At 43.7% G+C, this 70483-nt stretch overlaps 1 protein-coding gene across 2 annotated transcripts; it reads left to right on the plus strand.

Moving 5' to 3' along the window:
- Nucleotides 1-6650: 6650 nt before the first annotated feature.
- On the plus strand, nt 6651-53255 carry SEC63 (SEC63 homolog, protein translocation regulator). Of its 2 annotated transcripts, XM_054393046.1 has the most exons (22): nt 6651-6774; nt 19901-20000; nt 20890-21004; nt 24295-24407; nt 26835-26896; nt 28945-29003; nt 29927-29977; nt 32826-32934; nt 35502-35596; nt 37866-37998; nt 39196-39288; nt 40874-41028; nt 41769-41916; nt 42813-42895; nt 45216-45275; nt 45506-45667; nt 46294-46302; nt 46375-46533; nt 47450-47551; nt 50872-50970; nt 51855-51959; nt 52765-53255. In XM_054393046.1, exons 1-22 carry the CDS (start codon nt 6651-6653, stop codon nt 52906-52908), a joined length of 2280 nt encoding a protein of 759 aa, XP_054249021.1. In that variant the 3' UTR covers nt 52909-53255. The 2 variants fall into 2 exon arrangements, with proteins under 2 accessions (XP_054249021.1, XP_054249019.1); XM_054393044.1 differs by lacking the exon at nt 46294-46302 and having other exon boundaries at nt 45506-45664.
- Nucleotides 53256-70483: the final 17228 nt, after the last annotated feature.

Here is a 70483-nt window from a genome sequence, read left to right on the forward strand (position 1 = left end):
TACTGGGAGCTCTTTGCAACCTGAAGCAGGAATTGATTGTGGGTGAGGAGGCTCTGTGATAACAACAGCAGAAGTCAGGCAGGGAAGCTCTGACATGTGAGCTGTCAGAGGTGCTGTCACCGCCAGCTGACCCATCATAAGACCTCTGGGGAAAGCCAATGGGTGCCCTGCTCAGCAGGTTCTAGTCCCCTGCTCCCTGCTAGTTTGTGCTTGGAAACAGATTGACTAACATAATGGAGTGATTTTGTAATCTGTCATAATACCATAAGCTACAGATCCACAGACTTTGACCCCTCACAGGTATAATGAGCTCCTTTATTCAGCTGCACATGCTCTCTGGCTGGGGGAGAGAGAGGGGAGCTTTTTCTAATTATATATCCAAAGCATATGTTTTGCCCAGAAACAAAGCATTATATTCATTAGCAAAATCCTATAAGCTAGGCTCTTTTTATTAGCCAGTTAACTAATTGACAGTTAAGAACATGTATTAATATCACAGTGTAACCATGCAGTCACTTAATCTGACAGCTTTATTAAAATCATAGCATTGCTCCTCTAAGTTGCTACAGTGCAAGGCTGCATGTGAAACCCTGGTGTTTGGAAACCTATAGCTCAGCTGTGGGGAAAAAAAAATAGAAATCAATGTGATACATGCAAAGTCTCAGCCTAGTGGTGGTCTCTGTTAATCCTTTGATGGAGCTGGAGAAGAGTGCCACAGGTCCTTGTCCTGGTCAGTCAGTTTTAGTTAGGGTTTTAGGAGCACACAAAAACATATGGTGGTATATTTTCACTTTTCCTTTACCAATTCAGAGAATGATCTAACTGCAGTAAAAGGCAGAGCATGCCACCTCTGGAAGAATAATGGGAAATGCTCAGTGCAGTTTGGGAATGGGGGGTTTGCTGGGCTGGGGAGAAGGGGGAGTCCACGAGCAGTGGCACTGAACACAGGCCTTCCTTTTCATAGTTTGGGTTGGAAGTGACCATAAAGATCACAACCTCCCTGGGCAACCTGTTCCAGTGTCTCACCACCCTCACTGTGAAGAATTTCTTCCTAATCTCCAGTCTAAATCTCCCCTCCTCAAGCTTCAATCCATTCCCCCTTGTCCTATCACTACCAGCCCTTGTAAAAAGTTCTTCCCCAGCTTTCTTGTAGGTCCCCTTCAGGTACTGGATGCTATGGTGGTTTAGAAAGGTAAATGACCTGTATATGGAAAAGCTCAGAAGATAAATACTGGTAATGGAATCAATGTTGTCACGAGATGATGTCATTGTACAAATCAATCCTACATCCTCACCTCACCTGAGCAATAAGTCTCAATAGTAGCCCTTGTTGAAAAGGTTGTGGTTGCAGATTTATGTCACAAAGTGACAGTGCTTTCATGAGGAATGGGAATAAAAGCCCTACAGAATTCCATTATTGCCTTCCTTATGCTTGCATAGCCTCTGCATTTGGTTTACAGATCTTTATCACCTGCTTCCTGACATAGAAGATGGAGAATACAACAGAGCTTTGGGTTTGTCAGCCCGAGAGTTAGAGAGAGGGGACAAAAAAAGGGCAAACTGGAAACTGGTGAAGGAAAAATAAATGTGATGGTGTTCTTACAGATCTTTGCATCACACAGATGGGCAGTCAGCAAGGTTAAAAAAGAAAAGCTTTACAAGACACCTCCACAGAGCTGCCCATTGTTGGGGCATGTCATCCCCACTGCAGTGGGGAGAGCTGTGTTTAGCTAGGCTGCAGCTGTTGTGTATTTGCTGGCCTGGTGTGAATCACTAAGTGGTTAGGACCTCCTGGACTGGTGGCTTGGCCCTATCCATAGTGAAGATGTGCATGTCCTTGTCCCCTCTTGGTTAGGCTAAATCCCTCTGATTCAAACGCTCCCTGCCTTCGGTGCCTGAATCTCCCATGAGCGTTACTTTATCTCACCAAGCAAAAGATCAGAGTCTGGCACCAAAGGCCACCTTCCTCCTGACACCTGCCTCTTCTGACATGCAGCAAGTGTCAGGACAAGAGGAAATGGCCTCAAGTTGTGCCAGGGGAGTTTCAGGTTGGATACTAGGAAAAAACCTCCTTGCAGGAAGAGTGGTCAGGCACTGGACCAGGGTGCCCGGGGAGATGGTGGAGTCACTGTCCTTGGAGGTGTTTAAGAGATGTGTAGGTGTGGTGATGAGGGATGTGGTTTAATGGTAGTGGCTTAGCAGTAGTGGTGGGATTGTGAGCTCTAGATGAGCAGTTGGACTTGATGATCTCAAAGGTCTCTCCCAACCTCAACAGTTCCATGATTCTGTGAAAGCTGATAAAGGGGCTCTGGAAGCCAGCACCAGCACCTGTGCCTACCTCTGCACTCATCATTCTGCAACTAGTTCTTGGGTAAACCTTGCATCACCACATCCCAGTGTCAATGGGAATTTCACCTGATCACTGGCAGCATGAGTGAGATTATTGAGGAATAAACAAGATGTCAGGGACAGCCCTTCCCAAACATTCAAACAATATTTGTTACCAAAGCCCAGTCACGGTGCCCAGAGGGCAGCGTTCTGCTGTGCTAAGCTGCTGTACCTTGGAGCAGGCTGGTGGGGTGGACCATAATATCACACTTCCTAAGCATTTTCTGAGCAGCAGAGGAGTAAACAATACCTCTAATGCGAAATCAGAGGTAAAATGAACTAGGTGGTGACAACAACCCTTCAAAAAGAAAAGGCATTTTGTGAGTTTCTGTGCAAACACCATTTGAGCTCTAAGCTTCGTAATCAGCTTGGAAAACAGTTTAACCCCCAGGAATCTTTGTGACTTGCTCCTGTCTTCCACAACTTGCCAGGTCAACTATCAAAACAAGATATTGTGTGGAGAGCTCTGAATGCCAAGGAGGGAGTGCCAGTTGCCTGCTGTTTCCAAAGGCAGTGCTATTGCAGCATTTTGGGGCTGTGTTTAAAAAAGAGGGCACAAACCCAGCTAATTGGAACAAAAATGGGAAACTCGGAGGGAAAAGCAGGGGTGAGGACTTGTTGGATAATCCACTTACTGCATCTTTGTTGTGCCTATCCTCATAATACCCCTGAGTCCCAGTTACTGGATTTAACTGCCATAATTATTGATTCCCAGAGAAGCAGCAGCAGCACTCCAGCTTTCCCTGTTAGTATTCCCAGCATCAGTGCCCTCTTCTGATGTGTGTGTGAAGCTCCACAGCAAAGCCTGCACCTCCTCAAGGCCAAAACCTTCATGGCTGCTCCCTGTGTGGGGCTGGGGTGAAGGAAGAGAAAAGGTGACAGAGAAAAAGGAGGAAGAGAGAAAGAAAAAGAGGAAGAAAGAAAAATGCAAAAGGAGAAAGAAGAAAGAGGAGAAAGGTCAGCATTTTGGACCTAGGTCAGTGGAAACCCTCAACCACTACACCAGTGTTCAGCTCCAGTGTTTCATGCCCACAATTATTCCCTTGCACCCCTCAGGAAAGAAGGAAGCAGACCAAAATGCCAACCAAACTGATTCCTGATGTAACTCAATTGCTGGATTTTCTGCTAAGGGTAAGATTCCAGGGAATCACAGCCCAAACCTCACAGATGTGCTTATGAGACACATAGGCTCCTATCTCCTCAGCCTCCTGGCCCTTCTGGCACTGCACTTTGTTCAGAAGCACTGTGGGACTGCCATTAACCTCCACACAACTGAGATACAAGCTGCCAGCAACTTGCTCTGCTTCCTTCTTCCTAAATTTGTTCTTCCAAATCCAGCTGTGATGCAGCCTGTGGTGGGAGGATGTTAGCTGGATGTACAATGACACCTATCACCCGGGGCTACTGATTCGACACTCGCGGTGGTGTGCTTAATATCTGAACTCCATGATCCCGACCTAGAGATAATAAAAACTCTGGAAGTGATGCCCAGGGAGCTGTGGAGCAAATCGGGAATGGAGGTGAGCCTGCTGAAGCACAAGCGACACACGCAAAAGCAAAGCGAGGGACGCCCTCTGCTGTAAAGCAGAACCCTGGCCCCGGCAAGCGGGGAAAGCTCAAAACCAGCTAGATCCTCGCCCAGGGGATCTTGAAAGTGTGTGAATCCCTTCACGTTATCAGCAAGAAAAAATAGACTGGATGAAGATGGACAGCCTCAGTGCGTTACGGTGATTGATTTGACCACAGCATCCTTCAGTATTCCCGTGGGAGAATTGTAGAATCATTCAGGTTGGGAAAGACCCCCAGGATCATCAAGTCCAACCATTAACCTTACTCTGCAAAGTTCACCCCTAAACTATGTCCCCAGGCAGCACATCTAAGTGACCTTTAAACACATAAGAAGAAAGGCAGTCCTTGTTTGCTGTTTGAAAGGGACAACAGTTGATGTGGACTCACCTTCCACATGGATTTAGTGGATCTCTCACCATATTTCCTTGGATATTAAAAGGTTTAGGGGATGCTGAGTTACAGGGTGAATTAGTTTTAGTGCAATATGTCGATGATCCATTAATAGCTAGCAGGAATTGTGCTGTTTAGAAGATACTATAAATTTATGGACTGCCTTAGCAACCAAAGGACACTGTGCATCTCCATCCAAGCTCCAGCTGTGCCAAAAGGAAGTAAAATATTTTAAAGGAAGGACAGCAGAGAACAGATCCAGAAAGAGCAAAAGTTCCAATTGTAATTCCTTGGGCAGTTGAGAAAAAACAGTGAAAAGAGGTTTTAGGTGAAGCTGTTTTTTTTTCTGACTGTGGGTGGTAGGATGAGGGCAACTGACCAAACCTCTAAAAGAAACAACAAAAAATGAAGAAATGGAACCAATTACATTGGGGGCCAGAATGGGAAAAAGCCTTTAGAGGGTTGCAAGGCTTTGAGGGAGGGCCTTGGCTTCAGCTCCAGCTTTAGGGCTTCCAGATTACACGAAACCTTTTGATCTGTATATACATGAACAAACCCAGGGGGGTTAGGGAAGTATTAATGCAGAAATCAGGATCTCATCAAAGACCTGTGGCACATTATTCTGTTCAACCAGATCTGGTGCCAGCTGGAGCTCCAGCATTGCATTAGATCAGTGCCAGTGGCAACATCAGCTGCAACAGTGGAAAAAAGTTAGTGTTTAGTACTGGGGCACCCAGCTGTGATACATATACACCTCACAGCCCCACACCCAGTGCAAACCTCAGCTACTCCCACACGGCAGCCCAGCTTCAACCACGCTTAGGGTAAGATCAGTATCGCCCCCATAAGCTACTCTGCTCACCACAAAATGCCAGGTGCCCCCCTTCCCACCCCCAAGTCTCCAGCAGTGGCTGGGGACATCAGTTTTGCTTGGTGCTGAGCGCAGTGACTCCAGGAGGTGGCTGGGGACATCAGTTTCGCTTAGTGCTGAGCGCAGTGACTCCAGGAGGTGGCTGGGGCACTACCTCGGGGCAGGGGCAACATCTTGCTGGGAAGAGGCAGTGGCCAGGGGCAGAGCAGAGGTCAGCACCCTGCTCCTTGCAGGCTTCCACCACCTGCTTGCAGGAGCTGGGTGAGGTCAAGGTGACCTTTTGTAACAGTGTGAGAATTAAAAAAACAGTCTTAAAACCATCACACCTTTGGGACAGTGATGGGAATCAGGGATAGGGATGTTGTCCTACATCTGGGTTCTTTACTTGGTTGTGCAAAGACCAACTGATACACAGTCATAATATTTTTTTTATTCCAGTGGCAGAAAAAGGTGCTGAGTGCTAATCCCACACAGCTAGCATACCAATTGGAACTCGTGGCAGATATTTATACAGTAAAATGCATTAGCTATGGCCAAAGTGAACATCTATGACTTAGACATTGGTTAGCCTGACTCTTACTTCAGCTTAAAGATACAGCTAAAATCACTGCACATGCTCTGAGGATAAGCAGCTTGTAGATGGAGCAGCTTCTCTAGCTCAGAGCTGTGCTTTTTCATAGCATATTGAGGAATGGCCTCAAGATGGCCCGGGAGAGGTTTAACCTGGGTATTAGAAGGAACTTATTGACTGAGAGGATTCCCAAACACTGGAACAGGCTCTCCAGGCAGGCGGTTGAATCTCCGTCCCTGGGGCTGTTTAAAAAAGGCAGAGATGCGGTGTTGAGGGACATGGTTTAGCACCAGACTTGGCAGAGTTAGATAATGGTCGGACTTCATAATCTTAAAGGTCTTTTCCTACTAAAACGATTCTGTGATCCTAAGATAATCAGCTTATGGGACCTAAAGGTTACTCTATAATTTATCAACACATCGGCGTTCCTACCCAAGTTAATTTAGGGACTTTGTTCTGAGGGACCTTCGACCTCGTTTCAAAGCACATTCAAACTCGATTTCAATAATTAGCCTTTTCTCCCTCCGCATCACGGACAGCAGAGGACCAGGACCGGCCAGCCCCACCCCGCCCCAGCCGAAGCGCCGGAAACCGAGGGAGGGGGCTTCGGGCGAGCCAATCAGCGCGCGGGGGCGGGGCCGTGGGCGGCCGTGACGTCACAGCGGCTATGGTGGCTGCACAGTGACACGTCTCCTTCCGTGGTGGCTCCCCGCGAGGGGGTGTGGGGAGTGCTCGTTCTCGCGGGATCCCGGAGCGGCTGGCTCGGCCCCGCGCAAAGCCGGGACGGCGAGACCGGGCCGCCGGCGGGGGGGACGCTAGCCGCGGGGGTTAGGCGGGCGGGCAGCGCGGCGCTGAGCGGCCATGGCGGGGCAGCAGTTCCAGTACGACGACAGCGGCAACACGTTCTTCTACTTCCTCACCAGCTTCGTGGGGCTCATCGTCATCCCCGCCACCTATTACCTGTGGCCACGGGACCAGCACGCCGGTGAGCGGCCCTGCCCCGGGCCAGGCCTGCGCCTGCCGTCCGCCCGCGTCCCTTCTCCCTCTACACCCCACTTCCCGCCCGCGCACGGCCGTACAGAGGGGTCGGACCCGGCCGTGCAGGACCGGGCCCGAAGCGGGGCGTTCCGCCCCGCCTGGAGCACCCGGCCGGCGCTGCGGGGAGTACGGCGGGGCGCGACCTCGGGGGCTGCCCCTTCTAGGGTACACGGGGTTGGTGTTTTAGTGGCTGTCAGCCATTTAGCGGTACCCGGGGGCAGACGGCAAGCGGGAGGCTCCGAGCCCGCCTCCCCGAAAGCACGCTGTGCTCCGCGCCGCCGCTCCTGCAGAGTCATTGCTGCGCTGGGGTCTCAGGCTTTGTTTTGGCTTTCTTCGGGGATTTTTTGATTTTATTTATTTTTTTTTTAAATCCACTTGCCTTCCCGGGATGTTTCAGGGCGGATGACCTGAATTTCCACCGTGGGAAAAGAATAAACTATAGAGTTGAGGCCAAAGAGGAAAAGTTATCAGGCTCTGGATTTTTTTTTTTTTAAGCTGTAAGGTCACAGTTGAGTGTGAAAATGGGGCTGTAATTTTCACAGCTGCAAGTCATGGTTTAATGTCCAATGATTTCTGTTCCACCCTTTGGGAATATGTTTTGTGGCCCCCCCTCCCCCCTCAAAACGTCAGAAAGTTTTCTCTGAACACTTCTAAATTTCCTTTCCACAGTCATTTCCCTCTTTGTCTTTCCTGCATCCCCTCTGTTCTTGGAAGGAGAAGGTGTTTTGCCATGTCCGTTGCACAGGAATACGTTTTCAACTGTAGTTTTGAGATGGAGAAAGGTGTAGGAATTGTGTCTAAGGGCAGGATATTAAATGGTCAGTAGAACGGGGATGCTTGATGCTGATTTCTGTCGCTGAAGCTGCTGACCTTTTAGAACACTTGTGCTTGACAATCTGAGACGAATCCCTTCTGTTCACTGCATCTTTTCATCCTCACTATCTGGTGGTGATGTAGTGTTTTCATATGCCATTTTTAAATGCCTCGTTCTGGTTAACCTGATTTATGTATGTAAAAGAAATACTTAGCAGTGAAATCTTATTCCTCTCCCTTCTAGTAAGGTGCAAGTAGGAAAAAAAAAAAGATTGAATAAATGCTGATTTGATGCTCAGTCATCACAGTTTGCAGTCTTGGTTACTGACAGCCATGCCTGTGGCTTCTGTTGGGTCACTGGCTAGAGAACCTTTTCAAAGGACTGATCTCTGCCCTCCAGATACTACCTGTTGTATGGCTGAGGAGTTAGTTCTTTCTGTTGCAAAGAAATGTTTCTCTGTCCTGACTGTTGCAAAAGCGAGGCGGTGTTGTTGGTGAAGACATTTTGTAATCTTGGTGTTGTTTTTAAGGCGCAGGGGATCAGAAAGAGAGAAGAGAACTTCTGTGACCTTTCTCCAAAACTCAAGATTTTTGTTCTTGGGAAGGGTGGGAGGCAATGGAGGAGAAAAATCACTCTTTCTCATAAATGTTTTGCTTCTTCCATAGTTCAAAGCTGCCTCTTAGCAAAACTGTTGTGACTTCACTGAGGTGCTGGTACAGCCAGTAGTGATACTCAGTGCTATGAACTTAAGTTTCAAGGGGCTGACAGAAGCAGAAAAAGCTGCAGAAACGCTGTCAGACTTGGAAACACTTTAGTTGCCTGGTTTTTGATCTTCAGATATCTTTACAGACTGGCAGAAAATGAAAAACTTCACTTTGGAATATGACTATCTGGATTGTACCCAAACAGACCTGCCTTTAAACATTACTTAATTCTTTCAGTCAGTGTGGTCTCACGTGTGGCAGGCCTGCTGCACATCAATTCTGCAGTTAGAGCTAGGTTCTTACAGAGCTGTGTCAAACCATACTTTCCAAAACACAAGGTAAATCTTATTACACTGTTGGCACAAAAATGAGTCAACTAAGTGAAAATTGCCAGGTGTGGCAATGAATGGAAATGAAAGAAAGATTTCTGCCTCGTAATTGTCTTAATGGATTTCAAAATGTGACTGTGCTCCCAGTTTTTAAGCATACAATTTAATAGCCTGCCTACAGTCTCCTGGTTGAGTTCTGTTCTGCAGGCTCCTTCTGAATGAGGAGCTGAGGTATTGTGCAGATCACATTGAAGGCTAATGGAGCACTCCTGTGCTTCCTTGTGGTGCTCTGGTTGTTGAAGTGTCTGGCTGTCATGCTTCTTCCTTCCAGCAAAGTCCTCCTAATAGTCTTCACACAACTTCATATGTGTTCAGCTGTACCTGAGCCAGCATTTGAACTGGATTTCAGTAAGAAATGAACACCTTGTGATGATGCAAAGTACCAGTTGTTTAGCCATGGCTTTTGTTCACTAAGAACAACCAGCCCAACACAACACATGTGTATATAGTTTTGGAAGTTAAGAGAACGTAGAATCATAGAATCAGTCAGGGTTGGAAGGGACCACAAGGATCATCCAGTTCCAACCCCCCTACCATGGGCAGGGACACCTCACACTAGATCAGGCTGGCCAGAGCCTCATCCAGCCTGGCCTTAAACATCTGTGTCTTCAGAAGAGAAATTTGCCAGCACTGCTAGCCTCTGATTCCTGATAAGCAGGGATATCTAGACTTTGATCAGAGACTGTTTACTCTGATATGAATTTAGAGCAGATTTTCCAACCAGGGCCAAACTGAATCAGCTTTGCTGAGATCCCTGCCTGCTGGTGGACTGTGAAGCTGCTTCAGCCTGCTGGGAGGGAGAAGGCTGAATTGGAGTGAGCCTCTGATGCAAGCCTGCCCTTCTCACTTCAAGACCCCTTTACAGTGTGAACCAGAGCACCCAAAAGACAGTGCAGATTCCTTTTTTGGTAAAAACTTGGTTGGAGGGTGAGCTTCAGCTGCATTGTGTTGTAAGAGCAGGGCCTGAAGCAAGAGTCAAGTGCTTACAGTGGGGAGGTCAAGCTTTTGGTGCCCACTGTTCCCTTCTACACATGCACTGCCAGGTTGCTGGTTCTTGATGCAGTGGGGTGAGAGAAATGAGAGTGCAAAGCATTCATCGGTCCCTTCAAGTGGGGGCTAGCACCAAAAATTTGGGAGTTGCTGATGGTCTGTAACCATTGCAGGATTTGTTCTGTGCTGTAGTTACGTAGTTAATGCCCATAGAGTAAGTAATAATTTAAAAAAATAATGAAAATCAACATTTGGTTTTGCCATAGTGAAGACTGGAAAGTAAGTCTACATCTGTACTGCTTTACTACTTTGAAAAAACACAAAAGGTGTTACCTTATGTCAGATTTCTAGCAGGATAGTTTGTTTGGTTTTTTTTTTTTTTTTGGCAAGCCAGTAAGTGTTTGCTCTTAGTTCTTTCTGAAGCAACCTGATTTCTCCAGGCCTTCAGAGAGAGAGTCCATAGGAAATATGGCTGCAGCCTGCAGCAGGGATCAATGCATTTGTATTTGGGAGGGTTTTGCTGTGGTGTGGTAGTCACCCTGTGAGCCTCAGCCTTGATAAACCACACAGACAGGTAATTGACTTTGTAAAACGGATTTGGCCTGGTGACTTTGTCCCCTCAGTGGTCATTGGAGAGCTAATAATGCTTTTGCAAAAGATTAATTGCTCAGCTTTGTCTTGGGCTGCTGTTTCATAACTGCTTTTGAGGTGGCAGTGCTCTAACAGAGAAAGTCTTTATTTGTTCTTCTCCCCTGTGCCAAAGGGAGCACCTGAGCAGTGTGAGGGACTGGAAGAAGTTAATCTGAGCTAAAACTGATTTTGTGTGCATTTTTGTGTATATTACTTTTAATGTTTTATTAGCTTCTAGCTAGGATTCACTTTGTGGATGTCTGGGATGGTGCAGGATGAGATTGTGAGCTCCAGGGGAGGAAACTGTTGTTGGTGATGGTGAAATTGTCATGCTGTTTATCTTTCACTTGTGTCTTTAAAACTTGTGTGTGTTTTATTGGGGAAAAAAAATACAGCAATTCATACTTTTTGTGGCTTATTTGTGTTTTGGGTAAATACTGATACAACTTCAACATAAATTAACCATGAGGAAAGGGACCTACAAGAAGGTTGGAGAGGGACTGTTTGCAAAGGCCTGCAGTTACAGGACGAGGAGCAATGGTTTGAAATGAGAGGAGATTTAGATTGGATGTTAGGAACAAGTTCTGCACCATGAGGGTGCTGGGACACTGCAACAGGTTGCCCAGGGAGTTGGTTGAGGCCCCATCCCTGGAGCTCTTCAAGGTCAGTCTCAACAAGGCTCTGAGCAACCTGATCTAGTGGATGATGTCCCTGCTGACTGTAGGGGGGGATTGGACTAGATGACCTTTGGAGGTCCCTTCCAACCCAACCCATTCTGTGATTCTATGACTATTCATGATTTGGAAACAAAAAATATGTTTGCTAAAATGTTACTCTGGCACAGATTAATTTCTTAACTAAGAATTGTTTTCTTAAGTGAGAATTTTAAAGTTGCTTTTCAGTAAGGTAATTGTAAGAGTTGAAGATGTTGTTTTTGTTTTGTTTTTTTTTTTTCCTCAGCAGTTAGGGATGGGTAAGTGCCCATCAAAGTATCTTTGTGTTGTTGACCTTGCTGTGAACCAGTTTTACTGTAGCTTGTGTGGATTAAACATCAGCATCTAGAAAGGAAATGAAGAGCAAGAGCTGAGTGACTGCAGTTGGGTAACACAGCAGTTGTTGCACAATGCTGATGTTTGCTGAACTTGGTGTACATTTTGACTTATACCTGTGCTGCTGAATTGAGATAGGCAATTACATGTGCTGAAACAAGTGGCCATAGATTTTGATGTTCTTTGTAGTTAAGCACATGCATCTGTGAAAGCTTGTGATTTCATCCAATCTTTGAGTTGGTTCAGGTCTAGGTTAAATAAATTATCCTGTTTTGGGGCACTGCATAGCCATAATGCATTACAAAGCTGCTGGGAAGAACAAAAAGGCTCCAGAACAGGGTTTCAGCTGAGCTCATTACCCTCAGTTTTACCAGGGCAGGTTTAATGCCTGGAGCTGTGGTACCCTTGGGTCATCATCTTTACTCAAGGCTTGCAGGCTCTATCTGTGGCTTGCATCTCTTGATGCATTTCACAGGTACAAGTTTCCAAGGCAAGGTAGGGAGATGATGACATGCTGCAAATAAGTTTTGTGAAAGTCTGTCTTTAAAGTGATTTTGGCTTTTCCTAGGCTGCAGAACTCTGGCACTTAGTGTTCCTTGCTAAAAGAAACCCTTTTCTCTTGAATCCAAGCAACATTCTCCTTTGGGTGAATTGTCCCTGACTGGTGGGTGGAATATTTCAGATGGACCTCCTCATATTTCTTTTTCTAACAGAGTCCATTGGAGTTGTATTTTAGACTTGCTGCCTTTGCTTTTTCTGAGTAGCCTGGAAGCAGAAAGGGCATAGGAGACTAGGACATACTTCTGTTCTTTCCTGCTGTTTGAGGTATAATGATGGAAAACCTGCTGCCACTTATTAGGGGAAATTAGGGGGTTATTAGTTTTTGGATGTTCTAAAAGCTGTATGATCTTTTTAAACTTCTGTATGCTTTAGATCATAGAATGGCTTTGGTTGGAAGGGACCTTAGAGATCATCTACTCCAACCTCCCCACTGTGGGCAGGGACACCTCTCAACTAGACTCAGCTGCTCAAGGCCTCATCCAGCCTGGCCTTGAACACTCCCAGGGAGGAGGCAGCCACAGTCTCCTTGGGCAACCTGCTCCAGAGTCTCACCATACTTGTACTGAAGAAATTCTTCCTCAGATCCAGTCTAACTCTACTCTCCCTCAGCTCCCAATCAGTCCTACTGCTAGAGACCCTTATGAAAAGTCCCTCTGCAGCCTCCCTGCATGATTTCAAAAGCCCATGGTTACATTACACCTTTGCTTTTCAAGGCTTTCTAATACCTATGTTAAAAACTGCAGGAGAGAATCACTATTGCTAAGGGTTCTACCCATCAGATGAGGAGTTTTGACTGGAGGATGAGCATTTCCCCCCATACCTGTCTCCCTGTAATGCCATATCAAAGGACAGTGCCTAAAGTGCTCTTGGGCTTTAATGAGGAGCTATGATCTGCAGCTAGAAGAAACAGAGAACTTTTACCTCTTCCCTGACAGATGAAGGATTCCAGAACTAAACCCAAAGAAGGTACAATCCCTGTTTCACTGCAGAGCTTTACCCTGAGCAGCATGTTATGTATTTATCCCTGTGTGCTCAGGGTCTGCAGGATATTGCCAGTTCTGTGACATGGCAAATCCACTTGTGTGACAAAGAAGCTCCTTGGGAGAGGAAGGCAAAGCAAAAAAAGGACTTGATTTATCCACAGCTTGCTCATTAGGAGCACCTTGCTGCTTTTAAGTACAGTAATTATCTGGTATTCTGGCTCTTGCCAGCCCTTGTTTCTTTTGTTTGTTTTGATTTTTGTTTCTTTTTTTCCTCCCTTGCAACTAGTTTCTTCTTACTAAATATTTTCTTTGACACAATCACATAGGTTGCCTGTAAATAAACAGGAAGCCTGTTTTTTTCCTGGATACAGCAGGATTATAGATTTCTTACTCAGTGATGTGTTTCCAGTGGCTTTCTGCTGTCTGTACCTCTCTCAAGTAGCTGCCTGTTTCTGAATTCCACAAGCCAATTTGTGTTAATGATGACATGTGACAGAGGAAGTGCCTCAGGATAGCTCTGAATAATTTGAATAATTTAGCCTCAATTTGGGAAGGATTTGATTCTCTCTTTATGTTCCGGACAGATAACTATAAACAATCATTCATCTTTTTAGTCCCCTGTTTCCTTTTGGGCTTGTTAATCAAATAAGACCATTGGCATCCCAGGCTGGGAAAGAAATTCATGAGGTGCTTTTTGCTTTGGTATGGTTTAATCAGCTGTGATTAGATTTGATCCAGAGTTGCTCAAAAGTATGTATTACCAAAAAAAAAAAAGTGGTGGCTTCTTAGCATCATGTCTTGAATCAGTATTTGTCAGAAGAGGTCCCTCTCTACAGCACAGCTATTCCAGGACATCAGTGCTAAGGACTCAACTGATTTAGGTGTGTGCTATTTACCTTATCCAAAAGGCTTAATTTGCTGACACCACTTTTGTTTTCTTTTTTTCCTTTTTTTTCCTTTCCCCCCCATTTATACATTTCTTTCCCCTTTCTTTATTTTTTCCCCATTTCTTTATTTATATTTCCCCCTTTTTATTTTTCTCCTTTTTTCCTCCTTTTCTCCCCCCCATTCTTTTTTTCCCTTCCTTTTTTTCCCCCCCTTCCTTTTTTTCCCCCCCTTCCTTTTTTTCCCCCCCTTCCTTTTTTTCCCCCCCTTCCTTTTTTTCCCCCCCTTCCTTTTTTTCCCCCCCTTCCTTTTTTTCCCCCCCTTCCTTTTTTTCCCCCCCTTCCTTTTTTTCCCCCCCTTCCTTTTTTTCCCCCCCTTCCTTTTTTTCCCCCCCTTCCTTTTTTTCCCCCCCTTCCTTTTTTCCCCCCCTTCCTTTTTTTCCCCCCCTTCCTTTTTTTCCCCCCCTTCCTTTTTTTCCCCCCCTTCCTTTTTTTCCCCCCCTTCCTTTTTTTCCCCCCCTTCCTTTTTTTCCCCCCCTTCCTTTTTTTCCCCCCCTTCCTTTTTTTCCCCCCCTTCCTTTTTTTCCCCCCCTTCCTTTTTTTCCCCCCCTTCCTTTTTTTCCCCCCCTTCCTTTTTTTCCCCCCCTTCCTTTTTTTCCCCCCCTTCCTTTTTTTCCCCCCCTTCCTTTTTTTCCCCCCCTTCCTTTTTTTCCCCCCCTTCCTTTTTTTCCCCCCCTTCCTTTTTTTCCCCCCCTTCCTTTTTTTCCCCCCCTTCCTTTTTTTCCCCCCCTTCCTTTTTTTCCCCCCCTTCCTTTTTTTCCCCCCCTTCCTTTTTTTCCCCCCCTTCCTTTTTTTCCCCCCCTTCCTTTTTTTCCCCCCCTTCCTTTTTTTCCCCCCCTTCCTTTTTTTCCCCCCCTTCCTTTTTTTCCCCCCCTTCCTTTTTTTCCCCCCCTTCCTTTTTTTCCCCCCCTTCCTTTTTTTCCCCCCCTTCCTTTTTTTCCCCCCCTTCCTTTTTTTCCCCCCCTTCCTTTTTTTCCCCCCCTTCCTTTTTTTCCCCCCCTTCCTTTTTTTCCCCCCCTTCCTTTTTTTCCCCCCCTTCCTTTTTTTCCCCCCCTTCCTTTTTTTCCCCCCCTTCCTTTTTTTCCCCCCCTTCCTTTTTTTCCCCCCCTTCCTTTTTTTCCCCCCCTTCCTTTTTTTCCCCCCTTCCTTTTTTTCCCCCCCTTCCTTTTTTTCCCCCCCTTCCTTTTTTTCCCCCCCTTCCTTTTTTTCCCCCCCTTCCTTTTTTTCCCCCCCTTCCTTTTTTTCCCCCCCTTCCTTTTTTTCCCCCCCTTCCTTTTTTTCCCCCCCTTCCTTTTTTTCCCCCCCTTCCTTTTTTTCCCCCCCTTCCTTTTTTTCCCCCCCTTCCTTTTTTTCCCCCCCTTCCTTTTTTTCCCCCCCTTCCTTTTTTTCCCCCCCTTCCTTTTTTTCCCCCCCTTCCTTTTTTTCCCCCCCTTCCTTTTTTTCCCCCCCTTCCTTTTTTTCCCCCCCTTCCTTTTTTTCCCCCCCTTCCTTTTTTTCCCCCCCTTCCTTTTTTTCCCCCCCTTCCTTTTTTTCCCCCCCTTCCTTTTTTTCCCCCCCTTCCTTTTTTTCCCCCCCTTCCTTTTTTTCCCCCCCTTCCTTTTTTTCCCCCCCTTCCTTTTTTTCCCCCCCTTCCTTTTTTTCCCCCCCTTCCTTTTTTTCCCCCCCTTCCTTTTTTTCCCCCCCTTCCTTTTTTCCCCCCTTCCTTTTTTCCCCCCTTCCTTTTTTTCCCCCCCTTCCTTTTTTTCCCCCCCTTCCTTTTTTTCCCCCCCTTCCTTTTTTTCCCCCCCTTCCTTTTTTTCCCCCCCTTCCTTTTTTTCCCCCCCTTCCTTTTTTTCCCCCCCTTCCTTTTTTTCCCCCCCTTCCTTTTTTTCCCCCCCTTCCTTTTTTTCCCCCCCTTCCTTTTTTTCCCCCCCTTCCTTTTTTTCCCCCCCTTCCTTTTTTTCCCCCCCTTCCTTTTTTTCCCCCCCTTCCTTTTTTTCCCCCCCTTCCTTTTTTTCCCCCCTTCCTTTTTTTCCCCCCCTTCCTTTTTTTCCCCCCCTTCCTTTTTTTCCCCCCCTTCCTTTTTTTCCCCCCCTTCCTTTTTTTCCCCCCCTTCCTTTTTTTTTTTTTAATATTTTTATTTTTCTCCTTGGTGCTACTGTGAGACTGGTCACAAAATATGACTCTCTACAGCTGTTAATGAAAACTGAAACCAGTTCCAAACTCCCAGTTCTCTGATTGTTATAAAGCCCTTTGTTTCCAGCCCTGTTGTCTCCCATGGTCGGTTCTTATTTGACCTTATGCCAACTCTTTTGCTCACCTTGCACAACTGTTTTTTCTCTTCTCCATGGTGCCTTCCTCTAATGCCTTCTGGAAGCTTTTTGGCATGGTAAGGTGAAGGGTATCAGCTGTTCTTGCAGAGAGAGTGCAGGTGGGGTAAGGAGAGGGTCATCTGATACTTGTGAGGCTGGACAAAGGCAGCTTTGAGAGCTGGGGCATTGTCACAGATGTTTGAAGACAAGGTTGTTAAAAAGCCCTAGCCAAAACACTAGAAGGACTCACATCCTGTTAGGCTTAGTTTTACAGGATTAAGTAAACAGCATTCTCTTGTCCCCTTCTGTTTCTCCAAGAGCCCTGGTGTAATCCATTCTCATGTTTTGGGTATTTCTGCAAGCAGTGTGGTCAGGCAGGACAGTTACAAACAGCCCCTTGGTTGTGCTGCAGAAGTGGCCATGGGGCTGGGATGCAGGATGGATCCAGTGGCTGAGCTGGGTCAGTGTGGTTGAACTGAGCAGTTGGCTTCATCTTGCTTCAGCACTGCACAACAATTTATTGACAGTATTTGCAATGAGCAATTCATGCTTAACTTAGTTTCAAGGCCCAGCTTGACAGGGTGCTGGGCCATCTCATTTAAACTATGTTCTTACCTTCAAAGGTTGGACTAGATGATCCTGGAGATCCCTTCCAACCTGGTATTCTATGAGTCTATGAAACTTAAGCACCTTTGTCTTCTGTGAGGCTTCAGATGTCTGATTGTTCAAGTATCTTTTTTCATAGCTGGCCAGTGACTGTTTAAAACCCACAGAACATTTTCTTCCTTGTTTCTGTGGCAGAGCTTTTTAGTCCTCATAACTTAATCTGTCAAGTTTTTAATGCCATCAACTGTTTTTTCTTTTTTTAATTATTTTCTTTGAAATGCCAGTTCTCTCTGCTGGTTGTGTCTCTTTAGTTTTGCATTAACAATTGTGGTTTAATTTTGAGTAACAATTAGCTCACTTCTAGTTGTGCTGGATCCAGTTCTGAATCACTGGAGATCTCCCACGATTTTTGTCTTAAAAGAGGGGGAAAAAATAAATAAATTGCAAAGAGAGGGTGCCAGATTAATTTGCATTCTACTAGTAGGGAGTTAGTCTTGCACTTTAACCCTGGGTTTATTGTCTCCTGAATTTTTCCTTCACAGTGCTTTCCAAAGCCTTACACAAACCAAACTAAGTGGGCAGTTGCTTAACCAAATATTAGTCATATTCTTTTTTTGTGTAGAAAGCTTCATGTTTAGTACCTGTGTTAAGGATGTGAAGAGCCTTTGCCTGTCAGAAGAGCTGCAAAATCCTTGTGTGGTTTTGTGTTGCACGAAACCAAGAGATGAGTTTGGAAGCTTATTTTCAAGCCCAGCAAGAGTTGGATCAGATGCAAGGGAATGAATTGTCCTCTGTTATCTTGCTTGCTTTCTCTCTGGGGGTGGTGGGACTACTGATTTTTCTCAAGGAACCCCATCAAGCTGTGTCATGTCATGCTGTTTGAGGAAAGATGCACTATATAGATTTAAGTAGTTCAGAATAACCCAGAGTACTTTTTCTGGTCCCAGTACCTTGTCTCTGCCAGCTTTAATATTTCTCTGCTTTTACTAGTTGGTGAGTGGCTGGGTATCATCTGTGTTTCTCCTCTCTGCCAAATCAACCAGAGTTTAAAATATTCTCCTCTGCTCACAATATTGGCTTTATGGTCGTGTTTCTCTGGCCCCTGATAGTTTGGTGACTGCAAATTGAAGTTCTAGATGTTTAATCTGAGTTACATGCTTGCTTAGAAATTCAAGTAGGTCACCAAGCACCACATTCCACCTCCCAGTATCTTCAGGATAAGTAAACAGAGGTTGTCTTCCATAATCACCTTTGAGATATTAGCCAGAGCAAAATGTTTCCATGTACCATAACTACTATTGTGGTTAAGATGAAGGAGGGCATCACCTTGTTCAAAGTGCAAAGTTGAGATTTAAGCCTTTTTAGGAGGTGATGGACACGTGCTTTGGATCAAAGCTGTTAATACAATTCCTTCATTTAGATAATTCACAAACTTCTGAAATTGGCAGATTCAGTCACTTGGTTCACCTGCAGTATCCAAATGCACTGAGACAGGAAGAATTTTTTTTTCTCTTAATTTTTTCTCATTTAATCTGAAAAGGGCCAAGTGATCTTATTTTGTGGGTAAGATGATTAGTGACCTACTCACTTGAAGTGGTGCAGGTCAGCCTACATAATCTGTGGATAGATGAGTTACTTAAACAGGATTGGAATCACTTTCTAACACAGTTTCAGTGCTTACTGAGTTTCTGTGCAAGCTATTTGCTTTTTGCCATACTTTTTCTGAGGTCAAAAACCTTCGACCAAGACTAAGTTGGTCTTAAATACAACTCTGAAATACAACTGAAAACTCTTAAGAGGGAGAGCTTCCATGCCTTGTCCTGGTGATGCTCACAGTGTAAATCCAGTTTCCTCCCTGAAAGGACCTGGGAGGAAATCTTGGTGGCTAGTTTGCTGTTAATGTTTGCTCTCTTGCCAAGGGCCCTCATTACTGAGCTTACATGGCTTACAAATAACCATTATCTTACTCTTCCTTCCCCTCCTTCAAGAGGAAAAACCTAAATGAGAGCAAATTATGAAAAGCAGATGTTGCAAAGAGGAGGAAAAAGCATCATGTTTTGAATTGAGGAAGTAGCTGTAGCTGCTGCACTCTTCAGTTATATACAAACACTGTTTTTTGCATGTGGGTTAGGTTTTGGGGGTTTGTCTTTCCTGCACACAGTAGCTGACACACTGCGAAGGGAGACTTGTTGGAGCTGATTGTAAAATGGCAGGAATAAGATGTAATGGTGCACATAGACTTATAGAATTGTTGCAGCTGGAAAAGACCCAAGATCATCAAGGCCAGCTGTTAACCTAGCATCACCATGGCCATTAAACCATGTCCTGACATGCTATGTCCATGCATTTCTTGAACACCTCCAGGGATGGTGACTCCACACTTCCCTGAGCAGCCTGTTCCAATGCCTACCACTTTTCAATAAAGCTTTTCCAACTCTCCAACCTAAAGCTCCCCTGGCACAATTCTGGGCCATTTCCTCTCATACTATCACCTGATACTAGGCAGAAGAGACCAACCCCCACCTGGCTTCAGCCTCCTTTCAGGGAGCTGTAGAGAGCAATCAGGTCTCCCCTCAGCCTCCTCTTTTCCAGACTAAACAATGCCAGTTCCCTCAGCTGCTCCTCATAAGGCGTGTTCTCTAGACCCTTCACCAGCTTCTCTGCCCTTCTCTGGAAGGGCAGCTCCAGCACCTCAATGTCCTTGGAGTGAGGGCCCCAAAACTGACCCCCAGTATTCAATGTGTGGCCTCACCAAGTGCCCAGTACAAAGGCACAATCACTCCCCTACTCCTGCTGGCCATGAGCCAGACAAAGAGTGGGTTCACAAGTGATGGTTGCTATGTGGCATGGGGAAAATAGAAAGGATTCCTTTTAGGAATCAGAGAATAATCTGACCAACTTCTTGTTTATGGATGTGCAGTGGCACTCAGATGGATAAAAGTCATTTTTTTCCCTCCTCTCATATTGCAGGACCTTTTGTTAGTCCTCCAACTGACCTTGTACTACCTCCTCCTGTATTAAATCCAGGATGAAATGAGCATGTTTGTGCTGCTTTTTGTCAGATTGGTTAATCACAATCTCTCTTTTCTTTTCTTTTCTTTTTTTTTTACAGAGCAAATTCGATTAAAGAATATACGAAATGTTTATGGAAGATGCTTGTGGTATCGTTTGAGATTGTTAAAACCACAGCAAAACATAATACCTACAGTAAAGTAAGTGCACTGCAGTTGCATGACATCCCATTAAAGCAGTTCCTACATTTTTATCTTTCTAAAACTGTATATTTTGTAATCAAAGCAGCTGCAGTTAGTTAGACAATAATAGCTTTTGTGTCACAGAAGAAACGTTTGCAATCAGCTTTATTTGAATAATTAATAGTTCATTATTACTATCAGGTAGAGCTTGATAGCAAGATGGATCCTGTTGGTTCTTTATGAAATACCTGCTACATGAAACCAGGGAACCTCAGCAGTAATAAATAAGCAAGCAATGCATTTATTTGTTCCAAAAAATAATCCTCCCTCGCTGAAATGAGTGGTGCAGGGAATGTCTTTTGGCTTAAATATTTAATATGTAAGCATATATATTCAAATAACAACAAAGATTTGTATATTCAAAGCTGCTGGGTTTATGTCCTTCATTTATTTGTTGGTTGCTCTCATCCTCAAAATATTTTGCTGTCTGTTATGCCTCTGTTTTAGCTTTTTTTTTTTTTTTAAGCATTGACTTTGTCTGGGATCAGGTTAAAGTCACCCTTTAAAAACAGGAAATATTATATAGCTGCTGAGGACAGAGGTTTAAAAAGTGGAAAGAGTCTGTATTGCTAGTGAGTTGCCTTTGTTTAAAAAAACAAAGTGGAAGAGAAGTGGCTTAGATGTCAGGAGCAGTTTCATCTGTGTCAGAAGTGGTGTTACAGCTGAAATCCTTAAACTTGCTTTAATATTTCTTCCTATTATTATATTGTTTCTTGCAGACTGAGATTAAATGGCTTCTTATGTTTATTTTTAGAGTTATGCTACAGCCAGTGGATTTGTACATGTGAAATGCTTTTTTTTTTCCCCCTTTTTTCCTTTCCTTTTTTTTTTTTCCCCCCTCAAACAGGAAAATAGTCCTCCTTGCTGGCTGGGCATTATTTTTGTTTCTTGCATACAAAGTTTCCAAAACGGACCGAGAGTATCAAGAATACAACCCCTATGAGGTTTTACATTTGGATCCTGTAAGTAACAGCACCTTTCATTACTCTGGACTACTCTAACTGTTCAGTGTATGTCTAGATGACAAATGGAAGGCTTGGGGGTGTTAAGGAACAAAATAAACTAACTTTTTGGTGAATGTCACTTGGTGGTTTTGTTCACCTTTGGCATCTGCTGGATCTTGTGAAGTCAGTTGCTAGATGTTCTTTGCCCGTATCTATACTAATCTATAACTTCAGTATCACAACTCTAATGACTTCCTTAAGATAGTGAGATGAGTTTTTCAGTATCTATTCTGAATCCTACTCTGATGCTGTTTTCCTTGCTTGGTACAGGCAAACAAGTTATTTTGCTTTGTATGCCCTCTAAAAACCTTCTCAATGGCCATTTTTAGGGATGCTGCTGAATAAACTGCATAAAGAAGAATGGGGATTTATTTGATTCACAGCTGTTGTGTCCCAATACTTTTCTTGTTTCACTGAAGGATGTTGGTGGTACTCATTTTGATGTAGTAAAGGTTACTTTGCATCTGTGAACACAGACAGCAAATTCTAAGTAATTAACCAGCCAATATTATTAGAAGTGGACAAAAAAAGGCTGTAGAGTTTGCCTAGAAAACAGATGCAGTACTTCATTTGTATTGAAAGCCTGGTTATAAAAAGTTACATATCCTGAGGAGACAAACAGACCTTTTGGATATCTCTTAAACTCTTCTTTAGTCTTGTCACAGTCTTTTCATCTTAACCACAAGCAAATTCTCTGCCTGTGGTTATTAATTCCTGATATAAAGCTCCTCTTTTGAATACTAATAGTCACCTTCTCAGTCCTGCTCTGAGGCACATTTTACTCTCCAGTCCAAGGAAGTAGACTGTAGATACAGCTCAACAGAAGAATAGGGAAGAATGTTGAGTTGGACCTGTTTTGACTAAACTTGATGTGTGTTGTTGGTGTGAGAGAGCTTAACATGTGTATGAACATTAACAGCTCTGTTTCTTGCTATCAGTGATGTGGCTTGTCAGGATGGGGGTAGGCATCATTGCTGTTCCTAGCCTGATTCTAGCTAGACAGGTAAAACAAGACCTTCCTGCTGTGTTATTTAAATTCTGCTGTGTTCCTCTGTGAATGACTGATTGCTGACCTGTTCTCACTGACGCACAGGAAGGAGATAAATTGTTGTTATTGAATGGTATCTGCTGGAACCATGCAGCTGAAACGTTCATTTATCTGGGTTGACTTCAGTTAAACAAACCAGGCTTAGGCATTAGGTCATCCAAGGATTTTCTTTTGTCATCTTTGGCAAATTTCTACAAGTAACAAGAGAGAACAAAAAAGAAGTGTATAGTGAATTGTAACTTAGTATTTATTAATGAAAAGTTGTACACACGCTCAAGGCACTGAGCCAGGCAAAGAAAACAATACCAGAATGCTCCAAGAACTGATAGAGTGATAAAGCACATTGTCTTAAGGACAAGCAGAGTTAAAGCCAGAGATGTTACTAGGGGCATGAAGAGATGGGTGTGAAGAGGCTTACAAGAAGGCCGCAGAGAGACTGTTTCCAAAGGCCTGCAGTGATAGGATGAGGGACAATGGTTTCAAACTAGAGAAGAGCAAATTCAGATTGGATGTTAGGAACAAGTTCTGCACCATGAGGGTGGTGGAACACTGCAACGGTTGCCCAGGGAGGTAGTTGAGGCCCCATCCCTGAAGATATTGAAGATCAGGCTGGACAAGGCTCTGAGCAACGTAATCATAGAATCAAGAAGGTTGGAAGAGATCTCAAAGATCATCGAGTCCAACCTGTCACCCTACACCTCATGACTATCTAAACCATGGCACCAAGTGCCATGTCCAATCCCCTCTTGAACACCTCCAGGGATGGTGACTCCACCACCTCCCTGGGCAGCACATTCCAATGGCCAACCACTCTCTCTGTGAAGAACTTTCTCCTCACCTCCAGCCTAAACCTCCCCTGGCGCAGCTTGAGACTGTGTCCTCTTGTTCTGGTGCTGGCTGCCTGGGAGAAGAGACCAAACCCCTCCTGGCTACAACCTCCCTTCAGGTAGTTGTAGACAGCAATGAGGTCTCCCCTGAGCCTCCTCTTCTCCAGGCTAAACACTCCCAGCTCCCTCAGCCTCTCCTCATAGGGCTTGTGCTCAAGGCCTCTCCCCAGCCTCGTTGCCCTTCTCTGGACATGCTCCAGCAATTCAACATCTTTCCTAAACTGAGGGGCCCAGAACTGGACACAGTACTCAAGGTGTGGCCTAACCAGTGCTGTGTCCAGGGGTACAATGACCTCCCTGCTCCTGCTGGCCACACTATTCCTGATGCAGGCCAGGATGCCATTGGCTCTCTTGGCCACCTGGGCACACTGTTGGCTAGTGGAGGATGTCCCTGCTGACTGCAGGGGGTTGGACTGGATGACCTTTTGATGTCCTTCCAACCCAAATCATTCTATGATTCTGTGAGCATCTTTCAGTAAGTTTTGTGTTTATTCTGCAGTTAAGGTCAGCATCCTGGACTTCTCTACCACAAAATGTTGGAAAGATCCTATGGTAATGGTTCTCTGAAAGTTAGCAGGTAGCTTACTGGAAAAACTTTACCTGCGCTTACTATAAAGCTCTCTGGGTTATCTTGAGAAGTGAAGTTCACAGTCCAGTCTAAAAATTAATGCACTGGGGATTATGTTGAGTTATTTAACAATGTGCTGTAGTAGAATAAAAATCAGTCTCTTTCTCAGATAGAGGTAATGCATTCCCTTTGTTCAAGAAGTTGGAAATAATTTATGGGTAGGATGAGTCTAGTCAAAGGCATTCTTAAGTGGCAGGGCAATCCACTGTTCCTGGTGACTGACAGATTTATTTCTGCCTACAAGCTGCAAGTGAGCCATCATTCTTGATCTATGAACTCTTGCTTAAATAGAATATTGCAAGCAAGAATTCCTTGTAGTCATGAATATGTTTAGGCAAAGATTTGTCACACAGACAGGAAGGATGAATGGGATGAACAGGGTAGACCAGGAAAAAAAAAATACCCAGTCATCTGAATGGATTTTTTTTTTAATTTTTATTAGACAGTGACTTCTAACTTGATTTAAAAATGTAATGGTTACAAAAATGTTATGAGAAAAATAATATAATCATGTTTCCATGCAATCATTCTGCAGCTTCCCCATCCTATAGCAGAGCATAAATCTGTAGTTCATCGAACGGCTCAGAGGAATACTGCACAACCTACTTTAGAATAGAGATCTGGAAGAAGGGGTTTGACTGAAATGATTTATTAATGAACTCAACCTTTTCCTTTTTTTTGGAAGGGAGCAAGCATATCAGAAATTAAGAAGCAGTACCGGGCACTGTCGTTGAAATACCATCCAGATAAAGGTGGAGATGAAGTTATGTTCATGAGGATTGCCAAGGCCTATGCAGCGTAAGTTTCTGGGTTCTTTTTGGGGTTTTGTCATTTCCCTTTTAAAAAATGGAACTTGATATTATGGGGAGGGAAACCTTTCAGGCAGTAGCAGGGATGATCTAAGCAGCCAGGAGAAAAAAAAGTGTTTTCAGATAGGTAATGAAAGTCAAAACATGTCTCAGTTCAGTGCATATTTGTTCTGTACAAGGCAGGAAGGAGAATTTAATTGTTTAGCAACTGTCAGGATGCTGTAAGGTGTTAGGTCTTTGTACTAAACTTCCATGTCAGCTAAGAAAAGGCTTTCCAGAGTATGATGCATATTAAGTCTTAAAGATGACAAAGAACAAAATGAGTGTTGTGGTTTTTAACCAGCCAGCCCTGTCACAGCAATTCTGAAGCACTGCTTAAAAAAGAAATAGACTGTTCATTTCAAGACAGTATTTTAAGTCTCTTCCCATCTAGTGACAAGGGTGTTTCATTCTGACTCTGTTTTCTCTCAGCTTCCCCATGTCCCCTTTCATTTGTTGCCTACCTTTTTACTTGGTGACTATTTCATGATACCTGTATAGTTCTTTTTTCCCCTTTTTCTCCAGAGTGTTTTTTTGACCTTACCTGTGTTCAGAGCTGCCTTTTTTTTTTTTTAAATATCTGATAGGTGATGTCTAATATTAGAATTCTGTATAAAGGAAATCCCTTTTTACTGAATTTTTCCACAAACAAGATATGAGTTTGGATTTAGTAATGTCATTCATACATGGAATGTTGAGAGCTTTTTGTTCTTTTCTACTCTTCAGTGATTCATAGAATGGTTTGGGTTGGAAGGGACCTCAAAGATCATCTACTTCCAACCCCCCCTACCATGGGCAGGGATACCCCTCCAAAGCAGAACCTAGGGCAGGCCACACATTTAGACAGGTCTGGAAAGTCTCCAGAGAAGGAGGCTCCACAACCTTCTGTTCCAGACCTCCATCACCTTTACAGTAAAGAAGTTTTTCCTCATGTTGAGGTGGAACTTCCTGTATTCCAGTTTGTATCCATTGGCCTTTGTCCTATCACAGGACACCATTGAAAAGAGACTAGTACCAGATCATAGAATCATATAATTGTTAGGGTTGGAAGGTGCCTCAAGGATCATCCAGTTCCAACCCCACTGCCGTGGGCAGGGACACCTCACACTACATCAGGTTGTTCAGAGCCACATCCAACCTGGCCTTCAAAACCTCCAGGGATGAGGCTTCCACCACCTCCCTGGGCAACCTGTTCCAGTGTCTCACCACCCTCATGGGGAAGAATTTCTTCCTAACATCCAATCTGAATCTACCCATTTCTTTTTTTTGTTCTGTTTGGTGTTGTGCTTTCTGCTTTGGAGTTAGTTGTCTGTGTTTGACCTTGAGAGTCCTGTTTGGGGTGAGGTGAGAAGAACCAACAGCAAGCTCACTCGAGCAGTTTGCAAATGATACTTTCTGCTCAACCACATCTGTGTTCCTGTGAAAGTCTCTTCAGTAGGCACTGCAGTACAGTTCTGGCATTGCTTTGTGAGCCCCTGAAACATCCCTCTGCTTTGCTTTGCAAGCCAGCACTCAAAAGCTTGGTGATACAGTTTGATAGTGCAAGAGCTGTGGCAGAGGCATGCCTTGATGTAAATGACTGTCTCGAAAAGGAAGAAAGCTGCCCATTGAATGAGTCTGCTTGTTAACAAATGTGAGACTTGGAAGCAGTCAGGAGATGTCTGACTCGTTTGCTGGGTTTCTTCCATGAGACAAAATCTTCCATGTAGTGAAGGAGTGAGTGCCTGCTGTTCTTTTTCCTGAAGCAGTGCTCTGCCTTCTAGTAACAGAGACACTGTTTGAGGTGTTACGTTATTGCCAAGAAATTGTCATTTCAGAGCAGGCATAGAAACTGTAAGGTCTAGGAGGTAGTGTCTTAATTTAATTCTCTCCTCTTAAATATGAAATTGGGGAGTTCCAGGGGGGAAAAACCGAAATACACACATGCTAAAAGTCTGGGATAAGAGAATTAAAAGCTCCTATGGACAACTTCTGTATCAACTGCTCTTGTGTATTTTGTTTTCAACCTTTGTTGTCTTTCAAAATTTGCTATAACCTGTAACCTGGCATTGAAAAGTGCTCTTTGCTGGTGAGTCCTCAGTCACTCTGAGGAAAGGCAGATGTGGTTGCTCCCTCTCCTATACCAAGGGGGCACCTTCTGTGTCTGATTTCTTTTGCTGTCAGAGTGGTGAAAGAAGTTGCCTGTGTCTCATGGAGGCATACAGCAGCACTGTTTTATATCAGATTTCATACAAACAATAGCAGAAGCTGTCTAGCTTGCCAAACCATCTCTAAGAGGACAGTCGAAGCATTGCCACGTTTGAAAGTTGCTGTATGCTAATGATTTAGGAATTTTCTTTCTACTACTTTCTAACTGAATATCTCTTCTTGAACCTAGCTTAACTGATGAAGAATCACGAAAGAATTGGGAAGAATTTGGTAATCCAGATGGACCACAAGGTAACAACTGTGAATGACAGCAGTCCTGTAATTTGTGTGTGTTGAGCTGTGTGATATCTGATGGTTTTGGAAGCACTCAGATCTTAATGATACATAGAATAACTTTTGCCTATGATTTGAAGCTATGCAGCAAATCAACTTGCTTGTGAAACTGGTTCTGGGGTGGTGGAAAGGCAGGAAAGAGTTTGTTTAAAAAATAAGTATATTTTTTTTTTTAGTCAGCTTCAGTAAGCATCTGGGGAGACTTGCCAATATTAAAAGGAGGTATGAGTAACAAACAGAATAATGCTTACTAGAAACATGCCAGTTTTAAGCATTTCTTTGATCAGATACTGTAAATGTATATTAACAAATGAATTAGCCACAATGCAATAAACACACTTTAAAGGGATGTAGGTGAGGCTATGCTAGCATTTAAATAAATGCTGTGTACACATCTGCCTTCCATTTGCTGGCAGCAGTACTGTCTGAGTGTAGCTCTTTGCCACCTTCATCCTGAGGAGTCCTATGCTGGTTGATTGTTCCTGGGCAGGCAGCTACATGAAAATAATCCTGATGATCATGTGTTACAGTTTTACAATAGATGATCCAAACTAAAACAATTTAGGACTGAAACTAAATAGATTTCCTCCCCCCACCCCTCCTATTTGCAATTGATGAGTCATTCCTAAAACATCTTTGTGACCACTGTTTAAGCTGACTAGCTTTGAGGAAGAATATTGTGTATATCAGGTTGCCTCTGATACTGATTACAAGCAGTCATCTGCTCTCTTGTTAGGTCAGGCCTTCACAGATCTCTGCTTGTTGATGCCCTGCAGTTTGTGGGAAGAAGTTAGGCTGCATAACTGCATGGGATGAGTTAAGGCTTAGAAGTGATAAATGGAATTTGTAACTTGTGAAGTTGCAGGATGACATGAGGGAAATTCTTCTTTTGAATTATATCCACCCAATGTAGGAAATGAAGTTTAAAAGGGAAAAAGACCCTCAGCTCTTGAACCACTGTTTTCAAAGAAACAATCTTCCCTCTTCCTTCAGAAAAATTCTGGCTGTCCTAGGTCATGGCCTGCCAAAGGCACTTCTGCTTACAGAAGAAAAAGGCAGAGCTACTACTACCAATATAGTTAAGCAGGAAACTACTATAGGAGTCACATTAGGTTTGTGCATGACAACTGGCTGGCTGAACTGATGGCTGTCACAGTCTGCTGGGGACAGTATCAGAATGGCATCTAAGTACATAGGGGTCCTAGCCTGTCCTTATTTAAGGCAGTAGTCCTCATGAAATCTGCTAGTGCTGAGGAAAGCATGGTTTGTTTGGTGGCTTCTTGTGGTTTTTTGGTTTTAAGTAACCCCTAGAGATTTGCAGAGTCTTTTTTTCCCCCTCTTTTCTTGATTTCCTGGAACTTGGTGTTGGAATGAGTAGTGTTTGTGATGTTCACTTTATTGCCACTAAAGTGTCTGAAGACAAACTATGTGATGGTGTTCTCTGCTCCTTGTGTAGATCTTGCTGTTAGAGAAGCCTGACTCTTGGAACTGAGCAGTGATCCTTTATTACCAATCACACCAAAAAATGAACTGGCAGAGGATTCTGCTGCTACAGTTTACAGCTTAGAACACTTCCCTAAAGTTACAAGCTAACACAACTTTTTACTCAGTTGTCTTGTAGTTCATTTACTCACCCAACTGTGTGTTTTAAACTGCTAAACTCTGCAAGGCAAAGCTCAGAAATCCTTCCATCTGTGAGAAATGTTTTGCTGTATTTTAATAAATCCTGCTTATCTATTCCACTGCACTGCATGAAGCTAAAATCTTTGTTTCAGATGTTGCATTGAAGTCTTGCTATTTTCTTGCATAGTAGAGTGAATTTCTAATTTCCTTTGATTTTGCTCAATTTGTTAGAATTGTGCTGATTGGAGGGCTAAGCATGGAGATTTTTGTGTGGGTTGGTGGTTTAGGGTTTTTTTTTTTTTTGGTAATTCTTTTATTTTGGAAATCAATGAAAACTTTAAAGCAATTATTTGAAAGCAAATCTCTTTTCTTTCATCCTACAGCTACAAGCTTTGGTATAGCTCTGCCAGCTTGGATTGTGGATCAGAAAAATTCAATTTTGGTGAGTCAAGTTACTTAGCTCAACATTTGGAAAGGATCTTTCAAGTGTTCACCTTAAAATCATAGAATGCATTGGGTTGGAAAGGACCTTTTAAAGGTTATCTAGTCCAACCTCCCTGCAGCAAGCAGGGACATCTTTAACTAGATCAGGTTGCTCAGACCTTCATCAGGCCTGACCTTGAATGACTCCAGGGATGGAGCCTCCACTACCTCTCTGGGCAACCTCTTCCAGTGTTCCACAATCCTCAGAGTCAAGACCTTCTTCCTAGTGTCCAAAATGTTTTTGCTCAAAATGTGCATAATTAAGTAGAACAAGTAATTAATACAAGCATGTTTGACACAAATTTCAGGAGTCAAAGGTGTCAGAGTAGCTGAAATCCAACTTTTGAGAGTAAAGTATTACTACACTTGGAAGGATCCCATTGCAGTGACAGCAAGGTTGTATTGTGGTGACCTCGGCCACCTCTGTTTTCTGTTGCAGGGAAACACAGAACTGTTTGTTTGCTGGATTTCTGTGACTCCATTAGGTTTGCCTGTGGTGCTGTAGCCAAGCAGCATCTACATGTTCTTTTTCTTCCAAAGTATTTGCCTTACCTGCTTGATTTCTTTTAAGGTGGTAATGTTTCTGTCCAGTGCATCCCGGTTTAGCTGCCAGCTCTTGAATTGGTAAAGAAACCCACCAGAGAAAATGTAAAGATTGCATACACTAAACTGATACTCCTTATTTATACCCTCCCCAACTGATTATACCACTTCTAGGTTGTTCTTCTGAACTAATGAAAGGTGTGATGCAATAAGCTTGCATTAATTTGTAGTAAGCTTGTGGTAATAAAAATGTTTGCCTGTGTTTGAGGATAAAGATTAAACAAGTGTGGTATTGAGTAACTGAAGTATCTAATGCACTGTTTCATCATTTTTCTCTAGGTTTTGCTTGTATATGGATTAGCATTTATGGTTATTCTTCCAGTTGTTGTGGTAAGTATCATCTAAATAGTATTCTCCTCTCTGTAACCAAGCTGTAAACAAAGCTGAGACATAACTGGAATTACTCATTCTTGCCTTTCATGGAGAGACTGAGCAAACAAAATGTTTTCTTTTATTCTTTTTTTTTTTTTTAGTGTGGGTGTTTTCTTATCTTATGGAAAGAATGTAGCTGCTGTGGAGTTTCCACCAAAGCATGCAGTGCCATGACAGAGAGAGGGCTGTAGGGAAAGTATCAGATATTGCAAGAATTAGACTGAGTTATGCCTTGTGCCTTCTGTCATTCATCACCTAAAAATTTATGTAATGTGATGAACTCAGGAGTATTTTCAGTGGTGTTACTGTAGAGCCAAGACTGAGATGTGTGCAGCTGATGATACTGGAGTGATCACTCATGTGGAGCAGGTTGTTGATTTGGTTTTTCCTGGCTGCCTCTGCTTTCATAGCTTCAGTTTTTGTATTGATCTTCTGTACACCCTGAGATGCCTGTCCTTGAGATTTGTTTGTGTGAGGGATCAGTTCCTAGGTGAGTGGTATTTCAGGGCTGAGGTTTGCCCTACAGTATGGCTTTTTGAACTATGTCCCTTAGTCAGTGATTGTGCATTTGGGGAATGGCCTGAGGAAAGGGGCAGAAAATCAACACCCAGAAACCTTCGTGTTTTGGCAAAGGAGACCCTCATTTGAGACAGCCTCCTGGGGTCTTGGCAACTACTTGCATCTCTGTATGCAGAGACTCAGCCAGGCATTATCCCTTCTCTTTCTGCATAATTGAAGATTTAGTATAGAAAATCAGATGTGGTGGTTTCAACAAGTTGTTGAATAAGAATTCTGAAATCCAGGGTACAATGTCTACATGTTCTTCCAGCTTCCCTTTTACGTTGGTGTCTGTTGATGCTTTGTTGTACACATGCACTTGTGGTGATTTACACCAGGTTTATCATAGCTCAAGGGGAAGTAAACATCCTTTCTCTTCTTACAAAGAAATGTCCTGAGCAGAGAAAAACATCATCTGCCTGTTCTTACCCCTGTGCCAGATGTGGACTGCTGCATTCAGACTTGTCACTGTAAATTTCTTTTATAGTCAGTGGAGAGGAGTAGTCATTTTTATGGAGCAAGTCATTTTACCATTTCATTCTGGAGTAGATGTACAGGATGATTCATCCCTTTAATGGGCCTGTTTCTCTTTTATGAATCAATAAAGAAGCTGAAGTTAACCACAGTGTACTCATTCTGTGTCTGAGATAGGCATCTAAAATAAGGTAAGGCTAGTTCCACCCTTTGAGTCCTGATCAACACCAAAGGAATATACTGAGATCTATTCCTTTATAGACCTCCACTGACCTAAATAGTGTCCTGTACATGAGGCAAGAGGGACAAAATGTCTGCAAAAGCACTTAGGGCAGCCTCTTGCATGGACTGCCTATGGTCATATTTATTCTTCCAGTGCCTATATTAAGACAAACATTTGATAGCTGTGGGATTGGAATCTAAATTTCTCTGCAGAAAAAAAAAAACTTTAAAACCGAAGTTGTGTGCTACTTTGTGTCAGGGCTCATTTTTTCATTGAAGAACCAAACCTAATGTATTAAAAAAGGGGGGGGGAAAAGAAAAAGGCAATCTTGTGAGGAGCCAGACCTGGAGCATTTCCCAAATTAAGTAAATTGCAGAGTTCTTGCTGTAGTAGGGGACTTCACACTATTGCCTATTAAATTAGTAGTTGTAAGCATCATTTGCTGCTTGTTGTCACTTTGCACTTGCTATAAAACACTGCAATAGATTGGGATGTGTCTAGGATGTTGTTTTTCTTCTGTTAGTGAGCATTGCTTGCAAGGAAGAGTTCAGTGACCAGACTGCTATTTATAACCCAGCACACTATTTTTCTTTAGTATATTAGAGTACAATCACTGTACAGTGAGTTCCAGAATTTGTTGTAATGCTAATGAGGGAATTACTGGAGTGTTCCTGAAGATGTGGAAAATCTTTTCTCTCAATCATAATGGCTTAATTCTGAAAATTTTGCCATAAGGGCACTGGGCCACCTTCAGATTCTGCTTCTGAAAAGCATTTTCTGATTAGAGAAAATTAATTTTTTTTTTGCAAATTTTCTTATGCTGACAGAAATCTCTTCTATTGTTCTTGGTTTGGCCTTCATCTGTCTAAATGGAATTTGATTTTGAATGCACAGTAAGGAGTTATGACATTATATATGAGGTAATACACCTACTGGCTTTACTGCTGAGTGGATTCACTGAAATAACAGCAAAAATAAAGCTCTCTGCATGTGCATTGCTGGAGGGGAATTGTATAGGCTAGAGATGACGTAAAAACTGGCAGCCCCAGGGTCTCTGTGGTGGATGTGGCAGCCCCAGGGTCTCGCTGGTGGATGTGGCAGCCCCAGGGTCTCTGTGGTGGATGTGGCAGCCCCAGGGTCTCGCTGGTGGATGTGGCAGCCCCAGGGTCTCTCAGGTCAATATATCAATGAGCTTTTAAAACGTGTCAGAAAATAGTTTTTGTCTCCCTTTCCTTTCTGAAATTCAGTTGACCTGAACATAGGTAAAGTTCACTTGAGAGAGTCACGGACTGCATCGAGTTGGAGGGGACCCTCAAAGGTCATCTTGTCCAGCCCCTCCTGCAGTCCTGCAGTCAACAGGGACATCTCCAGCTCGATCAGGCTGTCCAGGACCACATCAGTTCTGATCTTGAATGTCTCCAGGGACGGTGCCTCAACCACAGCCCTGGGCAGCTTGTTACCTGATGGTGAACAGACCTGAGGTGTTCCAGCAGAGCTGTTTTCAGTTCTTCATCCAAGCTGATGTTGGTTTGTTCTTGTTCCGTGTCCCAGGGTTCCTGGTGGTACCGATCCATACGGTACAGTGGAGACCAGATTCTCATCCGGACAACTCAGATATATACCTATTTTGTCTACAAAACAAGGAACATGGACATGAAAAGTAAGTAAAAGAGATCTGGAAACGCTGATCTGTTCCTCTGGAAATCTCCTGCTGCTGATGTTAAGATGCTTCTGCTTTCGTAGGCCTTTGTTAGCTTAAAAGAACATTTCGGGGTCTTTTAGAGTGTTTTTAAAACCTGCGTTTTGTCCCAGGTGAAGAGCACTGTCTAAGGAGGTTTAAGTATTTGGGAGAGGGAGTTGTAGATCTGTATTTGTGTCTTTCTGTCTCTACATTAAAAAAAGAAAAAAATGTTATTTATTCTTGGGAAAAACATGCTGAGCTGCCTGTAGTCCTGAGTTACTGTGTGGCTCCTAGGAGCACAGCCTCTGTCTGTGTGTTTTCTTCTGTTAGTGCAATAAAATAGGCTTTGGGGATTTTCTAGGGGCTGCCATAAAATTTTTATATCACTAAGGAGTGAAGTAGCATTTCTGGCTCTCTCTTCTTACCTATTTCATAGTTAAATTTCTGTTGAACAATTCTATGATTCTATGAACAATTTACTGTCAAGTTCATGTTACTTTGTTACGTGTGTATAGTTCCTGATATATTTTTTTTTTTCTTCTCTGCTCACTTCTAAAGGGAAAAACACTACCCTTTTCCAGGGAAAATCTATAGATGCATTATGTTGGTGCAGAATTGGATCTTTTAGTTGGGAGGCCTGAAGAACTAGCATGGTACTAGCTAGTTGTGGAGTGGATTTTACTAGATTGTATACTCAGAGCAACTGAAGAGCTGAGTAAAGAAACTCCCCAAAAATATCTAAAAAGAGTTCATAAATATATTCTCTTACCCTATTGAACTGCTTTAGATTTGCTGTGGAAACATGCTCTTGCTTACACCTTTTTCCTACTGAACAGAAATGCTTCACTGATAATCCAAGAGGTCTAGGAGATAAATGGGTGGAAATGTGTTTGCTTTCTAGTCTTTGAATGCACAGACTTCTGTGTGTGAAATTCAGTCCAGTTTATTCCCTCCACCTTGCCTTTTTCTCCTGCTTTATCCCTTCTGCAAACAGTTAAGTGAGAAAGGAGGAAGGGGAGAGTGGGTGAGACTTCTAAAGAAGTTCAGGGAGATTGCTGCAAATCCATTCTTTACTTTCTCCAAATTTGTTGTCAGGGGTAGGTTATTGAACCTTAGTCAGAACCATAGCTTTGAGGTTTGCCTTGTTCCTCCTACAGACTGATTAAAAAAAGTTGAAGTGGCCTTATTTTAAGGACTTAACACTTCCAGGGAGTCCTGGGGTCAAGGGCAGGGCAGGTTTTTTTCCACTGAGATCTGTTGGGCTGTCTGAATGAAAAATGAGGCACAGCTGAGATGGCTTAGAGAAACCACATAGTGATCAGGTAAGGCTTTTGCCTGATCTAGTGTGAGGTGTCCCTGCCCAGGGCAGGGGAATTGGATCTTTGAGGTCCCTTCCAACCCTGACAATTTGGTGATGCTGTGGTTGTGAACTCCATACTGGTGAGGCAACACTCAAGGCTTAAGCCTGGGCAAGGGTTGCCAAACTGGGCAACAGTGAGACAAATCTGCATGACTTGCCTTGTGTTAGGTATTTTTTTTTAGGCTTCAAGACAAATGAGTTCATTACAAAGCTTCCTTTCTTGATCCACAATTGTGGATCTTAAATAATAGGAAAGTATTTATAGCTGTTTGAAACTCTTCAATGTACTCTACTCAGGAAGTAAATAGATACTTGAGAACAGAAGTGAAAATTGATGCTCAGGGAACTTGACTAATTGTTAGTAGGTGGAATTCACTGAGCACTGCAAGTGGGCAAAAATAACTTGGGCTTGCTCAAAACGTAAGAAGAAAGCTTGAGTAATTGCTGAAAAAGGTTATTTTAACTGGAGCAAATGATGGGGTGAGCTTTCTCTTGTCTGTGGCTGAGGCATCTGGTGTGTTCATGAGCAAAAAAAGCTCTTAATACCCTGTTGTGTCCTCCTTCCAGCTGAATTACATAACAGAATCTTTTGAGGTAGTATGGCTTTTCCTAATCACATTGGGAAAAGAGCAGTCCATGGAATTTCTTTGCAGGGTTATTTATTGAACTGCTTTTCCTGACAATTAAAAAGGAGGGGTTTGGTGAATTTTTTTTTAAAGTTGTTTTTTTTTTTTTCAGTGTTGGCTGAACAGAAAATTGAGTTGAAACTTTATCCTTCCTGCCTGCTCCCCTCCAGTACACACATGGTGGTGCTGCCACAGGCACAGGAATTGCTGAGAGGAAGGATTCTCTGGGCATGCAGTTGCAAACTGCTGTGCAGTGATGTCTGCCAGTCCTGAAGAATCCTGGCTGTGTTTTTGTGAAGACATTTAGAGACAAATGCTGGACTGGATGCCATGCAAAATGGAGCCTTGAGTGATCTCTTTTGTCTTGTGCCAGGCATTGGTTCTTGCCTCTTTTACCCTCTGGCAGTAGTGACTGATCCACTAAACAGAGACCGTGGATATGCAGGGTTGTTGGGGGAAGAGCTGGGGATAAGTTGTAAAACTGAGGGTTCTGAAGAAATAACTGGCTGGCATAGGATGTTGCTGACATTTTCTCTGTCTGCCTCCAATTCTCTTTGCAGGGCTTATCATGGTTTTGGCAGGGGCATCCGAATTTGATCCTCAGTACAACAAAGATGCTACGAGCAGACCAGCAGACAACGTTCAGATCCCACAGGTGAGTTATACCAGGAGGTGTTTTCTAAATCACTGATCCCTCCAAGGGAAGAGGGGGATGGTGTTTGACAGAATTCAAGTTCAAGGCAGTAGTTTTGTTGAGATGCAACGGTGTCTCTTCAGAAACAGAAATCAGAAGTTAGACTTGTGTGGTTTTGTGGTGTTTGGGTTGTCTTTTTTAAAGTGAAGACAGCATGAATTGGTGATAATAGCTTAAATGGAATCAGTTTGGGGAGTATATATATATGTAGAGAGAGAGAGACTGCTGGGTTAGGGTTTGGGGGAGGGGTGAACTAACCAGGGAATTCATCTCAGTCCTATAACTGTTCAGTATTGATATAAGAAGGTGACTGCAATTTGATAAAGTCCTTTTAAATCATTAACATAGATCTGGTTAAATGTGTTCATACTGAAATAGAACTGTTATCTGATGTCTGAATTAGTAATATCTTTAAATATTATAAAGATTCCTCCATGGATGTCAGCTCCCCTCTGGTTGCCTTTTCATTTCCACTTCCCCATTTCATTTCCAGTCTTCCCAACAGATGCCATAATGCATACTGTGGCAAGTAATTATCACTAGCAGAGTTTTAGGAAATCTTATTGATCAGAAACTAACATTTTTGGCTTGGAGAACTTTAAAGCACACTGTACAAAAATACTTCAATGAAAATGATCTGTGTTTGCAAAATGAGAGGGGGTAGTGCCACAGATTGAACCTTTTCTTGCACACAGTTGAATTTTCAAGTCATGAACATCCTTCCATCTCCTAAACAAAAACAAAATAGGCTGGGATACGTCTTTCCTAAATTCTCTTACAAATGCTTTATCTTCTTGTGGATTTTTTTAATGTGGTTAGGTGAGCTTCTTCAGCAGGGTTGTTCTTGGGGAAGTTCACCTTGATCATCAGTTCTTCTCCTGTGCTGTTGCAAGCATTGGCATTGTGCAAGCCCTTTACATTTAATAATTCTTTATTTAAAAGGCAGCCAAGCCTCCTGTTACCATATCCCACTGAGAAGCTGTTCCAGAACTTGCTGTTCCAGTGATGAGGAGTCATGTTTGTGATCAGTTTATATCCATGGTTTGTCATGGTTATTCTGGAGTCTGAATGATGCTTGCCATGTGTATCCTTAATGCATTTACAGCCAGAAGCAGCAGTCCATTTGTTTTTTCTTTTTGTCTTTGTTTTGTTTCCCTCATCCTGCTACATACTGAACTTGGTCATCAGCCCACCAGGGAGATCCAGCTTTTAACCTTCCTTCCTGTGACATTAGATTCATAGATTCATAGAATGGTTTGGGTTGGAAGGGACCTTTAAAGATCATCTAGTTCCAACCCCCCTGCCATGGCCAGGGACACCTTCTACTAGCCCAGATTGCTCAAGGGCTCATCTAACCTGTCCTTGAACACCTCCAGGGAGGGAGCATCCACAGCCTCTCTGAGCAACCTGTTCCAGTGCCTCACCACCCTCACTGTAAAGAATTTCTTTCTAATTTCCAGTCTAAATCTGCCCTCCTCAAGCTTCAATCCGTTCCCTCCTGTCCCTTTTGAGAAGTCCCTTCCCAGCTTTCTTGCAGCCCCCTTCAGGTATTGGAAGACTACTATAAGTTTTCTCAGAGCCTTCTCTTCCTCAGGCTGAACAGCCCCAACTCTCTCAGCCTGTGCTCATAGGGAAGGTTCTGCAGCCCTCTGATTGCCTTCCTCTGGACCTTCTCCAGCAGTTTGAGGTCCCTGTTATGCTGGGGGCTCCAGAACTGGACACTACTGCAAGGTGGGGTCTCAGAGTAGAGAGGCAGAGTTACCTCCTTCGTCCTGCTTGTCACACTTCTTTTGATACAGTCCAGGACTATTTCTGATGAAGTTGTCTAGCTCTTAGATGAGTGAAAGGCCTCAAGATGATTCTTTTTGCTAGTGCCTCTTGAATTGAACAGAAATACCTTAGCAATGTGATTGAATCTTGTAACCCATCAGAGCAAAATCTAACTTTAAACGTAGGTATCTATCAATACAAATTTACTCACTGCTATATAAGGTGAGTTTCTTGTGTGAAAATCTTTACTTCCTCCCTCACCCACACGTTGGAACAAAGCATTTAAAGTTACTTTTTGGAGCTGTGTTATGAATAAAAATGGTAAATGTTCATCTTTCCAGGGAAAAGTTACTGAAAGGCTTGGTTTTGTGAATAGCTTTTTCTCCTTGCAACCTGATCTCCTCCTGTATTTGTCCCCTTTAGCACCAAAATGGTTATTTGTCTTTATCTTTTATTTTAGCTCATCAGAGAAATTGGTGGCATAAATCTGAAGAAGAACGAGCCTCCACTCACCTGCCCTTACAGCCTGAAAGCCAGGGTTCTGCTGTTGACTCATCTTGCCAGGATGAAAGTTCCTGAGGTCCTTGAAGAAGGTAGTGGCTTCTCCCCTGGCTGGAGAGGGTTTTCTCATTCTCTTGATAGCCCTGTAATATCCTAGTTTGAAATGTGGGGGTTTGGGGCTGCAAATGTGACTTTGATCAAGCTTTGTTTTTCGTTTTGTGGTTGGTTTTTGTTTTGGTTTGGGTTTTTTTTCTTTTGGTGATGTTGTTTTCTTTGTAATAGATTAAAGAGTTATGTATTAGAAGTGTATTTGCTTTTCAGAGTAAAGAAATCCAAGATAAGCATACTATTTCTCTCTAACATTTCCAGTCATGGTTGTTTTTGGAGTTTTTCCCTTCACTATGTAAAGCAGGGTTGAGAAGGTTAGAACTTTACAGTATCAGTTACATCTGTGCTTGGGTTTTGCAGTTTTCATACTTGGGAATATACAAACTGCAATGTTTCTAAATGCAGTTCTTCAGTTTCAGCCACAGAATCATGGAATTGTTTTGGTTGGGAATGATGTTTAAGATGAAGCCCAACCAATCTCTAACTCTGCCAAGGCTGGTGCTAAACCATGTCCCTCAGCACCACCTCTGTGTCTCTTGAATGCCTCCAGGGATGGGAATTCAACCACCTCCCTGGGCAGCCTGGTCCAGTGTTGACTTGGGATGTTCTGTGTTTGAATGCAAATGAAAACCCTGAATCAAACAAACAATGAAGATGCTTTGATTCCAATTTTCCAGTTTCTTTCAAAAGGAAAAAAAGGTCAATTTTAAGTATTTAAAAATTTAAAAGGAGGTATTTGAAAATACTTCCTCGTCCTCAGCACTTTAGACTTAGAACTTCTCACAGATCCATAGTCAGAAGTTAGTACTTTACAAAGGACAATTTTCCCCAAAATTGGTGTTTCACTAAAAAATGCTTTTTAACAAAAAAATCTGTGATCACCAAAAAAAAAAATAATGCTGTAAATAGTCTGTGCCATCTTGTTGCTTTCTCAGATGGCTCTAATAAGTACCTCTTCATTTGGTGTGGAAGCTGCTTGTCTGGTACATGAAGTTTGTTCCCTCTTGGCAGTTGCTCTTTCCTGTTTTGTTAGGGGATGTTCTGGATGGCTGTGTCAATTTTCACTGATATAAGAACCATTAAATGTTCAATGCATGTAAAGTGTCCCCCCCCATTTTTTTTTGTTTTGTTTTCTTCCCTGTTGGAAGTGCAGCATAATTGCAGCCAGTTGTGTCTTGCAGATCAGCAGTTTATCCTGAAGAAGAGTCCTGCACTGCTTCAAGAAATGATTAATGTGATCTGCCAGCTAATCATAATGGCTCGGAGCCGGGAAGGTAAGAAAAACTCTGTCATTAGAACTGGTAAATATGATTTCTTCCCTGCAGTGCTTTATAAAGTCTTTGCTTCTTGTAGGAAGCTTAACCTGTGGTATTTAGAAATGCCTAAATGTTCTTCTGCTCTTTTCACTGTAATGAGAGAGCTCTCCCATTTTGAAGATTGAAATGCCGCTGCTGCCACCAAGCCCTGCTCTGAAATCTTGAGTATCTCTGTTCACCTTGTGGGTTTTCTTTTTTTTTTTTTTTTTTTTTTTAATTAAAAGTTTTTCCCTAAATGCAATTGAAACCCTTTTCTTAAAGGTCTGGACCATTTTTGGTAGCAAAACACTTAGCCTAAGAGACGTTGAACCTTCTGTTCATCTGTGTTTTAATTTGCACTTTCACAGTTCTTCCTCCTCTCCTAAAAGTGTCACTCGTGTTTTGGCTCATTCTTTGCTGTCATTTCTTTGTCTGTTGCTTTTATTTCTCCATTTCTGCTTCCTGTGCTGGTGAGCTAGCTATGTGGGTTGTTATTTTTTTTCCCCCTCCTGAACTTTCAGTGGCAGGTGCTTTGCCATAATTGCTGTAGAAATGACAATTTAATCAAAATGTAATATTTAAGCTTTTATTTTTACTGTAAAAAGGCAATTATGCTGGAGATGGTGGCTTGAAGTGTAAAGAAACTGAGACTTGGATCTCAATCTGTTGTTGCAACAAAAATAGGCAAGGCATTTTTGAAATGTCAGCCTTGGGGATCATTTTGCTTGCCATCAAGTAATGCTCATTGGTTCATCTTTACTAGACCCAAACTCCTAAAACAAGCCTTGATGACGTCCTAACAGGAATGGTTTGAAGGAAGATTGTTCCCAGCAGTATTACTAATGATGCTGGAAATTGTGTAGCTCAGAAAAGATTTTAAAGTATAGGCAAAGATCTAGAAAGAGTCTTAAATCAAATGACAGGCATCATAAATTAGGGAAGCCTTCTGCCATACAGCTTTAAAATTGCCTTCATTTCTTTCATATAGAATCATTTTGGTTGGAAAAGACCTTTAAGATCTAGTCCAACCATTCTCTTATTCTGGGTATATGCCACATAGCAGTTCAGAGAAAGATTTCAGTAGCTTAAGCTCCTCTTGGCTCTCAGATAAGGATCTGAATTATTTTTCTGTTTCATGGTAAAGCATATATAGAGCAACCCCAAAATTGCCAATTCCTTGGAGCAGCTCTTGAGCTTGTGGAGGAATGCTGAAAGGAGTTTTCTAAGCAGAGTTTTGAGAAGTCTTCTTTATGAATGGATGGTTATCCAACACAGTTTAACAGCAATTTGTGGAAACCTGGCAATGTTGGGTGGAAGTCTTTCCCTTTCTTACTTTTCAGCTGTGATAGCCTAAGTAGAAGAAAATGTAGTTGAAGCTGTGTGGCTGCAGTGAGAGTTGAAAGGCTGCCTAGTTAATTATGCTGAACATTTTAAGATGCCTCATTCTTTTGGTTGGTTGACTGAGAGCTAGGTTTCCTGTAGTCTCTAATACAAGCATGCATTGTAAAAATGTAAGAAGAAAAACCCAATTAAAAATGGTATGGTCTGTTTCATTCTCCTCAAGAAAGGGAGTTCCGTGCTCCATCTTTGGGATCTTTGGAAAATTGCATGAAGCTTTCCCAGATGACTGTCCAGGGACTCCAGCAGTTCAAGTCTCCCCTTTTGCAGCTGCCTCACATTGAAGAAGACAATCTTAGGCGAGTCTCCAATCATAAAAAGGTATAAAACTATAGATAATACTTGGTAATTTGTTGCAGCTTATCTCATAATCCCATCTATCCTTCCTCCTAAATGAGGGAAGAGACCAATTTATTAGACTTGTTTGTACGGAATTCCCATGCATTGAACTGCTCAAAACCAGAGTCCCCTCCAGCTCTGATCACTTTGTGTGGATGTGTGAAGTTGTTTTTAATAAAACATTTATAATGGGGAGGTAATCAGATGTTCAGACAAACCTGTGTTGGGTTTAGCATTTTAGTTCTTAAAAGGATCACTTTAAAAGAAGAGGTTCTAGGTTTGTCTGCAGTTCTGTTTGGGGAGGGGGGGAACCAAGCAAATAACTTTTTGCTTAGTTGTTCCTGCTCAAAGCACCGAAGTACTCCAAAGAACTCAATAAGATTTCTTGGCTCAGCCTTCAGCTGGCTGAAGTAATCATATTGAAGGAACTTAACCAGTTTGTAAAGGGTGGTGTGTGAGGAACACATCAGTGCTCAGACCTGGAGATCTGAAGCTTTGAATGCAGCCTTTCTGTTTTGTTTCTCAAAACATGTGTTGCTTTCCTCAAATATGATTTGCTGTGGGGATTTTTCCCAGTAAGAGCAGATCAACTGGTATGTATTTATCAGTAATGTAGGGGCACAAGTGATATATTATCCAGAGTTTGTGGACTGTATTCTCTGCTACCATTTGAGTTCTCTTTTTCCTCTTCTTTTTTTTTTTTTTTTCCCCCTTGCATTCAGTATAAAATCAAAAGTATTCAGGATTTGGTGAGTTTGAAGGGGTCTGATCGTCGCAATTTGCTGCACTTCCTAGAAGATAAGAAATATGAAGAAGTCATGGCTGTCCTTGGCAGCTTTCCATATGTCACTATGGATATAAAACCACAGGGTGAGGAGGAGGTCCTTTTGCTCTGTATATGTTGCTCTCCTGGTAATTTGATAGCCTGTTGTCAGCAAGCTGTTGGAGGACACTGAAACACAGCTCACAGTTAAGTCACGTGGCCTGGAAATTCCATGCTTTTTTGAGTGGCAGGCTCTTCTGCAGGAGGTTTATATCCTGGCAAGATAAAGTACATAGAAACATACCCTCATGGTATTTTTTCCTTTGCCTTCTGTTTTAACAATCATGCATTTAATTATTTTCTTCCCCATGAGGGTGGTGAGACACTGGAACAGGTTGCCCAGGGAGGTGGTAGAAGCCTCATCCCTGGAGGTCTTTAAGGCCAAGCTGGATGTGGCTCTGAGCAACCTGATCCAGTGTGAGGTGTCCCTGCGCATGGCAGGGGGGTTGGAATTGGATGATCCTTGAGGTCCTTTCCAACCCTAACAATTCTATGATTCTCTGATTTTTATTTGGTTTTAATGTGGCATTGTGACTGAGCTGTTAATCATCTGAAAGTCAGGAATATCAAAGGTAGGATTCCCAGAACAAAAATATAAATGGCTCCCTTTGGCTGTGGGCAGTATTTCATGTTTCTGAACTTTCCTGCTCAAATACATAATGCACAATATTAGAGAGTTATGGTTCCCTCAGCAACTATAACTTTGAATTTTCTTTCACACAGTTAAAATTTCAAAGTCAAAGTTGCTGGTTTATAGTTTGCCAGCCCTCAGTCTAAGGTTGTAAGAGGCTCATTAAATAACATTTTGTAATATTCTTTTGTTAAAAATTCTGACATTTGTAAACTGTATTTAGACACAGCAGAAACAGTGTTTAATGAAGGGGGGGGGGGAAGGCTTTTAAAGCTTTTTAATAGATGTGTTGCTTTTTCTTTTTTCCACTAGTTTTGGATGATGAAGACAGCAACAATATTACAGTAGGTTCTCTTGTCACTGTTCTGGTCACTCTGACAAGACAGACCATGGCAGTAAGTATTAAGGATGCCTGTTCCTTCAGAGTAACTGCAAGTATATGCTTTATTAGCATTCTTCTTTGTAAGGTAACATAGTGTTCTGTAAATATAACTGTAAAATTCAGATTTGAAATGGAGAACTTGTGCTCTTAATCCTCTCAGGTTTTGTTTCTGAATGAGAAAGTTTTCCTGGAATCAAACCAAAGTCCAGTCTGACCTGTTGCAGTTGTCTAGGGAACAGTAAAAGAATATGGCAAGTGATACTGCCCTGAGGTTTGTGAATAACAGGAAAAGAGACTTTCAGAAACTCAATTCTTGAACTAGAATAAAGTATGCCCTCAAGTCCTTAGGGCAGTGCTTGATTTCACTTTGAGGGCTCAATGTTACAAATCTCTTGGGTGTTTTGTATGCTTTTATGAAAGAAATTCAGCAGAATATGCGTAACACCAGTGCCATGTGAAGCAAGTGGACTGCTTAATGGGTAGCAATCACAGAGTGTTAGGACTTGGAAGGGACCTCCAGAGATTGAGTCCAACCCTGCTGCCAGAGCAGGATCACCTAGGGCAGGTCACACAGGAATGCATCTCCAGAGAAGGAGACTCTACAACCTCTCTGTGCAGCCTGCTCCAGTGCTCCATCATCCTCACTGTAAAGAAGTTTCTCCTCACGTTGAGGTAGAAACTCTTGTGTCCTAGCTTGTAACCATTGTTCCTTGCCCTGTCACTGCATCCCACCAAACAGGGCCTGGCACCTTCATCTTGACACCCACCCTTCAGATAGTTATAGACATTGATCAGATCCCCTCTCAGCCTTCTTTTCTCCAGACTAAACAGTCCCAGGTCTCTCAGCCTTTCTTCATAGGAGAGATGCTCAAGTCCTGCAATCATCCTCATGGCATAACCAAAATAATACTACAGCCCAGTAGTTAAACTTCTAACATGTGCTTATTTTTAGCTTCCAACACAGTAATGACTTTGTCTGAACAAGAACCTAACCAAATGCCAATATTTGCATCAGATAATTGTCTAAGTAAACAAAGTTGGAGTTATGCCTCTAAGGTGAGACACAGGAGGGTGGGTGTTAGAGCTGAGGATCAGACTAGCCAGGGGAGCCAGCTGAGCACAGAGCAGTCTCTGGAATGTCAGAATGCATCACCTCAGGGACAACTGAGGATGCAGTGAGTATGAAGTAAAAGCACAAGATCACTGTGCTGGATCTTACAAATGAAAGAAAGGGCTTTTTAGTCTGGAGAGGAGAAGACAGAGAGGGAATCTAATAAATGTATGTAAATATGAGGGCTGGGTGTCAGGAAGGGACAGGGACAGCCTCTGCTCACTTGTGCCCTGTGATAGGACAGGGGGCAATGAATGTAAACTACAGCACAGGAACTTCCACCTCAGCATGAGGGAGAACCTCTTTACTATAAAGGTCATGGAGCCCTGGAACAGGCTACCCAGAGAAGTTGTGGAGTCTCCTTCTCTGGAGACTTTCAAGACCCATCTGGATGAGTTCCTGTGTGACCTGCACTAGATTGCAAGGTTCTATTCTGGCAGGGGGGGTTGCATTTGAAAATCCCCAGAGGTCCCCTTCAACTCCTAACATCCTGTGAAACTGAAAGTTGTGAGTAACTTGAACTGTACTTAGAAATTCATTATAATGTCTGTCAGCATATAGAAAACTCATTTAAGATATTTTCCATGTGAGCTTCACTGTTCTGGCACTATGAGCCAAGAACTGGAGCTAGCTTTTGATATGTTGCTCCTATTTGTCATCTTTGTATGAGACAGCTCCTTGTGACTGATGGATTGGGTTTTTTTAATGGTATATAGTATGTTTTGAAGAAAGAAATGCCTGAAAAAAATCCATTTACATAGAGAAGTTCCAGGCTACATAATAGTAACATTGTGTTTTGCCTTAACACTTTGTGTTTCTGGTTTGATTTGTTTCATGGCCCTGAGTAGCAGTGCAGCTGTTGAAGTTTGTAATGCTCTGGCAACTAGAGCAGAACTTGCATTTTACTACTGCTTGCTTTTGTGATCAAGGATTTCTATGCTTTCTAAAACATGCTCTTTGACCTGTTGCACTAAAATTCTTGATGATGCCAGTGATGGGGGGGAAAAAAATCCCAACCCCAACATTGGAAATGGCGTTGAAATGTTGATCTGCTTCATCCCCTCTTGTGTTTGTCACTGACTAAAGAATTTGCTGTAATGATTAAAACCTTCAGGCCTGATTAAGGTGATTTTAGTTTTAAGTTGAAATACAGAATGAAGATTTGCTCTTTTGGTGTACAGAGAGGCATTCGTGGTTTCCTTTCACCTCTTTCTCTAACCAGGAAGTGTTTGAAAAGGAGCAGTCTATATGTGCAGCAGAAGAGCAGCCAACAGAAGAGGGGGTAAGTGAAGAATGAATCTTCTTGCTAGCTAAAGAGAACTTTACTTGCAGTTCCTGAGTTACTTATGTGCTTCTTGAGCCTTTTTTTCCTTTTCTCTTTAGAGATGCCTACTGAACTGTCTTGAGCTATGCCTTTTAACTTTTGGTTCTCAGCTTAAAATGCTCAAAGTGCAGCGAACGCCTGAAATTTAATGAACAGGATAAATATTTTAAATGCTTCTTCCTTTACAGCAAGGAGATGTCAACAAAGTTAAGAGCAAAGGATGGCAGCAAAAGAATAAAGGAACCAAGAAAGCTTCAAAGTCAAAGAAAAAGAAGCCATTGAAAAAGAAACCTGTGCCACCCTCTTTGCAGCCACCGAAACAGCAGAAGCAAAAACAAGCTAATGGGGTAGCTCAGAAATTCACTGATGCTCTGGGAATCTTGTTCAGTTTATTACTCCTAATCTGATCAGTGTTTTGTATATGTTACATTTCATTCTGTGCTAGTGTAAAGCAAATTTCTGAAAATAGCAATTTTTATTTTATTTTCCCCTTTGCATTTAAAAGTTACTGGTAAAGTAAGCCAGGGAACCACCACAGAAATGTTTCCAGTGGCCTGCTGGAAGTTGTGCCCAACTACTTCAGAAGTCTGGCTTCATAGTTATTGTTACCCTGCCTTCTGGGAGATGAAGTGTTCTGTAACTTCTTCTTTTCCTTTAAAGGGAAAAACTGAAATCAGTCTTTTTTTTTTTTTTTTCTGGTAAATTAAGTAGCTTTAGTGTCTTTCTGCTCCCACTGCATGATGTTTTCTGCACCTCATGGGCTATGCTGTTGGTACTTTCTTCTATCCTCTCTGGTTTTCTTCTGGCTCTCTGAAATGTGGCCCTAGAATGAAATACTATTTGTGTTGTGGGTGCCATATCGAGAAGGAAAATTATTTCCCTGTTCTTAGCACATGAGGATTCATCTTCCCCATAGGCATAATCTGTGACACAGGATAGTGTAGATCAAAATAGGAAATAAGGACTATGCCTTAAGACAGGTGCTGTGAATGCTGTGTAGTACAATAATGTAGACCAACTAAGTTAGAAGTGTGGTTTGTTTTCTTTTTCCCATTAGGAAGTAGTTGCAAAGGAAGAAGAGGAGGAGCTTTCTGATAAAGGGAGTGAATCTGAAGAAGAAGAAACAAACAGAGACTCTCAAAGTGAAAAAGATGATGGAAGTGACAGAGACTCTGACAGAGAGCAAGATGAGAAGCAAAACAAAGATGATGAAGCTGTAAGCCTTCTTTTTTTTTCTCGAAGGGTGATGTTGCCTGTGGGGCTGAGAGAAAATGCATTTTAATCCTCTAGCATCCCCTCAGGCTAGGCAACACTAAGATGAAGGAGTACTATCAGTTCTGCAGAGATTTTCAGACCTCATTGTGGCGTAAGAGTTTTGCTACTGCGAGCGTCTTTCAGAGAAAGCAATGAAGAGCCTTTGCAGCATAGACAGCTTCGAAATGAGATGTGAAAACCAGCTCTTAACTTCACTGACTGTGGTGTTTCTTGCAGCTTAATCTGATTATTAGCTGCTGCAGATCTGGAGATAAAGTCTCTTCTTTTGAACTTAGTTCTTTATGTGCAGAGGCTGTTAGTGCATAAGGTGCAGCAGTTGACTGAACTTGTACATGAGCTTACTAAATTGTTAATTGTTAAGTCAGTAATTTAAAACTGTTATTGACAAGGAGGCATTGTGGTGGTAGAAGAGTTCTGCACCACAGGTCTTAAAGTGGAAGATTCAAGATTGACAGCTGGAAGTCCCATACAAGGTGAGAATAAGCTGCTGATGGGAAGAGTCCTCAAGCTCACAATCAGCCCTCTTGCAGCTCAGGTAGTGAGTGACTGTAGGCAATGCTGTAAAAATTGAGTTTTGAAGAATCTGTGCCAGCCCTGCAGATCTGTGTTTGGGATAGTTTGGGGTTGTTTTTTTAATATTTATGGTTTCTAGTTTTACTGTTGCTTAACTATTTTTTTTTTTTTGCCTTTAATTGTACTGTGTAACTTAATCTGTGTGTGCCTTTCTCCCTTATGATGTGCAGTGTGGCACGAGAGTTTGTCATATATGATTTCCATAGGCTAGAGTTTCTTCTTTTTTTTTCTTTAATGCAGAAGCTGGCTAGAGCACAATAACTCCTTAAACTTGTCTTTGACAGGAGTGGCAAGAACTACAGCAAAGTATACAGAGAAAGGAACGAGCCCTTCTTGAAACCAAGTCAAAGATAACACATCCAGTTTACAGTCTTTTTTTTCCTGAGGTAATACAAAACATTACAGCTGTGAAATGAGAATTCATGTCATAGAATGATTTTTTTTTTTAAGATAATGTAAATACTGGGCTTTAAAAAAAACCCACAATATATAGCTTGAAAAAATGCTGATGTTAAAAACAAGTCTTAATTTGTAAATTCCTCTTAAACTCTTCAGATGCTTTCCCAAAAACTTAATGTTGTTTTTCTTTCTCCACAGAGACTTAGAAACATTCATAGAATTTGAGGTTCCTTTTTGATGCAATAATTCTATTTTTTTCATGGTGATCTGCTACATGTGGATAGATTCAGAATGAAGCTTTGCAGAGACATAGGGATCTGATTTATAGTCTTTTTCTCTCTCTTTTATTTTTCTTATGGAAGTGAAAGCACTGCAGTGGCTCTAATAAGGAATTGAGGGTAGAATATTTGCTTTTTATGTGTGTGCAAGTGCCTCTGATATGGTGAAGTCCTGACCCTTCCTGTGTTAAGTCATGACAGGAGAGTTTGGGGATCATTTGGGTCAGCAGTTTTTTTGCTTGAGTTGAAGTCTCTTCACAACAGGGTGGTGGCAGCACAGTGGGCAGTTGTGGGAGATGGTTGGCAAAGCAGACTTTTTACCCCTGCATAGTGCTAGAAGTAGTGGAAGCCACTTGTGGAACTGTCTTTCCTCTAGAGCTCCAAAGTACCAGGTCAGGTGTGGATGGGTATTAGAGAAAGGGATGTCTGAGGGTGACTCAGTGCAGTAGGTAGGCAGAGGTGACTTCACAGCAGGCTTTGCTGGTGAAAGTATGTTCTGATACATCAGTTGCTGCTTATCCAACAGCTGGACACTCATTAGGTGTCTGGAAACACATTACAGCAATGAAACTTTGAAAAGGTGGGATTTTGTCAAGGCATAGGTTACACGTTCTGAGCACCTAAGTTAGGCCTTTTTTTTGAGAGGTGGACAGATTGGAACCAGGAGGAAGGAGTATTTGGCAACACTTAACTTTCCAGGCCAGTGATTTAGGGGGTTTCCTTTGCTTCCCTGCTGGATGACTAGGGTACAAAGCTAGGAGCTCTCTTTTCCAGTAACAGGGAGGTTATGATTCCTCTTGTGGTTTAAAGGAGACTGCTGAGATGGGGAAGAACAGGAAGACATGAGAAAAAAAGGAAGGCACTGTACATTTGCTCCTTCTTTTCAATCCCCAAGGTTCTTTATGTCTGTACTCTGCACAGCTGTTGGATGCTTGTGATAATACTGTTCCTGTGCTGCCTTTACCTAGGTCTGCCATCACTGGAAAGCCAAGTGTGGGAAGCAAGAAGTGTTGCTAAGGAGCCAGACAAGATGCACAAATAAACCAAGGAAAATGTTTTCCTGGAGGCCTTAGCTGAGAGTTATGTGGCTTCATGGCATCTAGTTCTGTAAGGGCTGATCTTAAGTGTCAGGAAAGCACAGCATTAGATACCCTCCCATCACTCAATAGAGCTTGCAGCAGCACTCCAGCAGAACAGGAAAAGGTGTACTGGCATTCTGCTCTTCTGGCTGCCTGCCTTAGATCATGTCAGATATGCAGCAGGGTCTTAATGCCTCCTTGCTGCCAAGGCAGCTGGCTTTGGCCATCAGTCTAAGCTCTTTGGTCATCAGCCTAAGCTCAGACAGTAAGTATCTGCCTTGCCCAGTGCCACAGGGGTGCTAACTATTCATATTTATTTTTTTACTGCTCCTGAGCGTTCCTTCAGAGACTTCACTTATATCTACTCCTTAGAAATCTGCTTCATCCGTGTGTAACCAAGCTGCTGCTGGGTGCTGTGGTAAAACCTAAATACTGTGCTAAAAAGTAAATAATCTGGGGTTGAAGTGAGTGCTGGAACCTGCAAGACACATGTGTTCTGTCATGGCACTGCAGCTGTGAATTTTACAGCCTCTCCTCACTGACTGCCTGAGAGCTGCATGTAGCTGTAGCTGCAGTTGGAGCATGTTCAGGCAGAACTGATTTGCAACATCTGATTCAGAGTATTGTGTGTGTTGTGGTCATGGCTAGGTCACAGATGCAGAGTTAAAATGCCTGAGATCTGTGAATCTGCATTTCCAGAATTGATGGGTGTCTAAGTGTGGCTGAGCCTGGTTTTACTTGTTTTCAAGAGGGAGCCTTTGTACTGTGTCATCTCAGCTCTTGGGCAGTTCATTACTTTGCCAGAGATGCATCTTTAATCTGTGCAGGTTCCTAAATAATTCTTTTCTGCATCCATGGATCCAGAAACTGCACAGATTGTAGTTTTGACTTTTTTTTGGTAGGAACTGGCCCTGGTGTTCCAATTTTATGAACATACTGGTTCCCTGGCATGCCAAACCTTGCACCCATCTGTTAAAGGGCACTTTGCCCACTTGCCTGTTAGCTTGCCAAATTCTCAAATTCTCACAGGCATCAACTTGAAATTCCACCCAGTAAGAGGCAGGAAAATGACACTGCTGCACAACTGTCCTTTCTGTAAAAAAAAAACAAAAAACAAAAAACCAAAGAAGCAGTGGCACTTTGGGGTCAGCAGCTTCACTTCTAAGAGTTTACGGCATAGATTCCTATGAGCAATAGATCAATGAATGCAATTTGTTCTGCTCTTTCTCCCCCCACCCCTTCCATGGCTGTTATTTTTTTTTACTTTTTTTTTTTTGGTGAAAATCCACTTGACAGTTTTGATCTTTGTTCTGAAAGAAAAAAAATAAAAACACTCCTTGCCACTTAGAGTGATGGAGACATACACAATGTGTAGCAGAGTCAGCACAGTGTTTTGGTAACATCAAAAATAATGTCGTGATACAAATGGGAGAGCCTTTTTCCTGTACTCAGAGTCCTAAGAGAGGCCCAAAATGGCAAGTAGCCATTTCTGTGATGGATGTAGCTTCTGTAGCTCTCCTTCATCTGTACTATTCCTACTGTTTATCCTTCTATTCCTGGAGGCCCCCTGGCTAGGAAATACACACTTGAGCTTTGTAAGATTCTTCTTTGTTACAGCTGTCAAGCAGATTGACAATATGTTTATGCTGAAACTTAGAGAGAAAATAACTTATGCCTTGTAATCACAGGAGATGGTTTTTCCAGGGAGGAAATCACTGAGAATTGTTGTGAAAAGCATTTCTTACAACTCTACAAGTTTTGGCCTTCGTTGGGCCATGCCCCTGTGGAGAAGGTTGGAGCTAGATGATCTTTAAGGACCTTTCCAACCCATTCTGTGATTTTTATTCTAAGGCCCAGTGAATCATAATTAACTGCATCATTGTGTATGGCTTCAATAGTCCTGATGGTTTGAGTGTTGTGTTTTGTTTGTTGTTGTCTCCTTTATGCAAGGAAAAGCAGGAGTGGTGGTGGCTGTATATTGCAGATCGGAAGGAGCAGATGCTAATATGTATGCCCTATCATGTTTGCACACTAAAAGATAAAGAAGAGGTAAACAGCTTCAATTTTCTTTTGGGGTACTGGGCTTGATGATCTGAGAGGTCTTTTCCAGCCTTAGTGATTCTGTGAAATGTCTTTATGGTATGCAAATACTTTTTTTTTTTTTTTCCAGATTTTACTTTTTTTTGTGCTTATCTCAAGATGGAAAACCAAAATTTCCTCTCCTGATAAAAGCAGAGAACAGCCTTTAAACTGAAAATTGATAATGGGGGGAAGATGGCTTTCAAATTTTTTTTTTGCAGAACAGAGATTTTTTTTTTTTAATTTCCTGATACCAAAAGCTGATGAAATAATAATGAAAATCATTATTAGCCCCCAATGATAATTCTTAAAGATAGTCATTCAAATCCATGAGAAACAGTGTTGTTTTTTTTTTTTTCTGTAAAGCAGAGGCTGGCTGTGACAAATTAATTAGCCTTGGCTATATGAACCTTTCTGAGGCTGTAACCTTTGGCTGTGTTCTTTGCTTTTCTGAGAGGTGGAGATGTTTTTCTTTCACACTAGACTTGATGTTCAATTTCCAACACTAGAGCTAAGCTCATGCTATCAGCAGACTAAAATATTTTAGCCTGTTTGGGTGTTAGAAGCATACAGTGTGGTGAAACTTTGACCTTTATGTAAAGTTACTTGGTGTAATTGAGGGGGGGGAAAAAAAAGGTGACTTGATGATCACCCAACTTTCATGGAAGCAACTATCCTTGGCTCTTGTCTGCCTTATGCAGGTATTTTATTGTGCAGAGATTTTCAAAGCAGTCTGAAACTTTTAAATTACCAAGTAGTATTCTGTAGTGGTGTTTACTGCTCATTAGATTACTCAGGTGCTTGTTCTAATGTGTCAAGCAGCAAGAACTTAGAGTGTGAATTCTGTTTTGTAGGTAGAGCTGAAGTTCCCAGCACCAGGCAAGCCTGGAAACTATCAGTACACAGTTTATTTGAGATCGGATTCCTACATGGGATTGGACCAGATTAAACCACTGAAGGTGATGCTCAATTCTTTTGTGTATTTCTGTTACACTGAAAGCTGCTTCATATGGCTATTAAAACCCCCAGAGTCCTGTTAGCTTTAAGAATTCAAGCTCTCCTAATTTTAAGAGTGGCCAGGAGGAACTCAGAAGCAGTTTTAATCTGATGCCAGTAGTGGTGACTTTATGATGAGTGGGACTCAAGTTTGTGATGCTTTCCAGTGCCTGCATGTCTTCATACACCTTTTCTCACATTTATTTGCTCTGGCTTTATGCTTTGAGCTCTGCCATGCCATTTCCATGCCCTTAATCCTAAATACACCCAGTTAATGAGAAAAACCTAGCATGCCTTATCTCCAGGAGCAGTTGTTGGGTTGGATTGGGTTGGGTTTAGTTTGTTTTGTTAGTTTTTGGTCTGTGGTTTTGCTTTTGTGGTTTGCTCTTTGTTTGTATTGCTTTGGTTTGGTTGGTTTTGGGTTGTTTGGGCTTTAGTTTGTTTGTTTTGTTGTTTGTTTTGATTTTTCTTTTTGGGGTGTGTGTTAGGTATTGGGGAGTTTTTGGTGGATTTTGTTTGCTTGGCTTTGTTTTATTTCTTTAAAAAGCTGTCAGTTTTGTTTGGGTTTGGGTTTTTGTTGTTAGGGGTTTTTTGTGTTGTTGGTTTGGGTTTTGTTTTTGTTTGTTTTTTGTCGGTTGGTTTGTTTTAATTTGTATTCTCTGGGGGGAGTGAGTTTGGTTGTTTTTTTTCTTCCCCAATTTGGTTGTATATTGTCTATAACTCTTTTTCCCCCCTGTCTTTCCTTTCTTTTTCTTTATTCAATTACAGCTGGAAGTTCATGAAGCAAAACCAGTGCCAGAAAATCATCCACAGTGGGATACAGCAATAGAAGGTGATGAGGACCAGGAAGACAGCGAGGGCTTTGAAGACAGTTTTGAGGAGGAAGAGGAAGAGGAGGAAGATGATGATTAAGACAGTACTATTGATTGACTACACTATCTGCATACAGTGCAAACTCTTGGTCTGACTGTGGGAACTGTACAAATAACCAAGAAACCCAGTACAGAAGCTTTGAGAAGGCTGAATTTCATTGTTTTCTTTACCAATTAAGAGTGCATTATGTAACTTCTCAGTGGAGGTGAAACAAATCTGTTGCCATTGATACAACTTTGGAATATGCTTATGGCTCATTCTAGCCTTCAAGTGCAGGATGGTGCATTTGTTTCAACTGAAAATAAAAGCTTTTTTTATTATAAATGTCTGAAAGTGTGGGCTATGTATTGTCTGATCAAGTCTAGGGTCCAATGAAAGGGACTAATAGCTAGGAGCAAACTTTAAATCAGGTTTTTCTTTCTGCATTAGGAATTTATTTTAGGTGTCTTTGGTCTCTCTGACATTACAGATCTCTGTTGATTGAGACAACATCTGCTCAACTTTCCAACTTGATTAATTCTGTGGTATTCATTAAATATTTTGCTGTGCTGCTGCTCACATCATCCATAGCTTTAAAACTCTGGTTTACTTCACTTGGTCATTATAAATTGGCATCATGCCATTTGCCACATTCCATAAATTCTGGAGGGCTGCTTTTTTAAGACTTTTGCCTTTATATGCCCAAGATGATAATGGAAATCATGAACTTTCTTGAGACTCTGCCATAGGGTACTTATTTAATGGCTTAAAACATTTTTAAGCCTTTATTTCATCAGATCAGCAGAAGATCTGAGTCTTTTGATAAACAAAAATGCCTGAAAGTGATTCTGGGACCACATGTGACATTAAGTTGGTGGCTTTTGTGTAATGCCTTTCTGAAAGGTACTGCTGAAAGCTGGAGTATATTAATTCTGAGTCTACCTGACACTGTCAGAACCATTGGAAGGGTGAAGTACAACATGCAAAGAGGGCATGTTTTGTATCAATTTTGAATTCCCATCAATAAACTGGACAATTTGATGGCTGTTTGCATTTGTAATAGTGTGCATCTCTTTGAATTGTTTGGTTGGGTTTATTTTATTTTTTTTTTTTTTACCTCAGTCTCCTGCAGGGCTGTAAGCAAGGCAGGGATTCTATCCCTATCCTTCTGAAAAACAAAGAAGTCTAATGAATATGAGCTCAGTATGAGCAGTCCATGTGCACTTGCAGCCCAAAAAGCCAATTGCACACTGGGCTGCATCAAAAGTGTGGCCAGCAGGTCAAGGGAGGTGATTCTCCCCCTCTGCTCCATTCTGGTGAGACCCCACCTGGAGTACTGCATCCAGTTCTGGAGCCCCTGTTAAAGGAAGGATCTGGATGTGCTGGAACCTGTCCAGAGAAGGACCACAGGGGCAATCAGAGGGCTGGAGCACCTCTTCTGTGAGGACAGCATTGAGAGAGTTGGGGCTGTTCAGTCACATTGCTACATTATTGAATTGATTGATCTCTTGTGTGGTGTGTCCATTAATAACCAATTTTTTTAAATAAGAATTCGAAATGGAAGGATTTACTAATTCTCGAGTAACAGTTTCAGGATGGGGAAGATTTTGCAGGAAGCAGCAGCATTTTGCCCTCATTGCTGTATCTGCCTTGCTTTTTGATAGGATTTAGGAATGAACTCAGCCAATTTTACACTTAACTCTTTCTGAAACTCTGAACTAGTAACCGAAAAGTAAAAAATGTCTAGGAAAAAAAAAAATCTGCCTTGCTACTGCATCCTCTGTGCAGCGGTGGTCCAAGCATCATTTGGAAGCATCTAGCATTTCGGTGTGAACAGTTTTATTTCTGCCTCTCTGCTGTCAGTGTTTGATTTTCATATCCTTTTGTTCCAGGTGAGAGTAATCCATGCGCACAGGTAGGCTGTCCAGCTAAGCAGAGATGCTGCATCTGCCTTCAGGGCTTGTAGAAGTCACTTCCAAGGAGGCAAAAATGGGGGGTGGCCAGAAGAGGCCAGGAGGGTGATGCAGCACAACTGGCCCTGCTCCTTCTGGCCCAGCTTCTGTGTGTAAATCAGAGTTAGAGGGAAACACCATGGATTAGATCTAAGGCAGATGAACGTTGCTTGTTGATTTATGGAAGCAGATATGTGTAGGGAAAAGGAGCACCACCAGAATGGGATTACTTTGTTGATGTAAAATGAGTTAACCTTCTGTTTGGCCCCCACCAGTGCTGACAATGGTTAATTAACGTTGAAAGAAACTTTACTTTTGTTCTGGGTGACCAAAAAGTTTACACTTGTGCAAAAATCTGATGAACCCCTTCTAAACCACAAATGTCTAATGAGTGGGAAAACCCTGAAGCTGTAGAGGAAGGGAAGGAGCTTTCCTGAGTGCCCAGGTGCAGTTCCAGGCCACGCTCCAGCAGGGGGAGGCAGGGGCATGGAATTCTTCAGGAAACCCTGGGATACTTCCAGGGGATGCTTAGTATGTTCTGAGCTGTAGGTTTGGGGTTGTTTTCCACCTTTCTGGCAGGGCAAGGCACAAATGGAGGTTTTAAAAATCCCTTTTCTTTTAAATAAATTCCATTGTTAGGGATGCATTGCCCCTGTACCTGAGGGGTTTGCCCCCAAAAACTCCTTCCTGACTCTTCAGTTAAAAACTGCTGTAGGAAACCCATTTTAAGGTTGGAATGATTTAAATTCCTATTTAAAGATAAAAACCTGGGAGAGAAAGAAAGGCAGAGCTTCCTTTTGTAGCAGGAATTGGGGTGTTAATGAGTCCATTTTGAGCCTTAGACTTTGTTTTACATGAGTAAAAAAAAGAGGTGATTTCTAGGGTACCTGGGGGCATCCACGCTGTGCTCAGGTCCCTTGAGTTTTGTGTTTCACAGAGACATTTAAAAATGCCCCTGGCACTATTGTCCTTCAAATCTGTGCAGGGCGAGGGCAGTCTCATCTCCTGGGGTTCATCAAAGGGCTGGCAGAGCACCTGAGAGCTGGCTGAGAGGCTGAGTGTGTGCTTGAAGTGATTTCTACTCAGAAAGGTAAGCAGGACTTTGCTGGCTCTGCTGTGTTGGGGCTTTAGCAAGTCAGGGAACACATAGGAGAGAAGAAAGTAAGGGAGGGGTGTCAGGAGGATGGGGCCAGGCTCTTCTCATTGGTCCCCAGTGACAGGACAAGAGGTAGTGGCATAAACCTCAGCATAGGAAGTTGCGTCTAAACACCAGGAGGAACTTCTTTACTTTGAGGATGGCAGAGCACTGGAACAGGCTGCCCAGAGAGGTGGTGGAGTCTGTATCTGGAGACATTCAAGGCTTACTTGGATGTGTTTCTATGTGAGCTGCTTTAGGTGACCCTGCTCTGGCAGGGGGGTTGGACTGGATGATCTTCAGAGCTCCCTTCCAAACCCTACAATTCTGTGATTCTGTGGCTCAGGTTCAGTGCTGAACTCTAGAAGGGACACCACATTTGTGCACAAAAACATCGTGTTCCTTTCTTCCATCTCAGTGTTTTCTTTGAAGGTGCAATCTGAGCCCACACAGACATGAGTTACTTTGTAGAAATAACTTCTTGCCAAAATTGTTTCTTTTTCTTGTTCAGTGAAAGAACAGAACTGTTACTGGCAATGAAACCTATTAATAAATCTAATTAACACAATATATTGTAAAACTAATGATAATATCTTTTAAGCCAAATTGCATATGCTTCACTTGGAATTTAGTTTGAAGTGTGTGCTGAGTCAGGAAGCGTTTCCAACCTTTCCCTGCGTGCAAGCCTTCCACAGAGATGCTCCAGGAATCAAACAGGGAAGGTGTTACAGTTGCATCACATCTGTGGAATTTTGTGGCACAAAGGAGGCTGCATGGACCACCTGGAGCAACTGACTCTCATTTCCCACCTTTTCTTTAAGGTATGAGTGCTTTCCTTGTTATGCAAGCACCATAGCTGGGTCTTTCATGGCACCAAGCTGGAGGCATTCTGGGGAGAGGCTCTAGAAAAGCTGGAGAGCTTGGGGTATCGCCTGCAGGGCAGTCCCCAGGCTGGGACTGGGGACTGTGAGGATTGCCCAGGCATTGCTTTTGGCTTTGCTTGGGCACAGCTATTAGATGATCCAAAGACCAGGCTGGCATGAGGCCACCTTTAAGCTAAGTGGCTGCAAATGAGCCGCTGTCCTCTCTGTGAAAGGTGGTCTTGGCTTTTTCAGCACAGTTCTCTATGGCTGGAGTTGTTCATGTCTGTGCCATAGAAGCAGCAGCTTTTGTAGCTGTTCCAGCCTGTACCCTTCCACCCCTGAAACCCACCCTGCTCCCTCTGATGGAGGCATGCCCAAGTGTATGCAGGGAGCAGAATGAGGCCATGCTCACTCACACACCAGCCTGATGTTTCCCACAGCAGGGAAATGGGATAGCAGTGACAGCAGGGACTTTGCCTCGTACCTCCGAGCATCTGGACTGAGATACTTGAAACTTATTTGTGTGCCATCCTCCCATCAAGGAGATGATTCAGGGGCAGGAGGTGTGGAAGGCCAAAAGCCTGTGGTTTATTGGGTGTTTTATTTTTGTCTTCCCAGCGCACAGCCCTTTCTCTCTCCATGCCCAGATCCCAGCTATGGAATCTGTGCTTCCTAATATATGTGTGTGTGTGTGCAGTAAATTAAACTCAAACTGAAGGATCAATTTCCTTACAGCTGAAGCTCCATTAATTACTGGTTGTAAACCACATTAGCTGAGATTATGTTATAATGGCTGCAAAATAGACATTGTCCATGAGAGGGTGGCAAGATTTGGAGACCCAACTGCCAATCACTTCAGTTGCTTGAACTGAACAGATGTGGTAGTTGTTGCTTCATTTTGCTCCCAGCTGTTGGTCCACTCTCACTGCCTAGCCCAGGGAGGTCCCTCCAGATCAACTGAGACACAGGAAAACCTGGTGCTCTGTTGGTCCCCAAGGACTAAGGTCCCACAAGGCAATTTGAGCAACTTCATTTAGGTTCATTAGCTTCTCTTAAACATCCTGTGGCAGAAGGGACTGCTGTGTACAGCTGCTTCTTCCCAAAGCTCTGGGGTTTTACTCATGGCAGTTCGCTTCCTCACATTAGGCTTTATCTTGGTCATATCTTTTTATGGTTCCCTCCTGATGTAGATTTGTTAGGTGTATTTGATCCCTTTTTTTAAATTTTTTGTTGCCCTCTTTATGGTAATAGAGGCTGAATAGTCCATGCTGTGATTCATTTCATAGAATCATAGAATCATTGCAATAGAGGCTGAATAGTCCATTCTGTGATTCTGTGGAGTGCTGCATTTCATAGAATCACATAATCAACCAGGTTGGAAGAGACCTCCAAGATCATCCAGTCCAACCTATCAATTTCAGTTCCTAAACCCTTCCTTGTCACCAAAGTGCCCTCTTCCACCCATCCCCCCTTGCCTTCCTCCAAGTGAAGAGCTGTGGTGTTTGAGCCCTTAGATCATGATCACCACAGAACAGGCTCAAAACTGTACCAGGGTTTGGCTGCCAGAGAGGGTCTGCCCCTCCTCAGCTCTACAGGCAGATGCTGTGTGTGGAAGTTTCTCAGCTGAGTTTGTATGCAAACAACATACAGCTCCTGACTGCTGATGGCTATCCAACTCCCCAGCTAATTAAAATCTATCAACTACACTGGCATATGTAATTTTAAATAAAAAATAGCTATGCTATAGCATGACTCTGCATGCATATTGACTAGAAAGAGCACTTGCCAAGAGGGGGGAAAAAATATAATTACTGTGAATTTGGATAGTGAGTGAATTTTTTTTTCTTCTATTGAATTAAGGGGAAGGAGTATACAAACATTTCTTGCACAGAGCCATCCATCTGCACTGCTCTTTTAGCAATGGAGAAAAATCACATCTGCTGGACCTCGACATTTGTGTAGGGTGTTATGAGATGAAATTGCTGTCTGTGGCTTTGTCCCTGGCAAATTGTGCTGGAGGGTGGCAGCTGAGCCTGCCCCAGCTGCTGTCTTACTCTGGCAGGAGTCAGGAGATGGCACCATTGCTCTACATCCTCCTTCTCTTCCTGCTGTGCGAGCGAGTGTTCAGTCTGGGGAAGAGGCTCCCTCTGTGACACAGCCATGCAGTGGCTGTTGGGGACAACCTGTGGGGGAAGCACAGTTTCCTTCTTGCTGTAGTCATTAATGTTTGGAGAACAGATTTTTGGAACTGCATCCCTGGCTGGGAGTGGCTTTCTTGGCTTTCATCTCCCTCAGGTGTGAGAAGTAGCATCACAGAATGCATTGGGTTGGAGAGGAAATGGCCTGAAATTGTGGCAGGGGAGGTTTAGGTTGGATATTAGGAACATTTTCTTTAGTGAAGGAGTGGTCAGGCATTGGAACAGGCTGCCCAGGTGATGGAGTCACCATCCCTGAAGATGTTAAAAAAATGAGTAGACATGGCACTCTGAGACATGGTTTAGTGGGATGGAGGGTTTTGGTCGACAGTTGGACTTGACCTTTGAGGTTTTTTCCAACCAAAACAATGATTCCATGGCCCATGGCCAGCCATCTCAGTCAACAACCATACAAAAGATGACCACTTGTCAAGCTCCCTAGCTACAGGGCATGAATAAGCTTGCTGAGTTTCTTTGCTGCAGCAGATCGCTTTGGTGCTCCAGAATTTTGCCTATTGCTTATTGCAACCTTTTTCTACCTGCCTGCTTTGGGTGCAGGCATTTCCCCCAGGCACTCAGCCTTTTGGGTGAAATCCCTTGTGGGTTTGGTTTTGTTTTGTTTTGGCTTGGAAGAAGCTCAGAAGGAAAGGGGAAAAGCAGAGTTTCAGCCCCTCAGAGGATTGTTTCTTTTATCACCGAGGATGCTGTGAGTCTTTATTGCCTTTCTGAGCTCTTTAACACAGCAATAGATGAGCCGTTAAAATATTTGAAAATCAATGAAGGTAATAAAGAAGCCAGCAAATGACAAAGCCACTCCTGATGTTTAGTGATTTGAGAAATAATCGTGCCCTCAAGTGAGCAGTGAGTGGAGGTGGGGAGCTGGCTTGGGTGACCTTGCAGCGGCTGCTGCACCAGGGGATGGAGGAGGCAGAACCAGTCCGGATCCCATCCTTGGGGGCAAGGCAGGCTGTGGGGTGGCCAGAGGGCCTGGGTGATCTGAGTGGGGTGGAAGCCCTGCCCTACCACCCCTTGCCTATCTAGGTTGCTGCCAGGCTTTTTTGGGGGGGGGTTTCCCTTTGTCTCAGGATTAATTTTCAGCTCAGGCTCCTGAGGAAGTTGCTGGAGTGCATGGCTGAGTCTCTGCAGCTTTACCCAAACTCAGCAACCTGCACATAACCTGGGGAAGAGCAGACTGAGAGGGGATCTTCCCACTGCATGCAAGTGTCTAAAGGGTGGAGGTCGTGAGGATGGGCCTGGGCTCTTCTCAGTGGTGGCCAGTGACAGGGTGAGGAGCAGTGGGTACGAACTAGAACACAGGAGATTTCACTTGAACTTAAGGAGAAACTTCCTCACTTTGGGAGTGACAGAGCCCTGGAGCAGGCTGCTCAGAGAGTCTGTGGAGTCTCTTTCTCTGGAGGCATTCAAAGTCCTCCTGGACATGTTCTGTGTGATTTACTCTGGGTGATCCTGCTCTAGCAGAGGGGGTTGGACTTGGTGACCTTCAGAGGTTCCTTCCAATTCCACCATCTGTGATTCTGTGATGAACTCAAGGTGACCTCCAGGGATAAGCTGGGCAGGGGACGACTGGTGGCTGGTGTGGAGCCTTGGCAGTCTGGAGATTCCTTGCTTACCCAGGCACTGCTGTCTCACCACTTCTCCACCAGGCAAGTGGGAAGGAGCCAAGGTGTGAGCAGGGAGCAGTGGTGGCCGGGGCTGGAGTCACAGCCCCCCTTCACCACTGTGTTCTGAGGTTCGTGTGTCTAAATGACTTCTCAGCAGCTGTCCTCCCTGGAGACCAGCTTTCTTGAAAGATGACACCACTCTTGTAATTAAGGTAATTGTTTAAATTCATTCCCTTAAGCTGGACCGCACCATAACTTAACCAATTCTATCTGCACAAGCATGGGGGAAGGTTGAAGAGGGTCAAGGTAGGTGTCACGAAATTGATTCATCATCCAGAAAGATTTATAGGCAAAAATCCTGTTAAACTGAAATGTTTAATAAAGATGCAGCAAAAAAAAAAAAAAAAAAAAAATTCTGTACAGGGCATAACCCAGGCTGACAGCTGCCCCCACAGCCCTGCTGCTGCCTTTTGTGCAGCAGTGACTGGTAGGGTGAATGTCACCCTGGCAGCCAGGTGTTTGCTGGTGGCAGAGAGAAGTGATCCAAGCCTCCCTGGCAAAAGCTCATCTTCTGCCCAAATAGCAAATAAGGTTGTACCCACCTAAGCTGTTTTGGGATATTTCATTTCCTTTCTCACCTAGCCTGACTGCTTTCTGCTTTCCTGGAAATCTGAAGGTAATTGAATGTGACTGCTGAAAGAATGGAACGATTTAAATGATAGGGTGAAGCTGGAGGTGAAGTGACAAGCTGTGGGAATTTGTTAATGCTGGCTGTGGGCAAAGGGAGCTGTGGGTTGTTGTGTGCCATCCTGCCTGGTGCAGGCTGAGGGAGCTGGGGTTGTTCAGCCTGGAGAAGGCTCTGGGGAGACCTAATAGTGGCCTTCCTGAAGGCAAACCCCTGAAAGGGGCTACAAAAACGCTGCAGAGGGACTGTTTGCAAAGGCTTGCAGTGATAGGATGTGGAGCAATGGTTTGAAATGGGAGAAGAGCAGATTTAGATTGGATGTGAGAAACAAGTTCTGCACCATGAGGGTGGTGGAACACTGTAACAGGTTGCCCAGGGCGGTAGTGGAGGCTCCATCCCTGGAGATATTCAAGATCAGGCTCAACAAGGTTCTGGTCTAGTGGAGGATGTCCCTGCTCAGTGCAGGGGGTTGGAGTGGATAACCTTTGGATGTCCCTTCTAACCCAAACCATTCTGTGATTCTCTGAAGGCTGGGCTGAGGAGCACTGGGTGCTTCCCTACCCAGTGTGTTTATGAGTATCACAGACTTCATGTAGCAGCAGCAGAAGACAGAAAGCAGAACTGTTGTTCCAATTCTGTGCTGATAATACTTCCCCTCCCCACCCCCATCTACAACGTCTGTGAAGTTTACAGAAAGGCAAGTGAAAATCAAAAGTGTTACCTTGTTTCATCTGGATCCACCACATTTCATTATTATTATTCTTTTTCTTTCAAGGTACAGCCATGATTTTACGAAGAAATAAACACATGGGCATTCTCCCACCCTTATTCACAGAATCACAGAATTGCCTGGAGTGGAAAAGACCTTTAAGATCATCAAGTCCAGTCAGATCATCAGTCCAATCAGTTATTCTTCTTGCAAGTGGTAGGTGCAGAAGAAAGAAGGTAGCGTTTGGAGTGTTCATACCAGCAAGAGCCAGGGCTTTGCTGGTGCCCATCCCTGGGAGTAGGGAGAAGGACAAGCACCTGCCCACCAGTGACTGCCAGCAAGGTGAGATCCTTGAGCTCACCCCACTGCTGGTGAGCAGCTGCTTGTCCTTCCCCCTGTTCCCAGGGAAGGGCAGCAGCACAGGCCTGGCTCTTAGTGGTATGAACGGGCCAGGATCTAGGATTTCTTGCTTTTCCTCTTCTTCCTTGGTGAATAAAACAGGTTTAAGGCTCATTTCGTCTTCTGCGGTGACAGGTTGAAAGTACCTCCCTTAAAACCTGTGAAAGCAGGCTAGCACAAAGCCAGTGTGCAGGAACCAAATCCAGAAGAGCCAGTGACTGCAGCTGCCAGCCTGTCTGATGAGGCACTGATGAGACTGAAGAGAAAGGTGGGGAGCACATTTCAGCTTGTGATAGGTACTGAGTAGCATACTGAGGGTATGTGAGCATGTGAAGTGGGCAGCAGGGAGCTGTGCAGCACTTGCAGACAAGTGTGACAAACCCCTTGGCTGGGATACTTTGATCTAATGCAGTTGATGGAGCATGGCAGGATGATGATGAGTGCTATTCATCAGATGTTGTACAGACTTATTTATTGGTTTGGGTGGTCATTGCTGCTAGTGCTGTATGAAATGGGGGCAGACCTGGTGCCTCCTGGGATGAGAGACTGGAAACACAGTGAAAAGCTGCTCCTGCATCCTGCCCCAACGCCAGTGATAGTTGTTATCTTGCTGTGTTGTGGTGTAGATGTGGTGCTGAGGGAATGTGGTTTCGTGGTGACCTGGCAGTGCTGGGTTAATCACAGAATCACAGAAACATTCAGGTTGGAAAAGACCTTCAGGATCACGAAGTCCAACCAATAATCCTGTTCTACAAGGTTCACCCCTAAACCATATCCCCAAGTACCACATCCAAACCACCTTTAAACACATCCAAGGGTTGGTGACTCAACCACCTCCCTGGGCAGCACATCCCAATGCCTGCCCATTAATGCCTGGCCTTGATGATCTGTAAGGTCTCTCCCAACCAAAACTCTTCTGTGGTTCCTTGATACCTTTTGGCCATTCCTGCCAAACGATCTGCACAGGCAGCTGCCTGTGTGTCTGTGTACAGGTAGGGGTGTGTGTGTGAGCTGCACTGTGCACACACACCCCTCTAGTGTCACTGGCAAAAAGATCCCAAACTCTATTCCCTTTGATTTCCACCTGAATTATCCTAAACGAAGCACCTGGTCCTTCCCACCCCTGCCAGCATCAGCTCTGCTCAGCCTCAGGGCCAGGCTGCTGCAGGAGTGGGACAAAGGGCTGATGCTACAGCCTGGTTTCCATGGCAACAAAGGAGGGGGAGCCAAACCAGAAATGTTGCAAACACCCCTTCTGCTCAGCACAGCCCGAAGCACAGTGTTGCAAAAGATGCTGCTATTTGATTTTAGTTGATTTTATTTGGGGGGAGGGGGATCCAAATGGCTTCACCTTTCAGTTTGGGGAGTCCAAATGGCTTCACCTTTCAGCTTGGAGAGTCCAAATGGCTTCACCTTTCAGTTTGGGGAGTCCAAATGGCTTCAGCTTTCAGCTTGGGGAGTTTCTGAAATAGATGAATGAATAAATATTTTTTTTTTAAAAAAGGCAAAATTTGTTCTGTGTGTAGCTGCTGAGAGCAAAGGGCAGGCCTGGCTTTGCTGCGTGTGAGCTGTGTGTGTGTTCTTTAAAAAGGCAGTGGTTGGCTGCTGCTCCGGACATGATGTGGTTGAAGCTGTCATCGTAATGGAAATTCATTGCTGTAGCTATGGTAAATCGAGTTTTCTGCCTGTGCTGAATGCATTAGTCTAATGAGATGTTTGCAGCTGGAGAGAGCTGAGCTGCTGGAGGCTTGCACTGTGCTAAGGGACAGGGAGAAGAAGGCTTTTGCTGGGGTGTGTGTGACTGTGCTGAAAGTCCTCTGCCCTGTGGGTGCCAGTGCCCGGGGTCTCTAAAGACACTGCTCAGTGGTTTAAGCTAAGCAATAGGTAAGGGGAAAGCATGCTTCTTCTTCTCTGCCTGATGTTTCTTGTTGAGCCTTGGTGGAGAGTTCTCCTTGTGCTGTTCTGTGTGGTAACTTCTCACCTGGAGACTCTCTTCACCGAAGCACAGCTTTAGCTGGCCCCGGGAGCAGTGCGTGGGAGGAGAGGGGCAGCAGCAGCTCAAGGTGTGCTGCTGGAGCGTGTGTCTGTCTGTCTGTGTGTCTGGCAGTGTGTGTGCACTAGTTGCTGAAGACTTCTGACTACAGAGCAGTTTGCATGCAGAGCAGCTCCGGGCTTTGCCAAAGCTGAACCTAAGCAGGGTGGTTTTTGCTGCCAGGTAAAAATGCCTCTTCCATTTTAAAAGCAGCTCCTTTTGTGATGTACGTAGCAGGCAGTATTTACAGCACAGGTTTTGGTTCTGGGGGGTGGTGGGGGTGGTCAGTATCCTCCATAGAGCACTGAGTTTAATTAAAACCTCCTCATATCTTCAAACCAGATGCTAAGTGGGGTTTTTATCCTTAACTGATAACCAAAGGGAGCGATGCTGTTCGTGTGCTGCGTTTTGCCTTTGAGGCTCACAGGCACCTAGCTCTGAGTGATGCTGAAGAGCACACTTCAGCAGAGTTGTTTATGTTTGTCTTTCCAGGTGATTTCAAGGTAACTTTGAGAGAGGACAGAGCAGGGGGATGGAATGTGTGCTCGCGCCCCGCTAGCCCTGCCAGTCCCTCCTGAGCTCTCCGAGCTGCCCCAGCCTGCAGCCCACCGCCTGCTGCCCAAGGGTGAAGCTCAGCGTGGTTGAGTGAGTAAAATCCTTTGAGATCTGGGCACTGCTTCTCTTTCCACAGCTGGAAATGGCTGTGGGCTTGTTTCTGTGCAGGGAGCAGCTGCTTTCGGGTTTGGTGCATGCCAGGCTCGTGGCAGGTGTGTAAAGTTAACCAGGTGAGCTGCAGAAGGAAAGTTGCTTGAATTCTCAGCTTGGAGGGGGATTTCTGTTCAGTCCTGGGTTTGCTTCAAAGGGCTTCTGCAGGCTCTTTGCTCAGGGACAGACCAAGGGCTTTTCAAACTGAGTAAAAGGCACAGTGGGCAATGTAAAGCAGGTAAAGAGGGGTTAAGTAACACATACATAGAAAATGTGGGGATGTTGTTATTCATGGGAGCAGGGTTGGAGTCTGAAAAGTGTCTTTGTGCTACAAGAGTACTTACAGCATCCTCCACCTCACTGTTGCTGGTCCCAGCTCCAGCTAAGCTCTATCAGCTTGTGGTGTCAATCAGCACAACTTCCTTGGCTCCAGCCTCACCTGACACCAGCTGAGGACATGGCTTGGGGATTTGCAAGCTGAGGGTTTCTGATCTTATTTAGATGAGGTGTCTCCCAGTCCTCTCCAGCTGCAGGTGACTTTCAATTTTCATTCAGGTATCACTCATTTTCCAGATAAGGTAGAGCCTCTCTGTCCCATCATGAAAGATATTTAGCTTAGTGATCTCCAGCTTGGAAAGGCTTGCAGGGGCACAAACTTTTTAATGATGGAGCATGGAAGAAGGACAGGGAAAAAATAAAGGCATCAACCAACAGGTAAAGTAGCTGTGCTGAATTAGATCAGAAAATCTGCACAGGGTGTGCCTTGATATAGATACTTGGCTGATGTAGCACAGTAACTCTGATATTGATGTTACTTTTTTTACTGGAAATGTTTAATGAGTACTTTCCTACCTTTTGTGGAAAAGGATGGGTAGAAAGAGGCAATTTTCTTTCCTAGGCAATCAGTGCCTTGCCCTAAAGGTTTCTCACCTGCTGGGAACAAATGACTGTACAGGTGCTCGATGGTGGCTGTGGTACCTAGAAAGAGGAAATGGCAGTAGGATGCTTTTCCCTCAGCTATTCCTTTAGTTCTGTGCTTCACACAGAGTTTTTTTTTAATGCATATTAAACCAAAAAAAAGTTTATAACAAAAACACTGTGGGTGTGTGTGTCACCCTCAGCTTCAGGAGGCTGAGATGTGACCTTACACAGGTGTCTCCCCAGCACCTGCCCTCTCTTGAGCTTAAGGTAACATTAAAAAAAAAAAGGGGAGGGGAGAGGGGAAAGAAATAAAAAGGGAAAGAAAAAAAAAGAAAAGGAAAAAAGGGAAAGAGGAAAAAAAGGGGAAGAAAAAAGAAAAAGAAAAAAGGGAAAGAAAAAAAAGAAAAAAGGGAAAGGGAAAAAAAGGAAAAGAAAAAAAAAGAGGGCATAAGCTGTAGGGTGAAGAAGAGGGATGTGGGACAGTTGGCTGCTCACTTGAGAACAGGAGACAGGCAAGCCCCTGCCTGCTGGGCTCCTGCCTGCTTCTCTCACCCAGCCCCTCTGGGATGAGGCAGGAGAGCAAGGGGCTTGCTGCTGGGATGTGGGCTGCCCTGGGTGGGGATGTGTCCATCCTTCTCCTCTCTGGCCATGCCAGGACTTGTCAGCACCCTCACAGGCTCCCCCAGCACCCAGCTCTGGTGGGAGCTGACCCAAGCCCTGCAGGGGATGATTTACCTGACTGCCCAACACAGCCACTTCTCCCTGGGCTCTGATCAGAGGTATCCAGGGGCTGCTGCAGGCTGAACTCACACCATTAATCCTAACCAATATTCTTATGATTGGTTTGGGAACATCTGGGGTTCTTTAAACTACAGACCCAGGCACACTCCTCCACCTGCCAAACAGCAGAGAACCCACATGAGCCTGGGAAGTGAACCCAAGGCATGAAAGCAGAATCTGGGTAAGAGATTTCCAGGAAATAGTTGGTGAGCAAAGATTTCTGTTAGAAATGGAAGGAAGCAGAATGCTGATATTTGATAGTGCTGGAGTCAGCAAAGCTCTCTTTTCTTCAGGGGATTTTCATGAAATATTCTCAATGCCATCATGGTGTTTTGTAAAAGGAAAACATAATAATGATTAAAAAAAAAATACCTTAATTCCCTAAAATCCTGGCCTGCTTCTCTCCCTGCAGCTTTCAAGTGGTGCAAAGGAGGAGTCAGCTTTATTTACAGAGAATGCTCCCAGCTGACCCTTAAGTGCACTGAACAGGTGACTGCTGAGCAAGGACCAATAATGGCTTTACTTAGGCAAAGAAAAATATTCCAGGCTCACCTGAAAGGGAAAAAAACCCTTAATGATGTGCATTAATTCTGTTCTAGCAAGTTGCCTCACGTGGCATTGAGTTCTTGTGCACAGGAAGTAAAATTTTCTCTTTATTTTGCTGTACATTGAGGGGAAAAAAAAAAGTCTCATTCAAAATCCTGTGCCAGGGGATTGCAGGCTGCTCTGCCAGGTAGAGTCATGATCTGTGGGTTCATTCAAGGTACTGATTAAATTTACTATTGACTAATAAAATGGAAAAGAATGTCTCATCTGAGCAAACCTCGTTGCACCAAGGCTTCCTGTCACTGAATTGACAAAAGGAAGGCTGATGTGCAGTGGAGGAGGGGTTAACACTTACTAATGAAACATCTAAACTTCTCATATGCCTTTTTAAAAATTATTATTATTAATAAAGCCCTATAAAGATGATGAAACTGGAAGTAGTTCATTAAGATTGACTCCCTTCAGGAGCTAGTGCAAAGAAGAATATAAAGAATTGCCCAGAGAGAGTCTGGATGTGTAATTATGTTCAACTGAAGGATGAATAATTCCTCTTGAGCTCAACAGTTTGCCAGTGCCCTGTCGTTTGTCCTGACCCCATCTTCCAAGGTGATTCCCATTGTGCAGCAGAAATGGTGCTATAAATGCCAGCCTTTTGCTCCCTGCCTGTCTGAGCTCAGTTTGGCTTGTGGGATGCCAAGGATGGGGTTTCCTTTCCATTCGTGGTCCCTGGTTGGCAGCAGGGCCAGGAATGTGGCTGTGGTTTCCTGCTCCTCTTACCTGGCACCTGCCTTGGAAATGTCAGACTGACAAAGCTTTCTCAGGGGGCAGCTGTTGCTCTGGTCAGGTTGGGTATTTGTGTGTGTGGGATGCCAGGAGTGTTCCTGGGCATTTTGTGATGTATGACAAGTGTGACTGACATGGAGCATCCAGGATCCTGTGCTACAGTGCTCTGGGTGCTTTGGCTCCTCACAGGGTGCCTGCTCCTGCCTGCACCACAGCACACACAGACCCTTGGTGCCCATACAGCTCTGCTGAGGCTGGGGACAGGAGGCCAAGGGGCTGCACTTGGCACAGACCAGGGGAAAGCCCAAGGTCTCATTCTTCCAATAACCCTGCCCTGGTATGTGAGTAGTGGCCACCTTCCTACCAGCACCCTGCAGGTCTCAAGTCCCAGCCTGGGAGATGGGCAGCTGCCTAGGGCTGCCTGCAGCTCTCCCCCAAGTGCATGCCAGTCAAGACCTGCTTTGCTCCACATCTGGAACTGGCACTGCACCCAGACTGATGCCCAGTGGTACTCCAGGTCCCACCTCAGCACCGGGGGCACAGGGCTTTCCCCTGTTGCCTGAAGGAAATGTCTGTAGCATTTGTCTTCTGATTTCATCTGGCAGCCTCCATCTATTTCTCTGTGGAGGCTGAGTGAGAGATGTGCTGAGTAACTGCCTCTTATGGCTCAGTAAATACTTGAATTTATTTGCATATTAAGCCAGCCACGTTTACATTGTGCTTGCTAAATGCAGCAGCACGAAATACTGCTCAGAGGAGGCTGGTGGCCCATTAAATGTGCTGAGGATTTATGTGAACGACTCCCTTTAACATTAATGGAAGTTATCTACACAAATCTCCTTCCGATGGGGGAACAGACCATAATGTATGTAAATAGACATCACTCACTGCCCTGTGGCCAGTCACAAGGATGCAGAGCAGTCCCTAGCGCTGCTCTGCTGCTGGTGCTCCGCCTATTGTCCTTACCATGGGCAAAGTGCTGCTCACGGTGGGGGTGGTGTCACATCCCAGAGGGGGCTGCAGCCCCTCAGGCTTCAGGTGCCACGGGGGAGAGAAGTTTTGCAGGGTTGACTCCTTGCTGAGCCATATGGGAGAAGGGGCAGCTTCGCTGGGTGGGATACAGGAGCTGAGAGAAGAGAGGTTTGTCCCTTGGAAGCTCCTGGAGCAGCTGGAGGAAACCAGCTTAGTTTTCCCTGTTTCCCACCCAAAGCCCTGATGCAAGTGCCTGTGCTGCCGGCAGGGGCTTTCAGGAGAGGTTGCAGTGACCTTTCTGGTTGCATCAAGCTTGGCTCTCCTGCCGTGCTGGTGCAGAGCAGTGAGCAGCACGGCATGGGCTCTACCCATGCATCAGATCATGTGTGCCTTCCCCCCGGGTGGACATTTCCACTGCAGCACTGGGAGCTTCGCTGCTGGCTGCCTGGAGCCCTCAGGGGCTGCTTGGCTGGCCCTGCCAGCCCTCTGGGATAGGCTGGTTTTGAGCTGTGTGGTGCTGGAGGAGACTCCTGGGAGAAAGCTTCAACTTCAGAAGCATTTATAACGTTGGAGATATTGGTGAAACTCCTGCAGCCTCAGGTGTTTCACCAGTTACACTAAAATTGCTTGCCAATGCTTGCTACCCATGATTTCTAATGAAACGAGGTTATTAGACTGGGAGACAATATTGCAAAAGCTATGACTGATCTTTCATCCTTACCCACTCTTTTTACACAATTAGCAGTGTGCAGTCTCTGTTGACATCAGGGATGGACACTGAGCTGGCAAAGGAGCTCAATTGCTTGGCACTGCTGATAAGAAAGATCTGCTCAGGTGAGCTCCCATTGCCCTCGTGGCAGGGCTTTTATCTCTCCATCAGGTTAGGTGGTGTGCAGCAAGAATGTCTGTCCAGGGCTGATTCAGGTGGTTTTCTACATGGGCAGGCAGGAGGCTGTGGTCAGTTTTGGGCTTTTCACTTCAAGAAGGATATTGAGGTCGTGGAGTGTGTCCAGAGAAGGGCAATGAAGCTGGGGAAGGGTCTGGTGAGGAGCAGCTGAGGGAACTGGGGGTGTTTAGTCTGGAGAAGAGGAGGATGAGAGGAAACCTTCTGGCTCTCTTACAGCTACCTGAAAGGAGGTGGTGTCAGAATTGTGTGGGGACCCAACCCTGTGATTATTTTCCATAACAAGCCTGAAAGCTTTCTGCTAGTCACCCTCAGAGCTGGTTTGGAAGTGTGCCTTCCACTGCCAGGCACTTGCAAGCACAAAACAACTGGAGGTGCATTCAATGGGACCTTTCATCTGAGGTGTGTGTGGGTTTTTTAGAGAGCAGCTAA

This window comes from Indicator indicator, chromosome 27 (genome assembly GCF_027791375.1).
Source record: "Indicator indicator isolate 239-I01 chromosome 27, UM_Iind_1.1, whole genome shotgun sequence".
NCBI lineage: Eukaryota > Metazoa > Chordata > Aves > Piciformes > Indicatoridae > Indicator > Indicator indicator.

Bases quoted from the DNA above. Each gene is read 5' to 3' on its own strand.
- SEC63 (XM_054393046.1), top strand. From the start codon at position 6,651: ATGGCGGGGCAGCAGTTCCAGTACGACGACAGCGGCAACACGTTCTTC. The intron at 32,935-35,501 runs GTAAGTAAAAGA...TTCTCTTTGCAG, and splicing joins AAGGAACATGGACATGAAAA to GGCTTATCATGGTTTTGGCA. The intron at 45,276-45,505 runs GTAAGTGAAGAA...CTTCCTTTACAG, and splicing joins AGCAGCCAACAGAAGAGGGG to CAAGGAGATGTCAACAAAGT.